The following is a 72,089-nucleotide window of genomic DNA, read 5'->3' as shown; positions in this document are numbered from 1 at the left end:
TGCTGTTGTTTTTCTAAATGTAGATATAGACATTGGGTTGTCTTGGACTTAGAGGTAAAACAATTGCTGGGTCAGTTAGATGGGCTTGGCCTAAAGACTTCACATGTTTTGGTCTACCGAACCGCATAAAATTTATAGCCAAAAGTTTAATATAGTAATGCTCTTGGAAAGAAGCGAATTCTACTCATTTTGTGACGAGAAATCGATTGGAGGAAACCGCATGGCTCTCTGACCAATACTCTTAGCTGTAGCGACGTTTAAAACATGATTAACGTCATAATAAAGTCCCTGGCAGCGGCTCTTAGGCCTTGGAAACGAGAAAAGTTTGCAATTTGCAATTTGCAACACCTGGTAATGTTTGGCCTAATTCAGCATCTTTTGGCACCTCATTGATGTGGCTTAGTGTTAAATTGTATATTTTAGAGCAGGCTGTATCAAGTACCTTGTGCTTTCCATATACAAATGCTGCTGCCTTTCTACATGTAGATATAGACGATGGGTTTGTCTTGGACTTTGAAGTAAAACAATTGCTGGGTCAGTTAGATGGGCTTGGCGTAGCGACTTGACATCTTGTGGGCTACCAAACACCACATAACTTATAGTCAAAAGTTAAATATAGTATTGACCAGTCGCGATGGTACATACTACCTTGTAGCTGATTTTAAAAAGCAAAGAGACCAGGCAAAAATCGATAAGTAGAACAATTGTTCCAATGCTCTTGAAAAGGAGCGAATCCGACATATTTTGTGACGAGAAATCGAATGGCGCAAACTCACTTTCCGATGAATACTTTTAGGTGTAGTGACGTTTAAATCCTGACTGACGTCATAATCACGTGACTGGCAAAAGCTTTTACTCACTGGAAAAAAGAAAAATTTGGAATTTTTCATGACCTGCCGAAGTCTTGCCTAATTGCGCATCTTTTGGCACCTCATTAATGTGGGTCAGTGTTAAATTGTATATTTTAGAGCAGACTGTATCAAGTACCTTGTGTTTTCTAAGAACTAATGCTGTTGTTATTCTACAAGTAGATATAGACATTGGGGTTGTCTTGGACTTAGAAGTAAAACAGTTGCTGGGTGAGTTGGATTGGCTTGGCCTGAAGATTTGACGTCTTGTGGGCTTCCCAACGTCACATAACTTATAGCCAAAAGTTTAATATAGTAATGACCAGTCGCACTGGTGAGAGACTCCTGGGTCATTACTCTGCTCTAGCACGTTAACGAACTTCTTGTTTAGAACAGTCTGTTCTAGATATGCTATGTTGCCCATGTAGTAACGCTGAGGGATCCGACGTACGTCAGATGGTACGGTTTCCACTTGGAGATAACACAATTCCTGGGTTAATAAAATAGCCTCGGAGTAAATATTTGAGATATTTTTTCCTACTGAACTGCACCTTGCTTTTAGCGGAATGTTTAATATTGAAGCGGCCAGACCTCGTTGTACATGATACATATAAAGGCACTACACCATGTTGTAGCTTATGTAAATCAACAAAGTCATACGACAAAAAGTCAAACGGTGCAGAATTGACAAAATGCGCTCCAAAAGGAGCCTATCCGACGTAGTTTGTGACGAGGAATTGCGGGGTGCAAACAGCATTGCTTTCCGACCTATGGTTTTAGCTGTGGCTTGGCTTAAACCTCTAATGACATCAGAATGGAGTGCCTAGCAACAGTCTGTTTCGTTAGAAACCATGTGAAATTTGAATTTTTTCAACTCGTGCCGATTACTTAAGTTAGTGTGCATCAATTACCACCCTAACTATGGGATTTAGTGTGAAATTATCTTGTTCAGAACAGACGGTGTCAAACATGCTATGTTGCCCATGTATAAATGCTGTGGGATCCGAGCACATTTATGTGAGGTCGTTAGGTTTCCACCTAGAGGTTACACAATTGCTGGGGTCAGTAAAGTAGCCTTTAAGTAAAGATTTGGGAGGTTCTGGCCTATCCAACTTCACATTGCTTTCAGCGGAATGTTCAATATTAAACTGGCCAGGCCTCGTTGTACCTGATACATGTATGGCCATTACACCATGTTGTAGCTTATGTAAGTCACCAAAGTCATACGACAAAAAGGCAAGCGGTGTAAAATTGATTCAATGCGCTCCAAAAGGACCCTATCCGACGTAGTTTGTGGCGTAAAATCGAATGGTGCAAACCGCATTGCTTTCCGAACCGATGGTTTTGGCTCTGGTTTGTCTTAAAACACTGACGACATCAGAATGGAGCGTCCAGAAACAGTCTGTACTCGTTAGAAACCATATGAAATTTGCTTTTTTTTTCAAATCCTGCCGATTGCTTGAGTCGGTGCGTATCGATTAGCACTCTAATAGTGGGTTTTAGTGTGAAATTATCTTGTTTAGAACAGACGCTGTCAGATATGCTATGTTGCCCATGTATAAACGCTGTGAAATCCGAGTACATTTACGTCAGGACGTTAGGTTTGCACTTGGAGGTAAAACAATTGCTGTGTTATTAAAGTAGCCTTGGACTAAAGATTTGAGGTGTTCTGGCCTAATCAACTGCACGTTGCTTTTAGCGGATTGTTTAATATTGAAGCGACCAGTCTTCGGTGTATATGATACACGTAAATCATTTCACCATGTTGTGGCTTGTGTGAATCACCAATGTCATGCGACAAAAAGTCTGTCCTGCTTTTTTTGGCGTTTTTAACAGAATTGGCTAAAGTGCTGCGAATGTTATCGCAGTTGAAAAGTAGGTATTGCAACACATTTTGTCACGAAAAACCGAATAATGTAAATTGCATTTCTCCCTGAGGAGTAGTTTTCCCTATTTTGGCGTTTATACCAGAATCGGCTTGAAAGGCTGCGAATGTTATCGCACTTGAAAAGAAGGTATTGCGACGCATTTTGTGAAGAAAAAGGATATATTGCAAACTGTAGTAGTTTATCCTGTTTTCCAGTTTTGAACAGAATAGGCTTGAAAGGCGACAAATGTTGCAATTTTCTTCAAACATACGATATTGCACTTGAAACGTACTTATTGCGACGCATTCGGTGACGAATAAGTCAGTGGTGTAAACTGCATTCCTCCCCGATCATAGTTTTTGCTGCTTTGATGTTTTTGACAAAATTGTCTTAATAAACTGCGAATGCTATCGCACTTAAAAGAAAGGTATTGTGACGCATTTTGTGACGAAAAAGCCAATTCTTTTTAGCCCTTCGAGCAATTGTTTTGCTGTTTTGGCGTTTACAACTGAATTGGCCTAAAAGGCTGCGAAGTTATCGTAGTTAAAAAGTGGGTATTGCGGCACATCTTGTGACAAAAAAGCGAATGGTGCAAATTGCAATTCTCTCCTAGCAATAGTTTTCACTGTTTTTGCGTTTGAAAGGCTGTGAATGACATTGCCATTGAAAAAAAAAAAACGCATTTTGTGACCAAAAAGCCTTTGGTGCGAGCATCATTGCTCTCAGAGCAGTAGTTTCTACTGTTTTTGCATTTTCACAGAGTTGGCTTAAAAAGCTGCAAATGTTACGCATTTTGTAACAAAAAAGCCAATGGTGCAAACTCCATTGCTCTCCGAACTATAGTGCTACCTGTAGTTCGGTTTAAAACACTGATAATGTCAGTGAGCATCGATTAGTACCCTAATTATGGGGTTTAGTGTGAAATTGTCTTGTTTAGAACACACGGTATCAGATCTGCTATGTTACACGTGTAGAAACGCTATGGGATCTGAGTACATGTACATGTGGCCGTTAGCTTTGCACTTGGAGGTAACGCAATTGCTTGGGTACAAAAAACCTTTGGGTAGAGATTTGGGATGTTCTGACCTACCCAACTGCACATTACTGCATATTTAAAGTTGAACCGCCCAGTCCCCGTCGCACATGTAAAGGCATTACAACATGTTGTAGCTTATGTAAATCAACAAAGTCATACGACAAAAAGTGAAACTGTGTAAAATTGATCAAATGCTCTCCAAAAGGAGAATATTCGACGTAGTTTGTGAGGGGAAATCGAATTGTGGACACCATTGAAAAGAACACAATTTTGTCACGAAAAAGCCTATGGTGCGAACAGCATTGCTCTCAGAGCAATAGTTTTTACTGTTTTTGCATTTTTAACAGACTTGGCTTAAAAAGCTGCAAATGGTCCAATTTTCTTCCAACATACGACATTGACCTAGAAAAGTAGTTGTTGTTACGCATTTTATAACGAAAAGCCAATCGTGCAAACTTTAAGCAATAGTTTTTGCTGTTTTCCGCCCTATTGTATTATCTGTAGCTCGGTTTAAAAGAGTTTTAATGTCATAATAGAATGCCGAGCAACAGTTTGAACTCTTTCGAAATCATGTGGGGGCCTCCGTGGCTCAGTCGGTTAGCGCGCTAGCGCAGCGCAATGACCCAGGAGTCTCTCACCAATGCGGTGGCTGTAAGTTCAAGTCAAGCTCATGCTGGCTTCCTCTCCAGGCCGTACGTGGGAAGGTCTGTCAGCAACCTGCGGATCGTCGTGGGTTTCCCCCGGGCTCTGCCCGGTTTCCTCCCACCATAATGCTGGCCGCCGTCGTATAAGTGAAATATTCTTGAGTACGGCGTAAAATACCAATCAAATAAATAAAATAAATCGAAATCATGTGCAAGCCTAAAGTTTTTCAACTTCTGCAGATTGGTTAATTACTTATGCAACGATTAGCACCCTTATAGTTCGGTTTAGTGTGAAATTATCTTGTTTACAGCAGACGGTTATGTTACACAAGTAGAAACGCGGTGGGATCTGAGTACATGGACATGTGGCCGTTACGTATGGACTTGGAGGTAACACATTTGCTGGTTTACTAAAAAAGCCTCGGGATAAAGATTTGAGATGCTCTGGCGTATCAAAATGACTGCACATTACTTACAGCGGAATGTTTAATATTGAAAAAGCCAGTCCTCGTTGTGAATGGCACACGTAAAGGCATTACAACATGTTGCAGTTGATGAAAATTACCAAAGTCATCAGAGGAAAAGTCAAACTGTGTAAAATTGATCAAATGCGATCCAAATGTAACCTTTCTGATGTAGTTTGTGACAAGAAAAAGGAAAGCTGCAAACTGCATTCCTCTCTGAGCAATAGTTTTTGCTGTTTGGGCGTTGATAACAGAACTGCCTAAAAAAACTGCAAATGTTATGGTACTTCAAAAGCAGCTATTGCGACGCACTTTGTGACAAAAACGCAAATGGTCCTAACTGCATTCCTCCGCGATTAAAAATTTGTGCTCTTTTGGACGTTTTTGACAGAATTGGTTTAGAAAGTTGCGAATGTTATCGCAGTTAAAAAGTAGATATTGCGAAGCATTTTGTGACGAAAAAGCCAATGTTGCAAATAAAATTGCTCTACGAGCAATAGTTTTTGCTCCTTTTGGCGTTTTTAAAATGTTTGAAAAAAAACCGCAAATGTTGCAATTTCTTTTAAACTTGCGATATTGCGCTTAAAAAGTAGTTATTGTGACGTACTTTGTGACGAAAAGCCAATGGTTTAAACTGCATTGCTCTCCGAGCCATAATTTTTAGTCTTTTGCCGCTTTTAACACAATTGCCTTGAAAACCTGCATGTGTGGCAATTTTCGTTAAACATATGATATCTCATTTAAAAATTAGCTATTACGACGCATTTTCTGAAAAAAGCCAATGGTGCAAACTACACTGATCTTTGAATAAAACACTGTTTAAAACACTGATGACGTCATAATGGAGTACCCAGCAGCAGTCTGCACTTGTGAGAAGCCATGTAAAATTGGAAATTTTTTCAACTTGCGCAGTTGGTTAGGTTGGTACACACCAATTAGTACCTTAATTATTGGATTTGTCTTATTTACAACAAAATTGTCTTGTTTACAACAGACGGTATCACATATGATATGTTGCACATGTAGAAACGCTAAGGGATATAAGTACATGTGGCCGTTTGGTTTGCACTTGGAGGTAACACGATTGCTGGGTTACAAAAAGAGCCTTTGGGTATAGATTTGAGATGTTCTGGGTTACCGAACTGCACATTACTCACAGCGGAATGTTTAATATTGAAGCGGACAGTCCCCGTCGTACATGGCACATGTAATAGCATTACAACATGTTGTAGCTTATGTAAATTATGAAAGTCATAAGACAAATGGCTAAACTGTGTGTAAAATTGATAAAATGGGCTCCAAAAGGAGCCTGTACGACGTAGTTTGTGAGGAGAAATCAAATGGAGCAAACCGCATTGCTCTCCGACCTATACTGTTAGCTGTAGCTCGGTTTAAAACACTAATAATGCCATAATGGAAAGCCCAGCAACAGTCTGTACTCGTTAGAAACGATGTGAAATTTTAATCTCTTTCAACTTGTGGCGATTGCTTGAGTTGGTGCGCATCGATTAGTGTAAAATTATCTTGTTTACAACACAGGGTATCACATATGCTATGTTACAAATATGGAAACACTGTGGGGTCTGAGTAGTGTTATGGAGCCAGGTAACACAATATTATAAGGATCGCCCATAAAGCTTAATCCCCAGGGACACATTTGTTTCGAGCAGGGGCTCCCGGGATTGATAGACGAACCAGAACACACCGGATAAGTTTGCAACAGTTTATTGAAGATATATATAGAGAGAGGTAGTGAGCATTCGGTCCGGCCCTCGTAATCAGGACAGAAGCTGGCGTGATAAGCTCCGATAGCCTTCTGCAGGCTGTAAGTTTCGTTTAATACCCGACAGGCCTTATTCAGAACTTTGCCTCAGTATCCTTATTCAGGAAGAGAGAGAGTTCTCCGAGCGAGCTCTGCAAGAACTGCCGATGTACAGCTCGACACGGCCTTATATACGGCAAATCACGTGGTATAGTAACACAAGAAATGACATCTAGTGGTTCATTTACAGGGGAGATAACCCATACAAAGGAATTATAAAACAATGGAGCATTCATTCACGGAACATATTATTGTAAGCAAAATAATACAAACATTTAGCAATAATACAGAAACATAACATTACATGTACATGTGGCCGTTAGGTTTGCACTTGGAGATAACACAATAGCTGCGTTACTAAAATAGGCTTGGGGAAAAGGCAATACTTACAGCGGAATGCTTAATATTAAACCGGCCAGTCTTCGTCGTACATGGCGCATGTAATGGTATGGTGTTGTTGAAAAACCCACGAGATGCGTCACAAATTACCGCGATCGCTAAACAGATGAATCCGGGGCGGGCGCAGTACGTGCGCGAGGCGTTTGAGGATGCCACTGCCAAACCTCACGGGCATTTGCTGGTGGATTTTAAGCAAGCCACACCCGACCAGATGCAACTTCGTACCCACATCTTCCCCGGGGAGATTCAGCACGCCTACCTTTTCAAGCCATGAAAATTCGTACGCACGATCTGCCGAATCAGTAGTTTCCACGTCAACCACCCGCGATGTCACGCCGGATACAATATTACGGTCCCTTGCTGTCACTGCTGGCTCGAGCCACACCTGCCATTCGACGCGCCGTGCTGCGCGGTAACGATCCGGGTTTACTTTAGGGTTTGGTGTAAATGTGCCAAGAATGTGTTAACTCATTCACTCCGACGCGCGGCTCAGGCCGCATGCAGAGTGCTCTGTCTCAACCCGAGGAGCGGGTATATCCGCGCGGCCGAGAGGACCTCATTTCCCGAGCAGCGGCTAAACCCGCATATGACACCACTTCTCACTGGGTGCATATTTTGCCTTCAAATGTTTTGCTTAAGTATAAATTATTCAAAACACACCTGTCTTGATCCCTCAGGCTTGTATTTACTGGTATTTTGGCGGTTTTATTGGCTTGAATGCCTAACAACAACAAAATTAGGCCCTTTTTTCCGAGTCGCACACGCTTGAGTGTAAACATGTCTTCGTTGGCCGAATCCAGCGAAGAAGAGGATTGTTTAGGTTTCACAACCAATGATAGACCGTCTGCTGACAGAGAATGGGACACTGAGTCAGATATTAGTGTATCGGAAAGTGAATCTGATGATGACGACATTATTTTGTTTTATGTTTATTATTCATTCTGAAAGGAGTGTGTAGGTCTGACCTGAATATAACTGACCAATGATTCTGTCCCGCTTTGTCACGTGATAGAATCTAGGGCAACTACTGACCAATGAACGACGAATGCATTCGGCGGCACAATGTTTTGGTGTTTTTGCGTAGCTGAAGTGAGAAAACGTCTGACTATATTCAACACGTCAACAAACCCACGATAAATAACTGGTTTCTCTGTATTTCCTCATAGTTTGATGACTTGGAAACAAATACTTTTATTCAGAAAAGCGAGGGTTATGTACAGGAATTCCGCTATCACCACCTCCAAAAATACCTTTCGCTGGTGTCCGCATTTTCTGTGAATGTTCAGTTCGATAATCCCATTTTATAGATGTCTTTATGAATGTACGTCCACAACCACACTAATATTTTACAAGATTACGTAGAATAAACACAAATGACAAAAATCAAGTCTTTAGAATGCTAAGATAGATAAATGCTCAGCGTCACTCGCCGTTACAGTGTAATCTCACACAGAGGCGAGTACGGCCGTTGAGGCTGATCGGGCGGAAGGCAGGCACGGCTACAGTCCGCCGCTGTACTGCCGTCTGCAGGGAGCTGTCGGAGTCAATGAGTTAATTGGAAACGTTCCACTATCGCCGGTTCAGAAGGGGAAGTTTCAGCGGCACAAGACTTTGGTCAAGAAAAGTGTTCCGCTGCATAAGAAAGGACGGACTGTTCAACGCGGTGGTTTCCTTCCACTGCTGCTGAGCCCCCTCCTCGCCGCCACCGCATCCCTCATCAGTGGCGTTGTTAAGAGCATAGCTGGTGGGAGGTAATGCAGCACGCCAAGAAAATGGCCTTGGTCGAGCCGCGGCTCTTAGATACGCTCACGCGGTCACAAACGCCGTGACCCCCGTCTCGCCTTACCCTGTGCCCACAACTGTTAAAGCCCTCAACGCGCTCGACCAAGAGATGGCATCGATCCTCCAATGACACAACTCTCTCGGACGATAAAAAAATAAAGTGGTATCACCACACCCTTCAACGGTACCGCGCGTTTCAAGATCAATATCATGCCGCGCAGCAACCAAGTCCGACAACGAACCCTCCATCGCCAAACCTGTCGGTCGTTTGAGTGAGGGGGAGATTTTAGACAGCGTCCCTGTCGCTTTACGGCGAAAGGCTGCTCTGCTCTGGGGCGACACACGATCGCTGGCGCGATTGGGTGCGGGAAAAGATGGACACACAAGCCGACGAAAAACTCCCCTACCACATCACGGTCTCTGCCCGCCCGTTCTTGTCCTCCTCCTCCTCCTCCTCCTCCTCCCGCCAAAACCAAGACTAACAAAACCACTGGCAACACCACCACAACCACACCATGCCTACCCAACGGACGACAACAGCGGTGACCTGGACTGCGTCCCCCCCCCCACCCCCCCCCCCCCGCTAAAGTGGAGTCCGTATTAAATACCCGCACAAGATGGAAAAACGGTCAGTCCGCCCGGAGGAGATCACCTCACCAACATGTTTTGCGTGACGCTGCCCAATAACAGCTCACACGACTACTTCCCCCAGTAATACCTTGACGCATTTCACCACCCAACTACCGCAGCCCATCCATATGACTGGTGACTGGGAAGGTGGGTTGGTCGAAATACAGTACCCCCCGGACCTGGTTCAACGTGCGGCAAGACGAAGTGTGGTGTGTGGTGGTGCCCAAAGAAGACCCGCACCGCGCTAAGCATAAGCTAACATTGCCAGCAGGCTATTACCCTTCACCCACAGACCTTGCTAAGGGGCTGACCGACTTGTTGACCCTTACACACATAGCTTTACTCAAGGCTCACGTCGGTGATTTGAAGTTCGGTTTCGATGATGTGCAGCGGAAATACAGCCTTTCGGAAACAACTGGGGCTCAGTTTCAGCCCGCGTATGAAGCAGCTCATGAATTTACCGTACGATTGGGTCACGGTGGCAGGCGGATCTGCTGCACATCGGTGCCGAGGATTTACAGGCAACCACACCCACGCTGTACGTGTACACGGACATCGCCGAACCAAGTGTGGTGGAAGACACGCTGGCCCCGCTGTTGCGGCTGATCACCACGAAAGGGAAGTACGGGCAGCACATCTCCAAAACCTTCCAACAATTGGAATACATCCCCGTGCGGTGCAAGCATTTCTCGACGATGGAAATTGATATTAGGGACAACACGGATCAACCTATCGAATTTGAACATGGTAAAGTGGTGCTGACACTTCACTTTTGACAGCGGCGCGTTTTACCATTACAATGACTGCCGTAGACAACTCTGCCATGTACCGATCCCACATCGACTATTACACAAAGCAAGCCAGCGGAGGTGGGTTACCTGTGTTTCGGGGTGCGGTTGTACAACGCGGTCACATCTTGCTTGGCAGTGTCATCAAAATGGCGCAGCCCTTCTTAAAGCCGGCTGTGAAAGCGCTGGGTAAAACTGCGTTACGTACCGGACTGAAAGCCATGGACGACGTGTGGGACGAGGGAGTGCCGTTGAGCCAGGCTTTGAAACGAAGAGCTCTGGAGGGGGGGGGAAACAGCTGGTGGTCAAAGCCGGTCGATACGCCCAGTGCAGGATGCGGGGCAAGCTGAGCGGGGTCGGAGGGATGTCTATAAAACGGAAGGTCCGACGCACCACTTCCACTCCCTAGGCCAGGAACTGTTCTACTGGTCTGTGAAACGTGCTGTCTTCGCTGCCATGGGAGGCCACGAATAAAAATTGCAAATAGAAAAGGAAATCAACTAAAGAAGAAGATAGGGAACACCATAAGAACACCCATTGGACCAAAGAAAATTAACACCAAGGAAACGAAGTCCAGAAACATGAAAGACATCATAACAATAGGACTATCTCTTGCTGCAACTAAGTGGATGAGGCCTGACATCCTTTGCTCCTCAATTATACTTGTCGTACCTGTTACAGGCACAGGTATCCAGTACGCTGGTTTTTCCTGGACGGCGTCCGGTATAAGTGGCGGGAGCACCTGAACTCCACGTCACAGAGAAGGAAGCAAGAGAAAAAAAATATTAACCAATAAATTAAAGCACTACTGTTGTTTTCTCTCCGTGTAAATTTCCGTATAGGCAACTCAATGTAATTCTGTAAAGTAGTTCTATGTATTTCTAATGTAAAGATAACGCAAATCTCTGTAAATAGCCTACTGTTTATCCGCTTTCTGTTAGATAACCATGGCAGCATTTGAACCTATACAATAAGCTATGCACATGCTACCACAAAAAGGATTAATTCCGGTGATTGACTCATGTACATATGTAAACAGGATACCAACGCATTCCCATTATCTATCAAAAATATTCATGTGTTACAAAAAAGTAAAACACGATACCCGCCAGGAAAGTGATCCTAAAATCAGTATTTAAACCAAAAACCGCTCCAACTCGCCCTCACCTCCCCGTTGGGCCCAGAAGACGGACGCTCCCCTGCCAACCTCGACACACCAAATCCCGCTCCTCACCGGATATTTTTAGCTAACGCCATGGCTCTCCCCCACACTGTGTGTTGTCCGTCGGTCAGCAGTGACTTTGATTTGTGGACCTTACCTCCTGCCGGCACCAGCGTTCGAGAAGGTCGCTGGGATGCCTACAGTCCCATCGCCAGCCTGAACGATGTGGGGCCCGTGGAATTTCTCATTACCCACGCGGACGGTGAGACTTACTTAGACTTGACCAACATCATGTTGTACATGAAGGCGAAAATCCTCGACGGGGATGGAGAGGTTGTGGAGGACGGCAAGAGTGTAGCTCTGACTAACCTCTGGCTGCATTCACTGTGGCGACAGGTCGACGTCTCCCTGAACGACAAACTTATCACCGCTTCCACCAACATGTACCCGTACCGTGCTTATTTGGAGACGTTGTTGTCTTACATCACAGAGGCCAAGAACATCCAGCTGTCCTCCGCCTTGTGGTACATGGACACTCCAGGGAAGTTTGACGCGACGGATGAGACCAACACGGGGTTTGACGAACGGCTGCAGCTCACGGCTCAAAGCCGGTCGGTTGACATGCTGGGGAGCGTGCGGTTTACCAAACCACTGCCGGAAACTATTAACGTGGTGTGCTACGCCGAATTCAGCAATATCATAGAAATACACAAAAGCCGAAACGTGCTCTGTGACTTCGCCAGTTGAAAACTCAAAACCCATGCCCGTGTATGTGACGTCTTCGTGTATGTGCAGAAGCGAACAGCGGTGGGCGATAACCTAGCGAACATGATGAAAAGTGGGCATAGATTAGCCCTACAGCGCCATCTATGATGTCCATTAATTATTGTTTTATTCAATTTTACATAAAAAGGCACAAAATCCAGAGAATATGACACAGAAACGTGTTATGCCGATGACGTTATTGATTTTTTTTCTACCAGGCCAGGCGGCAGGTGTGCGAGATTCCCTGTCGGGGTGAGACCCCGAAGGGGATATCAACAGACGGATATCCAGAGCGTATATGACATTGGCTTATAATATATATACTGTAGGACAGCTATCAATATAGCTATATATCTATATATCTCCATTATAAGGCGGCTATCATTGGAAATACGAGGTTTACGGGACCAATAATATTACGGCGTGTGAGCGGTTTATGATATATACAATACTTACTAGTGGATTTTGCAAAATGGCCCACAATACACGGTCTTCGGGACCTGTCAAGGAGGGTGATGATGATGGTGAGGACAGTGACGGGTGCGAGTGTGAGTTTACCGCGACATCGTCATTCTCATATATGGTCGTCTGAATGACATCGCGTAAATACTGTTCAACCAAAGGCAGACATATGTGACATTCTCTTGTATATGGTATAAAGTATATATTGTGTACTTAGACGACCGTTTTGAAATAAAAAGAGCCATTTAGGTGACCAGCTAAACTTTGGGCGACCATTCTTGGCGTTTATGAGAATCCTATATTTGTAACAACTTTGATATATACAACATTGTCTTAAAAGGTATGAAAATTGGCATAGTTGGGAATACATCTTTACAAGAAGCGTGGACAACCACTCCAAATAAGTGGTGGCTTTAGGAAATCTACAAAGGTCTTTAAACAAGGTACACATTTCTCTCCAAAGTTTCTTGGTGTTTATGGGAGTCCTATAGTTTTAACAAATTTGATATATACAACATTATCTAAAAATGTATGAAAAGTTGTCACTTGGGCGACATATAAACACCTAAATATAAGGTGTTATTATAGATTAAGTATCACATGAAAATTTGTCATTTGGGCGACATATACAGATGTGGTCGCCTAAATGCACAAAATGTTTGTGCACAAGGTAATGTGTCATTTGGGCGACATATATACGTTCGCCTAAATGATGCATTGACTTTTGGGTGACCAGATATATACAGTGAATTGTGTATATTTGTTATTTGATAGATGATGAATTATTTTTCTATGCTGTTTGATGTGTAAGTGGTTTAGGATAAAAATAAAAAAAACTTTTTGTTCCGCAGATGTTTATTTTGAGCAGATATATCATTTCATGAAAGAATGGTTGCCCAAATGACTATTTCTCAGGAATGGTCGTCCAAATATACAACAAAGTGTTTAATACCGGCATCTTCCGACACCTAGTGTTTCAAATTTCCATCTCTCTGCTAAAATGGATGTTTCATATTGCGTCTCTCCTGTATTCGGTGTTCCGCCTTATCATGACCTTGTTAAACATTTTGCATTGATGTCTCATTATATTGTCTCATTAACGGCATGACATGAATGTCCACATTCTCGTTTTAAACGTTATTTGCTGTTTCATGCATTCACCATATGCCTGTTGCAAAATTGCCTAATATCACAATGGAAAGGTACGGGTGTTGTTGTCCTGCAGACGAACTCGTACACACAGGACCTGTGTACAAAATGTATGCCTAACACATACATGTGTGCAAAGGCTTACTCGACCTTCACATGCATGTCCTTTGATACTATGCGCCTTATTCTATATGCATGTCTCCCAGGCTATATGTCTTCATTTATTGTTACATATAAATTTCCTCCATTTACATCACTGTATACAGGCTCGTTGTCTAGCCACCCGAAATTGATTGTTCCTGCACTCACAAATGAGCGTGATGTTGCTCACGCAATCTGTGTATTGTTTAATTAAGCATTCCGTTTTACACACGTGCACCTGCATCGGGTGTGCATCATTTTACAAAATCAAACAAAAACAGAATATCCATTTATAAATTAGCATACTGCGTATTTGGAACCACAACCTACTGCAATTAAGGGCGTCTTGACTTGTGCTGTTGAAACTCCTTTCGCACTGTATACCAAGTGCATATTGGTATATAAGAAATATGAACGAATTTCACTAATTACTTCCGTTTCTGCCAGTACCATTAGTACACCTGTAACTGTACGGATGTCTTAAGCTGCTACTCTCTGCAATGTTAACTTGGAGATCGCATATCCGTTAAATTAAGCCATTAAACATAAAAAGGGGATGCATAAAGTGTACTTTAATATGGAAACAGGTAGATATATTTCTTCTCAAAGTCACGGGGGCCACACTGGTGCCACCGCTCTAGTTTTACCCTCTGTGCTGTTCGTCTTACATTACATAGCTAAGTTTCTGAAATCTAAAGGTTATGGAGTCACGCGTGTCAATTTTACTATGTAATACCCTATGTATTAAATACTGTTGTTCTTAGGAACTATCCAAGCGTTGCAGACTATAATGTGGACAATGTTATGAATTAATATATAAAGCCAGATGTGTAGCCTTGTGTTTAAATGCTGATGTCTTACTTATGCTTTGGCAGGTAAGCGGCCATATGCATTTTCATTGCAAAGCACATAAAACGGTGTTTTGTTTGTTTTGTTTTCCTCCTTTGTCTCGGTATCCCCGTCGGCTAAATATAAGCTGGACTGAACTGAAGGTAGAACTAAGCTATGTGTAACCATGTACGCCCACACTGAAAAAAAATTCCTTAACAATCTTTTGAAAAAAAGTCCATAAGGTACATTTATATTCCTGTGTGATGTTTTTGCGGGACAAATTTCTTGATGTGGTCTCTAGCTTCTGGAGTGTCTTATAGAGTAGCTTTTCAAGTCACATAATTATCGGTTGGAATCGGCAGTCATACGTTTTCGTGTATGTGCAGAAGCGAACGGGGTTGGGTGATATGTTTCGCGCCATAAAATTCAGGGGACGTAACTCATTATGCAATGATAATACACCCCAGATTTATTTCCCTTGTTAAAACTGTCCTAATATGTTTCGTTCCATACCAAACATGTTTGAGTCTTGTCATCAATGCTTTAAGATTCAAACCATGCAGCAAAACAATTGCGGACCAAGAGAAATAAGCTGATAACTTATAAGCATACGGTTATGTAACACTCACTGTGTCACTTCGAATGCAGTTCACCAGTAAATCTCAAGTATCGAAAATTGCACCACTTATACGGCATGTTTATACTACGGCGAGTGTTCGGGTGTACCAACTGAGAAAGAAAAATCCTTTTTTGAGGCGATGTGTCCGCACTAGACGGGAGCATCGCAGCGTAGACACTAAGCAAAATAATGACATTCTCATTAACATGATCCTAATTCCATGAGTTCAAAAGAAAGCGCAGCCGGCCAACACCGTTGGTGGGTCAGTTAAATGAGCTTGGGCCAAATATTCAACGTCTTCTGGGCTACCGAACGGCACAGGGGTTATAGCCCAAAGTTTAATATAGAAATGACCAGTCACGATGGTACACTCTTCAGCGTAGCTGATGTCAAGTGATTAGGCTAAAATTGGAAAGTGGAAATATTGTTCAAATGCGCTTGCAATGAAGCTAATCCGACGCATTTTGTCACGAAAAATCAAATGGTACAAACTGCATTGCTCTCCGTACAATATTTTTAGCTGCAGCAGCTTTTTAAAACAGGGTTGACTTCGAAATTGCGTGCCCAGCAACGGATTTTATTCCTCAGAAACCAGAGAAGTTTGCGATTTTTTTAACACTCGTCGATTGCCTACATTATTCCACATCTTATATCACCTTAATTATGTGAGTCAGAGTTAAATTGTAGTTTTACGAGCAGACTGTATTAAGTACGTTACATTTTCTATATACAAATGATGTGGTATGGTAGTTTATGTACATAAAGCCATTGGGTTTTTCTTCGACTTAGAAGTAACACAGTTGCTGGCTCAGTTAAATGAGCTTGGCCAAAAGATTTGACGTCTTCTAGGCTACCGAACCGCACATAACATAGCCAAAAGCTCAAAAAAGAAATGACCAGTCGCCATGGTACACTTCACATTGTAGCTGATTCCAATGAGAAAAGCGATTAGGCAAAACTTCAAAAGCGGAAAAATTCTTCAAATGCGCTTGGAAGGAAGCTACCCCGATGTATTTTATGACGAGGAATCGAGTGGTGCAAACCGCATTGCTCTCCGATTAATACTTTTAGATGTGGCGACAATTAAAACATGATTGATGTCAATTACGTGCCCAACAACCGCTTCTACTCTTTGGAAACCAGCGAAATTTGCAAGTTTTTTTAACACCTTCCGATGGCTTGCCTTATTCCGCCTCTTTTAGTACCTTATTTTTGTGGGTAACTGTTAAATTGTATCTTTTAGAACGGACCGTATCAAGTATCTTGTGTGTTCCATATACAAATGTTGTTGTTTTTGTACATGTAGATAAAGACATTGGCTTTTTGAAGTAACACAATTGCTGGATCAGTCAAATGGGCTTGGCCCAAGGATTTGACGTCTTTCAGGCTACCGAACGGCACATAATTTATAGCCAAAAGTTCAATAAAGAAATTAACAGTCGCGATGGCACACATTACCTTATAACTGATTTCAATAAACAAGTGATTAGACAAAAATTCAAATGTCAAAAAGTTCTTCGAATGCGCTTGAAAAGATGCTCTTCCGACTAAATTTGTAACAAGAAATGGAATAGTGCAAACTGCATTGCTCTCCGACCAATACTTCCAGCTGTAGCGAAGTTTAAAACATGAATAACGCCATAATTACGTGCCCAGCCACGGCTCTTACTTCTTGGAAACTAAACTTAGAAATTTGCAATTTTTTTAACACCTGCCAATGGCTTACCTAATTGCGCATCTCTTCCGCACATTGCATGTCCCAGGGATTGAAGCCAACTATATAGGCCTATACATATATAAAGAAAATATATGAATGTTTTCCTCTCACGGATACAAGTGGTTGTGTTCTAGTTTCTAGCACATTTAGCAGCTTTCACTTCAGTCTTTCCATTTTGAAGGTGGGAGATCAACTAGCCATAATTTATTAATATAGTTACCATTGAAATGGAGAATGAAGATCTAGAGACAATTGCATGATGTCTACATCTCTTCCTAAGGTACAAATAATCAAAATTTCATTCCTAAAACACAGTATCAATCTCTGATTGAATTACATGGTGTCAGAATCATCTATTTGTATATATCCTCTAGTCCCTGTGGGGCTTTCGCATTAAAGGTAAATTTCATCCACATTGAAATTTATTTCTAAACTTGACAATTCATGTTATACCTTATGTGGGCACATGCGCCTTCTTCTTGTCAAACAAAGAAGCGGGCTCAAGTGACATTTAGCTAGTTAAAAACCAACATGGTTAATGCCACTGAAACGTGGACGCGTGAAAGCAGTAGATATGGGAAAACGATGAAGAGGGTCACAGCCTAAAACCGGGGACGTATGTGAAGTGAAGCGACATCTAGTGTCGAACGATTTGGACAGATCCATAGTGCAGCGTAGGGGACGGGTGGGTTTTGGCCACTTTTGCGTTCCAGAGGCACCGAGCGCCCTCAAGCCAGGTCTACTCCACATGATAGGGGACATGGGTATTTCGAGAAAATTTTGCTTCTGGGGGTGTTAAGATGCTATCTCACTGCGTACTTCGACCGGGGACGTCCCCGGTTGGGCAAGTGTCCCCGATTTGAAGGTGTGTGCGTTTTACACCTATTACATACCCCCACCGGACGTAGAATACCATCTTACCGCTTACTTCAACCGGGGACTTCAGGTACACGATGAATGCGTTTTGTCAAGTACATGGTGAAGGCGTTTTGTCAGGTACATGGTGAAGGCGGTTTGTCAGGTACATGGTTTAGGCGGTTTGTCAGGCACATGGTGGAGGCGTTTTGTCAGGTACATGGTTTAGGTGTTTTGTCAGGTACAGGGTGAATGCGTTTTGTCAGGTACATGGTGTAGGCGTTTTGTCAGGTACATAGTGAAGGCGTTTTGTCAGGTACATGGTGTAGGCGTTTTGTCAGGTACAATGGCGAAAGCGTTTTGTCAGGTACATGGTAAAGGCGTTGATTTACTACGCCTATAAACCTGACCGCCATTACATTCAAGAAAATGTCTTCAGTACGGAGTTATAAATCAATCAATCAAATATATAAATAAACAAATCGCTGAGTTTAGTCTGTATCCAAAGAAAGAAAAGAACAATAAAGGTTCGAATTATTCCTTGGGTTGATACCTGTTCTCCACAGTGATTTATGATTTGCCTGATAGATTATGGCAGAAATACAGATTTTACACCTGCTATAACGTGACAAAACTGATCACATTATAAAGTTTGTTTTACATATGAGGGCAAAGGTTAACCCAAAACGAAAATCTGACAGCACCTAGAAATGCATACATGAAAGTTTCAGTAAAAACATTACTGTGGTTAACGTTGGTTTAAACGAAAAAAATGGAATGTTTGATCGACAGTTTGTGCGGATTATTACTAGGTAAGCATCTGTTTTATGGTCATATAACTTTTATGGGTGCTACTACCACGTTTTATACTTCTGATTTGGGAATTTAAAGAATTTTGCTTGGATTTCGAAATTTGCACTTTCTCATCGTATCTCTCTGGGGCCGATTCCCCGCTTCACCATGCATGTATCAGTTCGTGTTTAAAACGGGTTTGTATCTTACTTTTTATATTTATGTAGATCAAATATTTAAATAAATTGTGGAGGAATCCAAGGAGGGTACACTGTAAAAGACAATAGAGCTATCTTATCTACCTTGATGTTAGCTTCAACCCAAACCTTTTGCGGTAAATAATGTTCCATGTGTAACGTTTGATGGCTTCAGCAGCTCAGGCTCGGACATTTTGCCGTGGAATTCTGCTGGAGACGTGACCTAAACGTGCTGAAATAATCTACATATATTCCGTTAAAGCAAAATGTCTGATGTGGACAATTGACAGACAAAGGCGTTAGACTCAATGTTCAGTAGGGGGAGAATATCCTCCACAGACACAGCTGTGTGTTCTAGGGAGGCATTAGCCTCTGTGTCTAGCGGTGGGTGGGTATACCCTCTACAGACACGGCTGTGTGTTCTAGGGAGGCGTTAGCCTCTGTGTCTAGCGGTGGGTGGGTATACCCTCTACAGACACGGCTGTGTGTTCTAGGGAGGCATTAGCCTCTGTGTCTAGCGGGGGGTGGGGATACCCTCTAGAGACACGGCTGTGTGTTCTAGGGAGGCATTAGCCTCTGTGTCTAGCGGGGGGTGGGGATACCCTCTACAGACACGGCTGTGTGTTCTAAGGACGCGTTAGCCTCTGTGTCTAGTTGGGGATGGGGAATACCCTCTACAGACACGGCTGTGTGTTCTAAGGACGCGTTAGCCCCTGTGTCCAGTAGGGATGGAATATCCTCTACAGACACGGCTGTGAGTTCTAAGGACGCGTTAGCCCCTGTGTCCAGTAGGGAGGGAATATCCTCTACAGACATGGCTGTGTGTTTTAGGGACGCGTAATGGGGGTGGGGGGGGGGGGGGGTCGATATCCCCCACGGTCACTTCTGTGTGTTCTGGGGAGGCGATAATCTCTGTGTCTGGTACAGAGGGAATATCCTTTACAGACACGGCTCTGTGTTCTAAGCGGGCGTTAGCTTTTGTGTCTAGTAATGGAAATGGATGGGGGAATATCGTCAACATACACTCAACATGTGCTCTCTTAGCGTTACGTGCAAATGTGCTGATTGACTTTTGAGGCCTTCATATTGTTGTTGAAAACACATGACAGCAATCTGAGTATTTCTAGACTAGTGACGTCTAATTGCAATTAACATTGCTGCATTTTTTTACATATTTCTGCTCAAGCCATGGTGCTAGGAGGCGTATAATTTGTTTCTATTTAAGCATGTACTTGAACAGTTAGAATAAAAATCTGAGGTAATTGTACAAGAGGCGGTATTCCACTGGTTATCTGTATGTGTTACCATTTGTCAGATACCGTACCGTTTGCCAAATGCTCGTTGTTTTCCGTGAGCATTAACGTTAACTCCACCCACAAAAATGACGCTCACAGACATTGTATTCTTGAATACTACGTTAAACACTAATGCATAGCCCTCTGTGTCCAGTAGAGGGATCAAGTGGTCGTCTAACTATCATTAACATTAATACCTTATGCATAGCAAAAGTATAAGGCTAATAGTTACATTTGTTATATATTTATTTAATTGATTGGTGCATAAATGCGTGCTCAAGGATTTTTCAGAAAGTTACATTTGTGGTATTTGTGGTTGAGTGAATTGTTGTCACTCACAGGTATAGCCAGTTTCGCGTCTTGGGGTGCACTGTTTCTTACATTGGGACCGACTCCCACCTTTCCATAAAGGCCTTTTATTTAAATGAAAAAAAGCGATCACACCCCAACAAAAATCCTGTCTCAGCGCCACGTCGCCCCACCCCACTCTACCCTTCAACATAGCTGAACAGAAGTACTGACCCAGCTGGGAGTACAATGTAATAGATCCAGGGCCTGGCAATTAGAGTGTTAATTTCAACCAGTTTCACGTCCGACCAGGAGTCTGCCTCGCTATCTCGCCCTTTTCAAAGACCAAGTTAATCTCGCTGCCTCGTATCGCTTCCTCGCTATTTCGTTACCTGGCTTCACTACCTCGTTACCTAGTTTCGCTACGTCGTTAAGTCGCTGTCTCGCCCCGTATTAGAAATGTCGAGGCAGTGAGGCAGCCAGATGTCCTCTATTGGCTTCCTAAGACAGAAAATCACAGAGGGTGTGATATCCTCGGCTTCAATGTTCGCTTGAGTGAGGTAGTGCTTGGGGTTTAACGTCATACTTAACAAGTTTTCAGTTATGTGAGTCCTTAGAGTGCATGTAATGTGCCTTCTTGTTGCAGGACAGATTTCCACCGCTTTTATATAGCTTTTTATAGTGCTGCTTCACTGAGACGCCTTACCGCAGGCAAGTAAGCCTCCCCGCCCGAGCCATTATACTGATACGGGTCAACCAGTCGTTGTACCAACCTCTTCATGCTGAATGCCAAGCGACGAAGCTGCAACTTCCTGTTTTAAAGTCTGAGGTGTGATTCGACCCAAGATTGACCCTGGATCTACTGTTCCCGAAGCGGACGCTCTACCAACTGTGCGCTACCGGGGCCGGTTAGTTCGCTTGAGATCATATATACAATAAATATATATAAATAAATGTAAATCATTTCTAATAAAATGTGATTAACGGAATAATTTCTAACACATGTGAAGCCTGCGGTGCAACAACATAATATATTGTAGGGTATATGGAAACAACAGTCAAAAATCGCTGACCCCCTTGCTGATTCTGTTTATAATGGGCACTGAATCTGTAAATAATTGATGGGTCGCAAATGAAATAACACGTGCACATCGTCACATCGTCTTTCGTCGTCATATGACTGAAAAATTGTTAAGTACGACGTTATACCCCAAGCACTCACTCACTCACTCACTCACATCGTCTCTGTTTTGTATACAAAGATTTTCAGTGACTGGAAATAATTGATGCCGTGCAACGCAAATAGCACACTCTCAGTCACGTGGTCTTTGTCGTATCCACAACTGTTCATGGCAATACAAACAAAAACTTTGGGGGAGATATTGACAGGTAATGACGGTGAAAAACGGATTGACAATCTGATCACTATATCCACCAGCATACATACCTGTGGTATGTAGGGTGCAAGGTAGAAAATGACTCATTCACTTGGCTACACTACAGCAACAATGCACATAACGACGTAATTATTAGAAATCCGATTTCAGTGCTAACCTGGTAATGCCTTCAGTTGCGGAGTCGAGATCCAGGCACTTGAAAGCAGACTAATAAATCACTTGTACATATTCAAATCAGTTGAATGATAGTCAAACATGTATAGTCATATCTAGAGGGGAAGAGGAAGTCAGCAAGAGATGGACTCGAAACTACACAGATCATATTGGTGAAAGACTTCCCCCGTCAGGGTGCTTCTTTTTACATATGCATGATACATTTAATAGTAGTTGCAGAAAAAACCGCAACAGATATAATTATTTATACTCGACCAGGAAATTATTTACGGACTAGAGGTTTAAAAACTAATTGTATGTACACACTGTACTCGCCCTATTATTCTTACATCTTTAATAATATTAAATTCTTACAAATTACTTTGTGGAAATGGGTCATGGAATTATTATCTTTATGGCTTGAGAGTGATATACCAATGCCAGACGTTTAGATTTGCTACTTGACAAAAGGTTTTCTTTAACATTTCACTTTACTCCACCCCCAAAAATGACAGCCCAAAGTGAAATATAACAAAATAACGTGTTAAATAGCCATAAATAAATGTTATCCAATAAACGTAAAATTCAGGCCAACTATAGGGAGGCAGAAAGCTACATTGAGCGGAACGGATTGCACCTATCTGTTTTCAGTGATGGTAATTAAGACATAATTTACGAAAATATTTTCTGTCTTCGGATCTTATAAGAAAACTTTATAACGTAGGTGGGCTCAGACTTTTCTCAGCAATAAAATTTTGCATTAAGGGCAACCTCAATCTTCTTGCGTGCCGACTTTGAAAAGCAAAATGGATTTGATTTGACTGGCGCTTTTACGCCGTACTCAAGAATGTTTCGCTATTACCAGAAGTGTTAACATTATGGTGGGAGGAAACAGGGCAAGACCCAGGGGGAACCCAGTACAACCGGAAGATTGCCGGCCGACAGTACGACCAGAGAAGAAGCCAGCCTGATCTGGATTGAAACTCCAAGCGCCCGCATTGGTGAGAGGCTTGGATGTTAAAAGCAAGGTGATGAGTGTATGCACATTAACAATATGACTATATGCCACATGGAAATACATTGCTGGATTGGTTTTACAACAACTCTGACTTCATCAATGTAAATACAGAATGCTTTCAAAATATGCTAAAACACAACCAAACATGTCAAAAGGTTAAAAAAGAATACAGTATTTTAAGAGTAGTTTACTTTTACAGTGTGGTTAGTCTTTATAGGTAGTATTAACCAGGAAAAAGTTAATAATTAGCGTCAAATAAGTTTCTTTGGCAGATTGCTGAAGAATGGAATGACAGTAACAATTTGTTTTTCATTCCCATTGTATACTCTGCGCAATAAATCTGAAAGATTTCATTTTCCGAATGGCTCTTTCTACATGGATCCTGGGCCTCACTATTGAGCGATTATTGAACAAATTAAATTTATTTTCCTGACAAATTCCTGGTGTATACTTGCATGAGTGCGACGTGCCTCAGTGTGACGTGCCTCATTGTGACATGCCTCAGTGTGACGTGCCTCAGTGTGACGTTTGGTCACGTTTGGCAAAGGTCTTGTCAGCCATATCTTCATGTGGTGTAATTAGATCATTAATACCGCGATGTGCTTCTATATGTATATCCGATGAATTACGCCATAAAAATCTGACAGGCATTAATGTAACAGTTCGAGTTTAATGTTTAACACTTCGACAAGTATTTTCCTTGATTTATAGCTACTGTAAATTAATGCCTGGGATCCTGAAGCTCGTGGTCTTGGAAAGAAAAACTCAACCCTCGCGTTTATGGGAAAGTTTTCTTACAACTGCTGGGCATATGTTACTTAACTTGTCTGTGTTGGCTGAAGAAAGTTAACCGAGCTGTGCATATCTGAGAAACCCTTCTCCTCCAATCTGCACCAGTTATCCCTGCTACCAGACCAGGCTTTCTTCAAACCACGTTAGCTTTCGCCCTTGCCCTGAATCTAATTTAATAACTTTGTGATAACCGTTTTTGCTGAGCCGTTTTTTTCCGCCCCAGTACTTAATTTTGCAACGATTCTCTCCATGAAGAGTTCTTTACAAAAAGAACTTTTTGTCTGTTAAGTTCGCCTTTCCAGATTCATTTTCTGCACACCTGGATAGACTAAATTGTTCTAGATGTCCAGTTGCATCAGATGTGCGGTTTATTTGGCATTCGGCCTTAACCGAAGTCATTTCCAGGTCCGTTACACAACACTGGAGCATATCCACAGATGTTGTATAAATTGATACAACAGCTGGAGAAGAAACAAGACAATTATCAATGTAATTTACATCTATTTGATTGGTGTTTTACACTGTACTTAAGGATACCCCACCTATACGACGGCGGCCAACATTGTGGTTGGAGGAAACCGGGTAGAGCCCGGGGCAAAACCTACGACCATCTGCACATTGTTGGCGGGCCTTCCCACTTACGGAAGCCAGTATATGGCTACAGGAATTAGTTTAAATGCACTATAATTAACGTAGTTACTCAACCTAACTCAATCATTCCAATTTTTTACACACATTCTTCAATAACGGCATTTCATATTCAAATAAGTGTTACTTGTTTTTCTAAGCGAAAGAAAAAAAACCCTCACTCCTGCACCGAAGTGGGACGATTTCCTATCCCGTTGCAAGGGGTGCTTTACTTTAACGAAAACACTCAGGCGACATAATTGAAGATAACAAACAATACGCAATTGTTCTGCTTTACGTAGTACCTTTATTACACCTTCTTACTATTGGTAGTTGCTTTTCGTAGGTAAATATAACAAAAAATAAGAAACTTGTAGCAAAAGCGAAATATATACCCAGGTGACATAGCATATAGCAGGCAAAGCGTGATATGGACTCCACATTTACTCGCATATAAGTTGTTCCAATCAATGTTCTCAATGATTACTGAAGACATTTCCATGTATTTACATCATCTGTAAGACTTGAACCTTTCCTTTAAAACGTCTTATTGATGAAAAACTTTTTTCATCAAATGATCCAAGATTCAACAAATTGGTAGAATGTCGGTCTCTCTTTAACCAAAAAACGTATTTTCCTCAATTATATATTTAAATTATATATTTATATTTATTTAAATATTTAAATTTATGAAAAACGTAAAAAGTCAGTCTTGAAGCATTTGCAAGAAAAGCCTTGATAACTACGAGAGGGTTTCCATTGTGCGACAGATGTCAGTTGTACGGGTGAGGGCAAATAGTGCGGTAAATCTCGCCCTTCGGCAGGCTGATACCTCATGACAAACCCATGTGAAGCTCATGACAAACCCATCTGAAGCTCATGACAAACCCATCTGAAGCTCATGACAAACCCATCCGATGAATTGCAATTAAATAAACATATTAAACGCCTTGCCGAATCAGGACTTCGTACACTCGAACTAGTGTTGCAAATCTTCTGATGCATTTTAAAGATTTCCATCAGGAAGGAAGGAATGTCACATCATGCACCAATCACATTTTGGTTGAGGCGCGACGTGTATTTTCCCTCACTGGTTTCTTTCAGTATGTCTCAGTCAGTTATTCTGACGTCATATCCAATAATACAATGTTATTTGCACTATTCTACATACAGTTTATGTTATCGCATAACAATAGCATTTTCATACGGACATCATAGCACGCAGTTCGCAACGTTCACAAAAACGTTTGGCATCAAATCCCTCTGTGACATTTAAGAAAAGTGTATGCATAAGCTCCCTTCAACTGTCTTTTCTAAAGCCATGATGCTACTTTAAAAAGAGTTCGGAATCAGCGTACAAATCCAAACATATATACAGATATATACATCAATAATTTATCAGATTAATTTTGGATTATAGCTCGTAATATTGGGCTATATTGAAAATACGATATCTTGAAAATCTAAAATATTTATCGCAGTTTAAGAAAGGTAGGTTAAATATTGCAAAAAATTGGCAAAAATGCATATTAATCAGTGTCAGAAAATATTATTTTTGCTGGTAAAACTATTTTCAAGTAATTTGTCATTTTGCTTTTCAAATAAACCTCAAAATCAGTAGAACTGTCAGAATCAAAAAAATGAACAGCTTGTTCATCTTGAAATTGTTGGTCGTTTCTGGTAATTGAAATAAAAACCGAATAGTATTTCCATTCGGTAAATTTGGCAAAAACGACAATTTTTCCCGAACACAGTGTGGCTATTTGACAATTTTCAGTTTTTTGCGTAATTACATTTAAGTTTGGAACTATAAATAAGACTTACATTCAGCCTTAGTTAACCAGATAGCACATTTCAAAATATACACAAATTACAACACACCATTTCATTCATGAACAGAAATTGCCTATCTTTGGGATCAGAGTAAGATTGAACGAAAAAGTGCGGCTGTTCAAATCAGGGTTTAAAATGTCATTTTTGTTTTACACCGTTTCCTTAAATTATTGGTTTTATTAAAACAATATTATTTGTTTATATAATGTTCTGTTACTGTTCTGAAGTCAGTGATTGACTATAACCCTTACAGGATCTGTTTCAAAGAAAATTAATGGTAGTCGGGAAACATCGGATTAAACGATTCAAAATATTATCTGACCTTGAGCATGTCTTACCTATCACTTTCATGTATTCATGCGTTTTGCATTTATTCTACACAGAATACACTGTGCAGTAGGAATATTACAGCAAGCATGCGCACTACCTCCCTTCACTCTCTTGGCCCACGGCACCATCGCACTTTCGAAGGTCATGTAATATATCCATGGAGTTGTTGGCACTGGCCACCAAACTAAGCACATTCACGGTCATTGGGAGTAATAACCATTTAACTGATGACAATCGATAAAAGAATCACTGGAACCTGACGGCAGGACAGAACAATGAGCATACTAAAATTAAAGAAGAACGTAAAAATGAGCTAAGAATTAGCAGAAAAATGGTAAATTGTATTTGAAAAAATATTTCCACTTTGGATTGTAAGATTGACCTTTAACCAGAAATGAACAGAAAGAAATAAAAAAAATTAGCGTAAGAATGAGCTAAGAATTTGTACAAAATGGTAAATTGTATTTGAAAAAATATTTCCACTTTGGATTGTAAGATTGGCCTTACCAGAACTGAACAGAAAGAAATAAAAAAAATTAGCGTAAGAATGAGCTAAGAATTTGTACAAAATGGTAAATGTTATTTGAAAAAAATATTTCCACTTTGGATTGTAAGATTGGCCTTACCAGAACTGAACAGAAAGAAATAAAAAAAATTACACTACGAATATAATTTACATAGCTCGCTTTACAGTTCACACACATGGGTGCATAAGATTTAGTGAGGGAAAAAAACTAAGAGAGTTTTTAGTGGCGACGCTTACTTGATTTTCATGTTTTCCATTTTAGACTAGGGCAGGACTTTTACGTCACTTATGTTTAATGTCATCAGTTTAAGGCTTCGGCATTCATTCAATACCAATGTAAGCACTACACTTAATTTAAGACTTTGCTTGACAGAATTATTGCATAAATAACAATTGTAAGAATTTGGTTTATAGAAAAAATCGTATTCCAAAATGTGGTAATAGATGTAACCGTTAAAGGTATGTTGAAAAACAAGTTGCTCAAACCATTCAATACAAATTCCATAGTTTAAATTACAATCACATGTAACGTGTTGCATTCCGCAATACAACCTTTTCGACTTTAACTGCAATAAAGTAACCAGCTGAATGGTAGTCACCGGGTTTTGTACACGACTGGAAATATACTTATTCAAACTGGTAAAAAGTGCCAGCATCAACTATATAAACAATACGTATATCAATATGTAACACAAGAATCCTGAAATCGTGTAGACTAAGCGGAAGTTTAAGTGAAAGGCACATCTGCTCAATGAATTAGTTACCAAGAAGCGAATTTTCTGCAAAAAAAAAAACCTCTAACCTACTAAACCAGTTTATCTCTTGGTTAAAAGGGAACGAACTTAGGAATGTAAGCTGAAGATGTTTCGGGGATTGAAGACAACCCTTGTATTAACAGCTGCAATTCTGTGAAGCTTCTCTCATGACCCAGGAGTGATGGCACAGCTGGTTCGCCTATGCAGAGACGCAAACTTCTTACACAGGAACACCGAGACAACCAGGCAGAAAAGCAGCAAGACTGCCAGAACAACAACAACGGGTATGAATATCCCGTAGAAGTCACACACTTTTTCGCTCTCGTTAACCTCTGAAAAAAAAAGACGACAATAGCACTCAGAACACATACACCATTCTCAACGCAGTGTGTCGCTCAGTACATTGCCAGTGCGATAGACTATAGCACGAAGAGTAAAACTAGAGCAACTACATCACTTTGATGGTTGGCAAAGGTAGCCGGTAATATCCAACTTCTCAATTTACCTGCGTTGAAGTTTTACTGTAGCCGTTCGGGTAAATCCTTTTAAACTAAACTTATTCATCGCCTAACACCATGGCTTATACAGAATTTGGTAACCTCAATCCAGTGATGTTAACTGCGACTTATTAGATGTAAATGGCCTAGAATTACTCACAATGCTATATTTTCACCACTTTTACGACTTAATAACGTGAAAACAATGCCAGGGAACCAGGCCTCGAGGGCTCTTAGTCCTCCACCAGCGTGTTCTCATTTGGAAGGGAAAAAGATAAAATTCACAAATTGAAAAATGAGCTTGTATTTACTAGTAGGCCTACATGTAGAAAAGAAGATAAGGGGTAAACCAGCCTATTTAAATTCTTGCCTTACTCTGAGAATTCCGTGAGATGCGGACGTTTCTAATGGCCGTAGCATTGGCTCTTTTGTCTTTTTAGTTACGAGCACGGTCCTGTGCATCTGAGCCTGGTGTTCACTCTGTCAAATTTTTATTGTATTTGATTGACGCTTATTACCCTACATTAGTTCACTTATACGATGGAGGTCAGTTTTACGAAACTCAAGTTACTGACATGCTATATATTAACACTTGACGAGGGGTAATACGTGCATGACAACATCGACTTCTGGGGAATGTCGCAGCTAGTTGCAAACTTGCGCTCGATTTTCAGCATATCTGAACTGTGTACATATACATGCCGACGATGTTGTCTGACTTACTCGCTTGACGACAAGTCTGCATTCTCTCCCCTGTAACATATACCATGTACACCACTCCTTTCTCGTCTTCCTGATCCACGGGAACCTCCGCCTCCACTGTTGTATTCACCTCACGCCTGCGCCTGCCGTAGTTAAACACGTTTGTCCCGGAACATAATGAAACCTACAATTATTTGACAGGACAAGAAAAGCAAAATCAGGGTAGATATAAGCTGAAATACAATTTCATTTTCATTCGGAAGATATTTTCATTTTTAACAGTTGTTACATGTGAATAAATAAACAAAAATCCAAATAAAAAGCTTGAGCGTGGATAGCTGGCAAATGGTTACACCTAACCGGTGAACCGGTCAAGGTGACGTCACGTTTACTCCAGCTCTCTTATGTCGAAGCTATTTTCCGTATTATAGTCAAAGCAGTAGTCCATGGCAGATAACAGTTGTGGACTTTGGCGATGAAGGTACAAGTGATGGACAGCTTTTGGATGGATTCAAAAGAATCAAAATGGATTTTTCACGGACTCTGATATTTGTTATTTAGACACTGCTGACTAAACGGTAAAATCAAAGACGAAAGATGTATTTGTATAAGTTGAACTGCGTATATAAGTAGGAGTAGGGTCTACTGAAGAGATGAATATGGTTTGAGACGATATGAATGAGACGGTAGGCTACAGTCTGACAAAATATGTGATACCGTCGTTGAAATATTACACGGCTTGTGAATCAACTTATGTTACGTCTGTACTGGTCCGTAAATGATACAGACCTGTCTCACAACACTGTGTGAAATGGCCCCACAGCTAAACATGACTAAGTCATTTGGAAATGATCTCAAAATGATGTGTTATACAGTAGTTTTGTGTTATCATATGTCAATTCTTGGATGGAGTAAGAGTAAGGCTCACGCCGCACAATCTAATAGCAACGTGTTTGATTGGATAAAATTCTCAAGATGTGTGCCTCGATCCACGCCAGCCATTTGTGCAGTATTGACATTTTGTTCTTCATGTTATTCGGCGAAATCTGAGTAAAATAATAAAGTATGATACTTTTAGAAAGGTTGAGAATCCTGCTTTCGATTGAAATATGTTTTAGCCAGGTGCTGTGTCGTCCTTTAAAATATGTTACTTTATCTTTTCTTTTTTTCATGCAAAGATCAGTTACAAAATCACATATTTCAGATCTGAATATAACGATTTTCATCCCAGGTCAAAACTGTATTTTGTTACCTTTCCTGTAATGAAAGTTTGATTTTGCAGTAAAATGCATATATATATATATATATATATATATATATATATATATATATATATATATATATATATATATATATATATATATATGCGTGTGTGTGTGTGTGTGTGTGTGTGTGTGTGTGTGTATCGCACCATATTTTCGGACAGCGTATAATTTGAACCCATACGTAGAGCCAGGGTCAAACCTGGGTAGGGTCATATCTAAGAACTTAAAAGAAGAAGTTGTAGCGTCCTTGCACGGGGCTCGGCATTAAGGGGATAGCGCAACGACTGGTTGACACTTATCAATATAACAGCTCGGCCGGGGCAAGGCTGACTTGCCTTCGGTAAAGCGTCTCAGTGAAGCAGCACTAGATAAAAGAGCGGCGGAAATCCGCCCCGCAACAAGGAGGCACAATATGTGCACTCTAAGGATTCCTTCGTCGTCATATGACTGAAAAATCGTTAAGTACGACGTAAACCCTAAGCATTCACTCGCTCACAGAGCGTAGACTGTGCACCCATCCACAACATACTTACATCGCCACATGCTCGCAGACAGCGCATACTGTAAACCCATCCACAGCATACTTACCCCTCCACATGTTTCCGGACAGAGCGTATATTCGCAGGTGACGTTCACAAAGGTGGATAACTCAAGTCTGAAGGCAACCACGTCGACGTGAATCTCCACTCCTGTGGACAGAGTCTCACGACGTACGTTGGATACGATTGGCAGCGCGTCTTGTGTACGACACCTGACGACGGAACAGCAATAGATATTTTTTGTACATTTATTATTTTTTTATTTATTTAGATAATTTTTTTCAGATTCAGGAAAGCAGGTACATACATACATAAATGCATACAAGAGAAACCTCAAATTTCTACATCGTTGTATTCCAACTTCAGTTTCGAACTTTCGTCTTCATCAGGGATACTTAGTGTTAGCAGAGTAAAGTCATGATTATATTCAGTATATGGTCAGTGCAATACGGTCGCTCTGAGTTCAAGTCCAGTTCATGTTGGCTTCCTCTCCGGCCGTACGTGGGAAGGTCTGACAGCCACCTGCGGATGGTCGTGGGTTTCCCCTGGGCTCTTCCCGGTTTCCACCCACCATAATGCTGGCCGCCGTCGTATTATTCAAATAAATAAATAAATAAATATGGTCAGTGTATACTTGACAACAGCGGTCGCGTAATAAAACGAAACCAGAAGTTGCGAGTACTGACTTGAATGTACTACTTCACGTTTAACACAATTGGGCGATCATCTGGGATAATTCTAGTACAGTACACCGACAGATATTAAGCCTGACAAAGAGGTCTTGATAAGTCTATTATACAGTTTCATATACTATACATGAATTAGGGACGGTGATTTCCATTTAACACAGGTTTGTATTTTTCAATAAATAGAACTTCTTTCACATCTATCAAAGCTTGGTTTACAAAAAAGGGAAGACAGTAAATGGTGGTAAAAAAGAAATAGTACATTGCCTGATATGACGGAGAAAACAAAATAAAGCAGAATATTACAAATTTTGATTCGCGTGACATAAAAATTGATTTTGTGTTAAATTTAATGCTAGGGGCCCCAACGATATGGACAAAACCTCCACATCTAGGTTCGTTACATTCAATGACTTGTGCATTACACGGATTGTCAGAGAAGCGATCTCGAGTTAACATTTCCTTTAAGTTAGGGGCTTCACTTTGGCTGTTAATAATAATTGATTTCGATATTATATCTTTCATTCTATCCCTATTATCTAATATTGATAATGTATCATGACAATCGGATATAAATTATTGTTGTTAGGATTGTAGGTAGTTAGTGACATCGATGATGAACACAATTTTCGGATTATGTTGTTAATGTACTGATGGTCCTTCCATGAACAAAGGCTGTGAAAGATATATATCCACCTTCGCTTGATTTAAAGGAAAGCACAGACTCTCCAGATGGTACATCTTATCTGGATCTATATTTGTGCAAAAACGGTTTTCTCTCTCGCAGACATTACGACAAGAGGGATAGTTTCAATTTGTATACCGAAGGGTCCTGAATATGGCGTATACATATCTCGCCTTGTGTTATGTGACGATTTCAATCAACGTCACAAGTTATTACTGCAAAAACTTGTGTGCCAAGGTTATTCCATCAAACGCCTTCACTCTTAGTTTTTTTAAGATTTACAGTGAGTATAATTCTCTTAAGGAAAGCTATGGACTCTGATTCATGATTGTGTCTAATTCGGCTAAAACCGGGGCTGGGGGGCATGGTATTCGTCGTGTTGCATTAGACCCCCCCCCCTTCCCGTTGGATATATGAACAGTTAAAATCAAAGCGCAACAGAAATACATATTTTGTTATCGACTGCTTATGTTCTGGAGTGGTACACGATTGAATAGTCGCCTAGGAATTTCCTTGCGTCTTCCAACATGATTGAAAACTGTTGACTGCTTCTCTTTGCATATTGCGTACTATACTACCAGGCAAAAGAAAGGTTTCACCCACTTCTTGGGCCCATAAAAGAAAAACAAAGGCAGATATAAGAATTAAGAGGATTGGTTTATAAACAGGAATCATTGTGAAATATTCTCTGAAAAATGCTTTAAAATATTGGCATTCAATTGGCCACAAAACACAATGAAAGAGACAAGGGGTCAGAAGAAAAAATTACGCAAATGTAAAGTTAACTGGCAAGTGCATGTAAAGTCACAGTATCCACAGAAATGAAAGACTACAGTCATCAGTAGCGAGTATGGCCACCCTGGGCATCAATGCAAGCAAGCACACGCCTCAGCATTGACGTCGTCAGTCGACGGATGACGTCAACAGGGATAAGGTTCCATAGGTTTAACAGAGCTTGCTCAAGTTCCTGTTGGTTAGTTGGAGGAGGCACCAGCTGTCTCAAACGACGGTCAAGGTGATCCCAGAGATGCTCAATGGGGTTCATGTCTGGTGAGTTGGCTGGCCAGGGCAACACGATGACGTTTGCGGTCTCGAGGTAGTCTGTAACAATGCGGGCAATGTGAGGTCTTGCGTTGTCGTGTTGCAAGATCGATCCTCTTGGCTGTCGTTGGAGGAATGGAACGACGACAGGTCTCAGTACCTCATCAACGTATCGCTGGCCAGTCAGATTACCTCACACAATAACCAGCTGCGTCTTCATTCGGTCATAAATCCCTCCCCAAACCATGACGCCTCCGCCACCAAACGGATAAACCTCTCTTACGCAGTTTGGCGCGAGACGCTCGCCTCTTCGTCGGAAAACTCGAACTCTGCCATCGTTCCTGAATAGACAGAACCTGCTCTCGTCTGTAAACAGCACTCTTGCCCAGTCACGTCGCTGCCACCGACGTACAATACGTGCCCATCGCAATCTGCGTTGACGGTGTAAAAGGGTCAAGGCCATCCCACGGAAGGGGCGGTAAGGTCGTAAACCAGCTGAACGAAGACGACGCAGTGTTGTTCTGGGGCTGATGACATGGCCTAGTGCCGTCGACGCTGCTGACGTCGCCGTGACGAATCGGTTTCGAAGGTGGATCTGCCGGATGTAGCGATCTTCAGCCGCAGTTGTTACCCTCGGTCTTCCCGATCTTGGTCTGTCTTGGGTCTGGCCTGTCTGCTGATAGCGTATCAACAACCTCTTGATGGTGGTTTGGCTGCAGTTGAACGTTCTTGCAATGTGACGTTGCGAGACTCCCATGGTGGACATACCGATGGCCTGGTCTCGTTGCGCTTGCGTAAGTCTTGGCATACTGTTGGTGTTTTTTCGGTCACTGAATGTCTGCTCTTTCGAGCAAGAGTATTTATGCAACATTACCGGACGTGCATCACGAGCCATGCCTCAAAAGGACGTTTTGCATGTGGGGGCAATTTCACAATTCCAATTGCTGCGTTCGTGACGATGCGTTCTGGTAGAGGAAACGATGCAGTCATACACTAAGTCCTGCTTAGAATCAAACCCGGAACCGCGCTTTTACTTTTTTTATGACAAAAAATACGGTGAAACCTTTCTTTTGCCTGGTAGTTTATTTTCGTACTTTATATACTTTCTTGGTTCTTTTGTAGTTTGCGTTAAACGGCGTTTTGGAAATTGGACTTGCGATTATTGTCAGCTGATACATGATATGCATGAGTCCTATTGGTTTGAGCCGTCAGAATAATACACAGTCAAAAATGTCGTAAGCTTATCGTTTCCCAAGGATTATTAGGATAGTATTATGGAAAATATGTTTAAAATTGTAATGTTAGCCAATTATCATTGGAATACATTTAAAGATAACCAGGGAGATGTGGGAAACTGTTCAGCGCGTTTTCAAATGTATGGAGCACAAAAAATAAGAAAAACATAAGAAATGCATTTTCGAATTTTCAGTGCTCTACATACCTGTTCATGATTATGGGAAATCCTCCAGGCAAATTCCCAGGTCTGGCGTAGCAAGAATCCAAGCGAAAATCTTTGTTATTTGCTGACGAGGAAAGAGAGAACATGATGTGGGTTAATGATGAATTGATTACGTGTGGTTCTATAAAATAATGGGACATAGGCCTGCGTTATGTAAACAGTAATATGTGACACATAATATGATGTTTACAAACTTTTTAAAAAACAAAAATAAGGTCAAAATTATCGCCTCATACTGAAGAACTTGCTTCATTTCTATTTTAAAGTTTAAAAATTATCATTATTGATTCAAGCGATCAATGCAGTCAGGAAGCCGGCTAAAACAGGCTAAGTATTAGAAACTTTACTGTTGTGAACTGGCTGAGTAACTTTTTGTCATAGCATGCTTATTCCTTAGACTAACTGAGTCTTAGCCGACTATCCTGCCGTAGACGGCTACCTGGTATCAGGCAAGACCACGAGCCGACCGACAGAAAAATGGTACCGCTCGGACAGTGGTGCTTTAGCGACCATTTTGAGGGGCTCTCTCACATGTACTACATGTGGAACTTTCAAGCTCGTAACCCTACACGAGGATTTTTTTCTTAGGTTCGTGGGCAAAATCCATAAAATGGCGAAAGGATATAAACAGGCAAACAACAACGACTCATGATGTTTGACCTTGACGAATCTAATCAGCCATCATAAGAGTCATATATTTTATGGTTAGCGAATTTTCTACATGTGTTGAATTGTTACATTCTTCTGTTTACAGTCAACCCTGTTCAAGAACTACGAAGGTATATAAGGTAAGAAATCACATTAAGGGAACCTGTGGACAATTATCAGTGGTGATCGAAAGATGTAAAGAATGTTGTAGGTGTGTACATTTAAATTGGTACAAATCGTGTACAACGCTTGTTAGTTGTAGTTAATGAAAGATGTATATCATTCAACACTATGCACAAAACGTGTTTATAGCCGGATATGTATCTCAGTTGCGATTTGATGTCATTCAACACCATGCACCAAACATCTTTTTGGCAGGTGATAAGAGAAATTATAGACTGTTATACGATGAATATATTTAAAGCTCTCTGCCCATATTTACTCACAAGAGAATTATACTTTGATGCGTTTGATAGAATATGCTTGCCACACCAATTCCGGTGCATCTGACTGCTGGTAAGTAACGAAATCGTTACGCAAAACACAGGATCTACCAAAAGCTACGATGTACGTACACCTCTATAAGAACGACGTTTCGTTATATTGTTATTCGAGTACACAGTGAACAGCACACAAGCAAACGGCTGAATGGGATCTACTTACTGACAGTTGTGTTTATGCGGTACACGAAGGAGATCGGATCGCCCACTGTGATCTGTTCGCCCTGCGCAATGATAGTGTTAGTTGTAGTCCAGCGCACTTCTCGGATCAAAGGCTGAACCATTCTCGTGACGTTCAGCATTTGTGGGTTACCTCCCCTAAAACGAAACGAACAGAAAACGTCGTGTGCGGAAAGGTCATTTCTTCATGAGGTTTGTGTTTGACGTTGTAGAAACATTATTCTGTGTGGAAATGGCCTCCTCAGCAAGACCAAGCTGACCTCTGACCATTAAACCTATCTAACAGCATTGTACTTTTACCTAATTCTGTGGAACCCATGGTGCTAGAGGGCGTCTAAGTCACTGTACTTAAGCTAAATATTGCTCTATATTATAGTTACTAATTGTGCCTGACTTTGAGAGCTCTATTGATCTTACAGATCTATTGATCTATTGATCTGTTATGTAAAGCACATATACAATCCCTGTAAAGTTTAAGCACAAATATGTAATTGTATTTTGTGACTACCTTGTTGTAGATGCATTTACAATCGATTCATATTTACCCATTTTGGACTTGTACGGAATCAGATACTTCGCTAACTTCTGAGCAGCAGTATTGGTAAACTTCGTCAGAAGATGTTATTAAGCCTTGGGTATACATCAAGCGTATCGTATAGCAGTGTCTCATGCCAGATTCCTACAACCGTAAGAACATAAACCTATGAATGTAAAGCATAGAATTTTGTGCAAAATGTTCATTCAAAATGCATTGTAAGTGGACACAAATTCCACCTCGGTCAGACAATTAAGCGAATGTAGCAGGGCGCAGTGAATATCGTGCCAATATAAATATCACGCCCCGTGGTGTGGGATGATAATCTTTGTCTTCTTCATAGTATATCGATACTTTTGTAAGTCTTTCACATAAAACATTCCTGCGTCCTTCCGCCATCACTCTGACTGGTTTGCAGAATCCACCCTCATTTCGCACTTGTTCTTAATTCTTTGGTGGTTCTTAGTTGGACGTTATTTTGGAAATTGATCTTGCGTTTATTGACCCAGACGGTTCTCTTTGTTTGACGCCTTGTATGCAAACGTTTGTCTCTATGCTTTGGTTCCTTCTGAATAGCACGTATTTTAGCGAAAACTGTTAATATTACCTTAAATTATATGGGGAAAGGACCCGTTAAGCAAATGCTATATGTGTTTCCCGGATGTATTGATAAAAAATGTATTTTTGTTCACACAAAGCCGTATATGACCTATGACTAACAGCAAAAAAGATCCAGTGAACGTCTTCGTTGTGTCGCAGTGAATGACAACAACGTTGAAAGTAATTTACTTACACTTGTTTATTTGAATTCTTGGCTTACGAGTGGTATACAAATGCCACGCTTGAAGCTTGTTTTTAACCATTTTTTGCGTGGTACTTACAGTGATGACTTCTCGTTTGGCACTATAACATGGTCCAGCTGGCAACAACGATAGATTCTTCTGGAATCGAAGTCCGTCCCATTCTGGGATTCCGTTAGATGCTGTGATGTCCGAAGTGCACATAGGGTGACTCAATATATCCCCTGTATCCGGGTCTTGCACAGCCAATTTCCCAGTGAACGATGACGACAAGCTATGCTGAGGATATAGCTGAATCACCATGTCATCGTTGGAGCAAACCAGCTTAGCTAAAAGTGATAATTGTGGATAACATAAATTGAGCAATTGACCGATGTGCTGATGCTTTAAATAACTAACGTCTAGATTGACTGCCAGATTCATTTACTGATTGGTTCATTGAGTGACACATTGTTACTGGTTGACCACAACCAGTAGTTTGGAAATGCGTCCTTATGTTTATTCACAAAACTATGTTTAGTAAACATGAGATGTCAGATGTTTACATAGTAACGTGGTGGATATTTTCACCAAACACAAATAGTCCCGTAAGCATGGCTTTTGTGTTTATATCAAGTGTAAACAGCCCATAAACATGTAAAGTCTTTACTAAAATAAGCATAAGGCTATGACATGTTCAGGATAACCCACTGCAACAAGTCTTTCCGCATGGTTTTCTCTGTCCTATTTGATTTTTTATTTGATTGATGTTTAACGCCGTTCTTAAGACTTCTTCGGTGATACCATAGCGGTCATGTTTCTTTGCCTTTCATGAAGTTGATTTTATTCATACTCATTCTTACTCATAAACCTTATGCTTTACCTCGGCGTATAGAGCAGTCATGTCCTGTCCAGCTTGGATTGCAGTAGCAAATTTCCTCCACGGCAGACTGCCCATTAGGCCGATAACAGCTGCCTCCTACCACAGAACAAGCAACGCTGAGGCACTGAGGGGCGAAACTCGACTCCGGGATACCTATGATGAAGTTAATGACATGCACAAATAGCATTACAAGTATCACCACAACGTAAACAGACGAGCATATGAAACTTTCACCTTCCGAATTTCCGAGCATTTTTGCTGGAGCATGCAAACTGAAATTATCTCATTAGAACATAACTTTTGTGTAGCAAATAAATAGTATTCTTGTACCCAAACGACGGCCCCTATCTTTAGGAAAATCATGGTATTTAGCACAAATGATATGGCAAACGCAGGGATATATGAGCTCATTAAACACCTTCACTTTCTTTTGCTCATCAGTAGGGCCTTAAATTATTTCTATTTCTCATCCCACAAATGACATAGATATTTTATGATAAAATTGCATTATTAAGGGAAACACAGATTTACGCTACAGGCGCATATTATTACATTTATTTCATTGCTGTTTTACGCTGTATTTTACAGTATCTCATTTTAGACGCTCTATGTGTGGCAGACACTAAATAGGGGTGGGAAAAATAAAACCGCACTGGTAGTTAATAATTCTCCTGACGCAAAGCTGTAGCATAACCAATGGGTACGGTAATAAATACATAACCGAAGAACTACACTGTTCATTTTCACACAAGTATATAGCAAAGGAAGTAGGAAAGGGTAACCATGTCGTGTATATCAATCAGCATAAGACAATCGTGTTAATTATTAATTTGACTGATTTATTTATTTGATTGTTAATTTACGCCGTACTAAAGCATATGTTACTTGTTTATTTAATTGCTGTTTTACACCGTAAGAGGAATATTTTACTTATGCGACGGCGGCAAGCATTATGGTGGGAGGAAAAGCGGGCAGCGCCCGGGGGAACCCACGGCCATACCCAGGTCGCGCGCAGATCTTCCCACGCAAGACCATGGAGGAAACTACCATGTGCTGGACTTAAACTGATAACGGCTGCATGAGCTGGTTTCTGAGTCCCCTTTCTGCGCTAGCACTCTAACCACTCGAACCCCCGGAACAGTCTGTCTATGTACACTGAATCACTTGAATCACTTGATCACAGAACGGTATTTGAGAATCCTCATCCCGATTTCGCTAAACGGATTTTGAGTATGAGAAAAAATTAAATTCTTCCAAATATGGCCAAGTAACTCTAGGCTTACATTATAGTTTGATCATATTTGAAAATATAATCTCTTCCTCTAACTAAATATAAAAGATCGGAGAGTAGTAGCCTGGAGAGTAACAACCAGAACAGCCGCCACAGTGTGATAGTTGTCCAAAGTCAGCCGTTTCCGTTTCTAGATATTGGGACTGGACTCACATTAACTATCCCAGTATCAGTGATAGAACATTTAATTATTTATTTGACTGGTGTTTTACGCCGTACTCAAGAATATTTCACTTATACGACGGTGGCCAGCATCATGGTTGGAGGAAACCGGGCAGCGCCAGGGGGAAACCCACGACCATACGCAAGTTGCTGTCAGACCGTAATTGAACTTGACGTATTTATTTATTTGACTGTTTCTTAATCTGTTTTCGTAGTCAAGATAACTAATACAATAATGGTGAGTTTTATAGATGAAAAAAGAGTTCGGCGTAAACTACCGACATTTGGCAGGTTACTGACGAGCTGTCCCCAAAACGACGTACGAATATGCACATTGTATTGATAGCAGGCTGACACGAGTTTCGTCAACCGTCTAAGGCCGCACACGCAGTGAGATCTGGGGAGTCAAATTCCCTTTCCAAGACCGGGTTTTGAACGGCACCTCTTGAGACCTAACTATTTAAAAGGGCCTCAAAGGAAATATGGAAGTAAGCACCATTAAATATACCACTTCAACAAATATACTTTCATTTATTTTTGAAGATTGTTGAAGAGAGTTAGGGGCGTTCGAACATTTGAATTCTAAGGTGGGTTTTAGGGACCATACTATCAGAGTTTAGGAACTCTGACCTCACAGAGTTTTTCCAACTCTAATGACGACACCGGATGTTTGAATAACTGTTTTTACCCATGAGTAAAAGATTACTGATAAGAGATCCCCAAAATTCCTTCCTTCTGGTGGACATCAGGAAAAGTGACGTGACGTCAGAGGACCGTCAGAATGGCTCATAAAGACCACCTTACCATTCAAATATTTGAATGCCTTTCAAACAGTTTGGTCACGACCCTCTCAGGAGAATATTTCATGCTAGCCCTCATCCACTCCTAAATCTGAGTATTTTCATATATGAAAAATACATATATTTGCATTCTTGAATTCCTTTTGAATCACAAACAAAATAAAATAAACTGTAAATGTCCACAGGTAAAGATCTCAGCGACAGCCACTTCGTGCCCGCCGTGTGAAACTTGCCGGGTAAAAGACATTATGGCCAATGGGCTTGACACTAAACAGTCACAGGAACCTACTGGGTAAAACACATCATGACCAATGGGCCTAACACTAAACAGATACAGGAACCTAATGGGTAAAAGACATCATGGCCAATGGGTCTGACACTAAACAGATACAGGAACTTTCTGGATAAAAGACATCATGGCCAATGCTACTGGCATTTAGCAGATACATGAACTTACTGGCTAGCCGACAGTCGTGCCCCGTACGGCCGGCGTTACAGGAGCAGTTACCAGTGATAGAGCTACAAGCACCGCCGAAGGAACAGCTGCTAGAATAGCGGCGGCAATCAAAGGACCAGTACTCATTCGGCGAATATATCACCTCGCAATCTGAAACAAAAAAAGTTGCCCCACATAATGATTTGTTGAAAGAAAAGGTGTAATCTCTTTGATAGATTTAGCATTTAATAAAGGACGTACGATATGAAATTTAGACGGAAACGCAAAAATATTTCACATTTCGCCTTTTCTTTACATTTTCGAAACACAATATTAGTCCAGTCACAGATCTAAACAGCTTAAAACGTCAGAGTTCAGTTTCAGGCATAAACAGTTTTAAAAAATCTTTAAATCACAGGCAAAAACATGATAGAAAATCCTAGTTCAATCAGAGATTACCCAGTTTAAAAAGATAAGTCACAGACGTAAACAGTTTAAAAAAACATTTGTTTGGTTGTAATTACCAATGCCAGCAAGCATCCCGAGCAGAACGACCAGCCCCAAAATGTACGCCATCTTCACCTGAAAGTGAAAGTGAAACTGAAATGATTCATTCGTCTGTTTGTCCTTATAGAATTCTCGGCCACAGCGAAGAAAGCTGTTACATCTCTGATCAAGCGACGAACAAGGAATAAATCTGCCAGGGAAGAAAAAGAACGTCACTACACTCCGGTGATTTCATCAGTCAGTCAGTAGGTGTGTAGTGCGAAGCCTGTTGGCGTCGTTGTCGTTTAACTTGTAATTTCCGGTTTATGCTTAATGTCAGGCCCAATGGCCAGCTCTCTTTTAGCAGTAAGTTTCATTGTTCGTCGAATTGCTAATAAATTTAATGTCGTGTACTGAGACAGCAAAAGTATTAACCACCTTCGAATCAAGCTCACTATGATATGGCCTAAAATACCGCCAATGCGACGTTAAACCCTAATCATTCATTCAATCCAATCTAGAAGATAATGTATGCATTACCTTTCTAAAATGGTCGATGAAAAGGTAACTGATAGTGTACAGCCCAGTGTTATTGACAACGTGTCACACAGTGAGAGGTGCCTTCTGTTAAGCAAAAAAATACGTACATTATACGAAATGTTTTCAAAATGGGAAGACAGCAAATGTACTGAACTTCTGTGAAACAGTTGGCTTGAAACCTCTTTCAAAACGATATTCATTTCTACGTCGACCGCAACATAATGGAAAATGACAATATTTACAACAATAAAGCGCTCCTGCAATTTGTCAATTGAATACTCGTTGCGAACGTTACACACTTAACTACCATGGCAACAGTAAGCCTATATTTTCACAACTTGTTGAAGTAGCAGTTACGCGCGCACTGGGCCTGATTGTAAGTGAGATGTTTAGTACGCTAAAAACCACAGATTAAATACGAAATAAATATTGATTATATTATTTTTGGCCAAAAATTTCAAGTTTACGTGGAATTAAGCATATATAAACGATACGAACTAGTGTATCAGGATGAACAATGCTCTTAACACCACTCATGTATGTAAAAATTGATCGATTAAAGGTTTGTTTACTTTCTGAAAAAGATCGGAATTTCTGAATGCATAATGAATGATACTTCTAGTTCATAGAGAAGTATTGCATCTTGTCTATTTACCCAATACAAACCAAGATCAAGAATAGACATTTCATTTTTATTCCACAGACTCGTCCTGCATCACGGTTCACATCCCTAATAAAGCGTCACTGCCATCTCCATTCTTACTTTTTTCTGAATACGCCGCACCAAACCTGTGTATGTACAGGATTCTAATGAAAACCACGTTGCCAGAAGCAACGGACCAGCTTTCAACTGACCCTGTTCATGGATTTCTCTTAAAAATGTATAATCAATGACTGAGCTCTATTCACACAAGGTGCTGATGAAATGCAATGTGCAGTCCTCTGATACATATATAATGAGTAAACTAATCACCATAGAGATTGATTAGAGAAAAATCTCATCAATGGATACTACATTAAACGTCGATCGTACATGGGAATTCACTTTTTCCAGGCCACTTCAGGTTTTCCGGCTTGTCTGAAATGGACGGTGTCAAGTTATATCTGATATCACCAGACGAAAAAAAATTCGTCTGGGATTTTTTTCACCATCAAGTTCCCAGTCTTTCATGAAAACATCAATGTTATTGTGTGTGTGTGTGTGGGGGGGGGGGGGGGGGGGGTAATTTGTCTCATTTTCGGTTTAAAAACCGACATAACGCGGATATGTTTGACCGCAAACTGTCAGCATCGGATATAAAAATTGTACGTTATTGTTTGTATTGTTGTTATAGCAATACTACTCTTAATACTTACTCTCCCATTGAGACATTAGTAGTTGTGATGTAATATTGGCGAAATAATCGTAAAGTGATGTCAAACAAACAGAAAAACACGATCAGGTCTTTTGACGATAAGGTTGAAATTAATGCTTAGTGTGAAATTCATATTTTTATCCCTTGCCATAGAATATGACACCAGAGGAGGCCCATAGGCTTCATACAGAGACTAAAACATTAGTAAGACGTACATCTATATATGTGCTCAGAGTTTTTATAGAGAGACATGCACTTTAGGTGACTGGTATATTCAGCATTTAGAATTCTGAGTTTATTTTCTCACCACATCACAATGAGTAAGTCTGAACACGTCAGAGATGTCTCATCTTTCGGAATCGGACTATTTTCAGCTGCTGAAAATACTTTACTCATTATATATATATATATATATATATATATATATATATATATATATATATATATATATATATATATATATATATATTTATAGCAATGAATGAATTCCGGGCGTTTTAGGCCACGCCCGGTTGCTTTTCATGAATGCCTCACTGTATATTCACCCCTGCCACGTGTTCTCTTTTGGGAGCATTTAAATAGTCTATACTTAACATACTGAACCTTAGGTGGCCTTTCTTCAGTTTTTTAAAGGGAGCAAAGCACTTTCCGTTTCGTACACTTCAGTAAATAGTCTTATTTGTACATGAACAGGTATAAATATAGAATAGGTAGAAAGTGTGGGTGGTTAGGCGAAACCGGAGCATACGCATATACATATGCAGCTGTGTCCTTTTTCATCCAGGCTTTCATTTCCTTTCATGCTTTAAGAAAAGAATTTCAGTATTTATAACACATACATATAGGTAGTATCTAAATGATAATTTCGGTGCCCCCGTGGTCGAGACGGTTAGCGTGCCATCGCCGCGTAATGACCTAGGAGCCTTTGTGCGATCAAGTTTGATTCGTGCTGGCTTACTCTCCTACCGTACATGGCAAGGTCTGGCCGCAACCTGCAGATGGCCTTGGATTTCCTCCGGGCTCTACCTGGTTTCCCCTCACCATAATGCTGGACGCCATCGTATAAGCGGAATATGCTTGTTCGGCGTAAAACACCCAAAAAATAACGTATCTGACTTAATGACTTCAGTCTGTACCCCCTGGAAATGCGTCAACCTGATATTATAAACGTCATAATTTCCACAATGGTTTGGTAAAAACTATAATACATATAATACACAGCCACTGGCGAAATGGATGTTTTCTTCAGGACAGTTTCCTCTTTATGAAGACCATAGACACAGGCTTAACGACATGACTATTTATTTGTATATTTATTTATTTCACTGATATATCATGCAGTGTTCAAAAATTTTTTGCTTTCACCACATTGACATGTTGAGATTTTTTTATAGATACATTGAAGATATGGACTTTATGATACACTAATGATTATATATTTGCACATTTATCTGTTTTGAAAAGATGTCAGCATTGTTCAAACTGGTCAATTTTGGTTCCAAACATCGCACTGTTTTTCGTTTCTATACAGGCATTCATTTCAAAAAAGGGTTCTACAACTGCTGACATGAAGTTTCAACATTTATGTTTTGTTTTTACCAAGACTAAATTTGGAAGACAACAGAATTCATTTCTGGCTTTTCGAATTCGGCCATCAAATGACCTGTAGGTGAAAAAGTAGTATGCAGTTTGGATTAATATTGGTATACCAAAACATGGTTATTCTGTGAGAATATTTCTCTTCTCCCGAAGAAAATCACTGACTACAGAAGAACATGAGATTCTACGTGTCTAATTTAAAGAAGCGCGTGTTGAAAATAAAGTATAGTTGCTAGTTTTTCTCCTTTTGCACAAAAGTTGTTTTCTTGTAAATTGGCTGAGTTTTCATATATTCAGCTTTAACTTTCACATATTTCTTTTGAGAGTGTCATACTCTCTTTTCGTTTTGACCCATTCGATGGCTGTGTGCGACACGTTTTTTTTTATTGAGCTGGGCGATGACAAGAGGTGCGACTAGGTAGCATTAGTAGTCTCTGACCACAGTACTTGCTGAATAAAACCTAACCCCAAGTCTGATGTTATCCTGATGTAGACGAAATGCCCCCAAATATATTTTAAGATCCAAGTTTTAAATGATGCCTATAGAGCTTTAACGATAGGAGTGGCGCTACATCGTCGCGTTTTGCAAATGCGTGAACAATACAATGACAAATTTCAACACAGCTATGAGAGAGTGCATGTTACGCATATTTTAATATTTTACCATAAATTATGGCATGCCGGTATTCAGCAGTGTGGGCGTTGCCCTCTTCAATGTTTGCTTATCAGCGTGAGCTTCATGTTCAGCGATCGTAATTGGAGAAAAATGAAATCATTCAGCCGCTAGATGGATTTTTCATGTTACATGTTAAATCTCTAAAAATCACTATCACGCCGAGATGAGATACTTTCCTAAATTACTCTCTGTACTGCCTGACACGTTAAAAAAAAACGCCACTCAATGTGTATTTCGCAAACCCTTCTTCCACATTTATAAACTGCCATTTCAACGAACCTCTTTTTTGCAAGAAGTATTGTCACCATATAGTGGAATGTGACATGCAAACCCAACATACCCAGTACAGTCATGATAATAAAACACCATGGGAACTTTTGCTGCAAAACTTCTCTCACGGTTTAAGAGAAAGTAAAAACATCTGAAAACACCCTTATGCCCTTTGTTACGCTTTCAAGTTGTTTAAATGCTGTATCACTTTATATGCTTACAAGTCATTTTATGAAGGTAAAAGATGTACTCTGTTATAATGATCTGTGAGTTAGGTCGCCAATAATTATTGTTACACATGCATGAGTGTTTTCTGAACGACTTTTCTGAACCTCATCGTTTGCTTATTTTTCGTTCGCTGGCCCAAATGTTTTTTATTCAAATCAAAAATTAAAAACATTAAAGAGTGAGTTAGTTCTTGGGGTTTAACGTCAACCTCAACGATTTTTCAGCCATATGACGACGAAGGAATCCTTAGGCTGTATGCTGTATCCCTCCTTGTTGCAGGACGGATTTCCACCGTTCTTTTATCTAGTGCTGCTTCACTGAGACGACCTTACTGGAGGCAAGTAAGCCGTCTCGCCCGAGCCATTATACTCATACGGGTCAACCAGTTGTTGCACTATCCCGTCCATGCTGAACGCCAAGCGAAGGAGCCACAGCTTCCTCTTTTAAAGTCTTCGGTGTGACTCGACCCAGGATTGATCCTGGATCTACCGCTCCCGAAGCGGACGCTCTACTAACTATGCTATCCGGGCCGGTAAAAGTCATTATAGAAATAAAAAGGGAAAGAAATTGTAGCTTCGCTCAAATCCAAAGCTTCAGTGTATCAAATGACGATATAATTTACAACTCCTACTTAATTTAAGCCAAGTAGAACTTATTGGATGAAGCATTATTATCATGGACAAACAGTGTTCTCATTCACGCTTGTTCGGGTGACGGCCTAACTAGACATTTTGTCGCATCCTATCTGCCCTCGTTCAATGAAGACGCAGGCTCGAATCCCACTTACCTTAAGCGACGTAGGTGATGATGTTAGTTAACGTACCTGGCCCATGTGGGTGGTTTCCTTAAGGTAATCCAATTTCCCTAAGCTTAAACTTGATGCCATCATATACATGGGAAATGCTGCTAGTACGGCGTTAAAAATCATTCTTTAAAACGCAAATAATGGCTGAATAAAGTGACATGGTTTACCATGGTATTAATGAAGCAAGAGAATGCTATATGTACTTCAGATATGAGGAGGTACACACAAAGTTGACGGACAACTGTCAACATTCATGTTTGCCGACCCAAGAGGACGATACTTAACTATAAGGCATAAAAAGTCGATTTCCATATTATCACGAACAACGGTGTCGATAATGAGATCAATGATGGCACATTTGAAGAACGGGTCTTGAGACCACTTTGAGAATGCTTCATTTCACATTTTGCATTGACTTCTTGTCCTGTGGAAGGTCACAAAGACTGCCATATGAATCTATACTATTGAAAGGGAAACCCAGTGAGATTCTGATTCAAGCTGTTAATATAGACGACCAGCATATCAACGTATAGGGTTGTGGTGTTACGTGTAGGGGTTGTGGTGTTACGTGTAAGGTTTGTTTTTACATGTAGGTGTTGTGGTGTTACGTGTAGGGGCTGTGGTGTTACGTGTAAGGTTTGTGGTGTTTCATGTAGGGGTTGTGGTGTTACATGTAGGGGTTGTGGTGTTACGTGTAAGGTTTGTGGTGTTACATGTAGGTGTTGTGGTGTTACGTGTAGGGGTTGTGGTGTTACGTGTAAGGTTTGTGGTGTTACATGTAGGTGTTGTGGTGTTACGTGTAGGGGTTGCGGTTTAACGGTTGTGGTGTTACGTGTCACTGACGAAAGGCATTTATCATAGAGGGTAGGGCTAAGTTTACATATAGCTGAATATAGGTGACAAGAATAATTCCGATTAACTGTTGAGATTTTCGCCCACGGGAAATGTCAAGCTATGCACATATGCTACAAGTAATTGCGATGGAGGAAGGGAAATGTCAAGCTATGCGCATATGCTGCAGATAACTGCGATGGAGAAAGGGAAATGTCAAGCTATGTGCATATGCTGCAGGTAACTGCGATGGAGGAAGGGAAATGTCAAGCTATGTGCATATGCTGCAGGTAACTGCGATGGAGGAAGGGAAATGTCAAGCTATGCGCATATGCTGCAGGTTAAATTATTTCTTCTTATTATATTTTACATTTTTACAGTAATCCGGAGTAAGATAAAAGTTTGTCAGAATCACGACAAATATTCTGATTTAAAGACAGCTTAAAGTACATCAGGGAAGGCCCAGACTTACCTCATGCACTGGCCAATAACTGACTACAGAACATCAATCCCCTAATTGGGTCATCTGGTGATTTATCTGACATTGTATCTCGACCAGAAGAGTGTTTCTTCGCTGACTTCATATAGTAGACATTTAGTACGTGTAAAGGCAAATCCTACTGCCACTTCTCTTTGACGGCCTCACTCGACACAGTCACATTCCATGTACCACTGTTCACAAGACCACGCCAAACTTATGGTCCACTTCTAACATATCCCTCTAGTAGCGATGTATACAAAATCACTAAGGCCCGTGAAGAAATTCCAAAGGAGTGGTTTCTGTTGGCTGACGCTGGCGATGATTGACTGACTGGCGTTAATCTACGTGACAACCAGGCGCTTCTTTTATCTACAAAGACGTGGTATTGGTTACTACTGGGAGGACGCAGCCATAACGCATGTAGGCATCAAGCGACCGGAACAATTGGGATCAGGGGTTGTGGTTGTCTAGGGTGGGGAAAAGGACCAGTGAACTCTTGTGGCCGATATGGACCCGTCTGTGGTGGGTTGCTGCGACCAGTGTTGACTAGCCTGTACATAAATAGATTGCTCTCGGGAAGATGAAACATGTCGAAACATTTGTTTACAATCCAGAAACATGTACAAGCTAGATACAAGATAGTTGCAAAGCGGTAAGCAACTGAGTATATAAGTTTTCTACAATTTGGTGTCACAGAATGTGTCTTTTTCCATCTCCAAAACATTGAATATCGTGAACATACAGGTTTCAGGTCACTCCAGGAGTATTTTCAATGATTTCAGCAGCAATCACGTGATGTATTTAATGATCTAACTGATTTATTTGACTGCGTACGGCTGTGTATTCGTCGTTTTGAATTTAATCGCCACGTTGGATGTATAAACATTATGGATTCAAAGTGCAACTGAAATGCATATTTTGATTAATGATATCTTATTTATTTATTTGATTGGTGTTTTACGCCGTACTCAAGAATATTTCACTTATACGACGGCGGCCAGCATTATGGTGGGAGGAAACCGGGCAGAGTCCAGGGGAAACCCACAGCTATCTGCAGGCTATGATAACTTATAAAGTAGCCTGTAAATGTATTGGATACTGATTTCAATCATTCGCCCTAAAACATTCCTTGCATCTTTCTAAGGCGTGTCAGTGAAGCACCACTAGATAAAAGAGCGCTGGAAATCCGTCCCGCAACAAGGAGGCACATTACATGCATTCTAAAGATTCCTTGGTCATTATATGACTGAAATATTGTTGAGTGCGAAACCCCAAGCACTCACTCACTCCTTCCATCTTTCACTCATCACTGAAAACTGCTTCTCGTTGTATGAAACCTTCCCAAAATTTATGCAACTGATTATTGGCAATTATTGGCACCGATCCTTCATTTTGCTTGACGCCTGAATACGAATGTCAGTTTTGACGCCTAGATTGTATTAAATTTACCTGGCAAATTTAATGCCAGTGGTTGCCTATTTTTTTGTAATACCAAAACTGGCAAGGATAGGCTACATGTAACAAAAATTTAGTCATTATGACAATTACAAACGGTATCACCTCCTAGTCAGAACATACACGTATATAGTCTGGTGCCTTACCGGGTGGCATCCGGGTAAAATGGTAAAGTAAACGATAACGCTAGGGCAATGTATATATGTATCTCACATTTTTAATAATGTATATATTTTTGTTTTTATCATGTTGCATAACCAAGATATCTTTAAGTCTCACGACGTGAAATTGAACACTAAACACGTCCTACGCTCTACCTTCACTGTAAACTCACTAGGCTAATTATCTTAGCCGTTCCGCATCAACGGTGGTAAGATGCACCAGACCATGAACGTGTACATAGTACATGATGACAGTATTGTCCTTTAATGTTTATTAAATTGCTATCCCAGGACAAGAAAGCTGAGGCTGATGTCTGAAGGATAGCTGAAAACGAGATGTAAACATGCTTCCTTCCTTTACCGATCAAAGACATATAAATACATTCAAATGTTTGATTTCTGTGGCTAGCTTTATGAACGATTTAGGCAATGAACGATATAGCTGATACATAGGTTCTCCAACATCCCGAGAAGTTTTCTTCACTCGAAAGACAGAGTTTGATATAAGGACAGCTCTTATTACCGACGAGTAAAAGATTATTTAAATAACGTTCTCAAAAATTAGCCGGCAGGGCGAACGAAAACACAAAAATTTGATCTGACACCAGAGTACGCATTACCGGCAGTATGACCAGTAAAAGCCACCTTACGGTTCTCGCTTAACTTAATGAAAGAAAATCTAACAGAAAACAGGTAAGGGTCAATATTCGGTAATGTCGCGCATTCATGCCCTTCAGTTTTGATATGACATTTATTTTCATTCTGTCGGATCTGGACCATTTTTACCTTCATTAACAAGCTAATGCAATTACAAGACTAAATACGTACTTATATGCTGGAATATCACTGTAATACTTATTTTTTATGCCTCGGAAGTCATTCGTGTATGTTAAAATAGCATATACTCCGAAAATTTTGCACACTGATATAATTCTGATTATGCTCATTGCGTTACAAAACATGTGCTTGTAAGACTGAACTATGGTAAAAACTTTATTTCTACACTGAAAAAACAGCATATTACACTTATACTTTTGAATACAGTCTGCATGCTTTTAAAATTTGATGACCCTAAACTTTCGGTCATCTGCACGACGGATGGCAGAGCTGCCTTCTTATGGTTCAGAAAAGGCACGTGACTGACCACGTGGCTCTCAACAGTTGACAGCAGCTCTATATTTTTGAAACCAACAGGCAAGTTAAAGGCTCTGCATGATATTTTACAAGAAAAATTCTACTTCTCTACTGAGACGAAGGTTTTTTTTTCATATTTCTTTGTTATCTAAGAGGCTAAAGGCAGGTAATTATCATATGTTGAATTCCAAAATTTTGACTGCTAAGTGACAAAATCGGTTGACCTCTGTAGTACGAGGTAACAGTATTGTCTGCTACGGCACCAACCAGGCTCACGCAAGCCAGTGACATAGTTTTCTGCTTCACGGTCATTTGCGTCACATTTTTGCGTGACGTAGGTGACAATTCCCGTTACGGATATGACAGCTATTGTTACATATTGGCTCGTCTGTTAAGACAGACCTATACAAACGCACACACATTTGCTGCTGCGTAAAGTATAAAGGTATATATAACACTGTATAATGAATTCGCACTATACATTAAATTTTCGGAAAAAAATCGTTGAGCGCAAATCTTATTGAACTCTAACTTTTAATTAGAATACCAGTATCTCAAATAATTCCCTTGCACAAAATATCAACCTCGTATTTGCACATATTACCGTTCCAAAGTGGTCTTATTTAAGTGCCTAACATTTATAAAGCGTGTTGATGGTTATTTTTTTTTTTTCAAAATTTAAAATCATTTCAAAACTATAAATCATACAGGTACAAGTCTGATACTTACTGAAAAGCAATAATGTGCACTATACTTGATTAAGGGAGAAAATTTGATTTTTGCCACAAATCAAATCCCAAATTGAGGTTTTAAGAAAGTTTGGTTTCCGAAAGACAACAACTTAAAATCTTAGAACCCGTGGGTTTAAAAGGCGTCTGGTTATTGAGCAGTGCAAGTGTGGGATTATAAGGTATTAGCCGCCTAAATGTGGGCCAACCGAGCCACACTAACTAGTGGTATTAAGTGATATGTCCAAAGGATCTGTGACTATCGGCTGCGAACCACGAGGTTTTAAACGATGCCATTGTTAGATATTTGGGACCTACATTCATGACGTAAAGAAAAAAAGGGCTGTAACGTAGTGGATTAAATGAACTGTGTTCTGACTCCAACAAGAGCAAGCCTATAACCCTGAACCTGATATCTGTAAATCGGATCAGTGCAGTGATTCTTGTCAGGCCATGTTTGGCGAAGAAAGAAATTCTTACATTTCTGGGGGAAACTGAGTCGGTCTGAATGTAACGATTCAAGTCACCTTACCCGCAACAAAGATTGCTTTAAATCATGACATGGTCTAATCAGTGGAAATGCGGCTATTTTGTAGCATGCATTCAGTTTAAGAGTGCGATCAGACAACACTGAAATTCTATTGGAGAAAAAACATAATATGACCAATATTTTATGAACTAAGTATTGTGCTTCACAATAACGATGTTCTAGGTGGGGTTTTCACACCCATAAAGACCTCCCGGGGGTGCTAAAACACACTAAAACACAGTACACTCTAAAACTGGAACTACATCGGTAAATTCGTGACAATTTCCACCACCTCATCTCATATGACCTCAATGAATCGCTTCTCTTCCAGACCCCCAGAACAAAACAAAAACACCATAGCGGATTTCTTCTTTCGGACTCCTCCCTTAAACTCATATTGGTTGACGAGGTTATAAAAATCACATCAACGGCCTTTTATTTGACGTTAATTTTATTATCTAATAACAGCGATATATTACCCATGTCTGTGTTGTTCAGGTTTTACATATATATATACACTTAAGATACACGCACATCTGAAAGTAAAATACATACCACCGGCGTTGATACTGCTTAATTTCCTTCCAAAGCAATAAAGTCAGTTCACATAACTGAGACTTTGCCTTTGTTGTTAACTGTCATCTACGTCACAGTTTGTCATCTCGGTCGCAGTTTGTCATCTCCATCACAGCGTTTTACCTACCTCATGTGACAGGCTTTCCTTGATATAATGACCATGTTCTGCATTTAAGGCAAGATCTAACCTTTTTCAGATGGACAGCAAGTCAGCAAGCTTTTGAAAATCAAACGTAAGGTTGATCATTTTACATCTATGGAGTGACAGTCCAGATGTGATGTTCAAACTTTCACGGTGAAACTAAAGATAAAATTGCAAAGATCTCTAAAGCATAGAGCAAAGATGTTTGGATTACAGACAACAGTAATATGTGTATCCATTTCCTGACGGGGATGACATTTTATGCTAATTAGTAGCGCTAAAGGTGGAAAAATTTAGGTAAGTGTAAGTAATTTGCGCACTCTATTAAAGTCATGTAGTTCAATGCTATACGTTGATCACATAACCAAAAATACCCGTCAAACTTGATGATGAAGAAAACTTGTTTGCCGCTTTGAAAACTAGACATTACCAAATATTGACCCATAAACTTATTTAAGCACCAGTTTTCAGTGGAATTTTTCCTGATCCTCATCTCATTTTCACGTGGTCAATTCTTTTAAGCATGGGCTGAATCAAAAATTCAGGAAAAACAAAAACAAAAATATTCATGTCTAGAAGTTTTGTCTACATCAGAACGTTCCGTATGTCGCGTGGCAGATATATTCCGCTTTATCCTCCCTGGCTGTACGTGGGAAGTTCCTTGAGCAACCTGCGGATAGTCGTGGGTTTCCCCCTGGTTAGGCCCGGTTTTCTCAAACCATACTCCTGGCCGCCGTCGAATAAGTGAAACATTCTTGAGTACGGCGTAAAACACCAGTCAATAAATAAATAAATATTCCGCTTTACATATACAGGCTAAGCTAACTATGTAAATCAAAAAGACAATAAGTTTCACGAAAGTCAGCAGAACTCAAAATAATACAGCCTAGAAACTTAATACTCCGTAAACGGCCACACGAACCCTTATTGTCACATGTCCCCAAAACCGGTGGGACCGCGGGAACGAAACGATAGTGAAAGTAGAGATAAATTATTTATTTAATTAATTAATTATTTATTTATTTATTTATTTATTTATTTATTTGATGGTTGATTATCACCATGCTCAACAATTTTTCTGGAGGGGAGTCAGTTTCATGGTTGAAGGAAACAACATGGCGATAAAAGCACATGCAGGGAATGTAATCAACAAATCTTGCATTAGGTCTTATAATCCAGCATTAAAAGCATGTCTGCTTTAACCTTTTGTACAACACTATGTTCCATATCTGTATAAACCATTCACGAAGAGGGAGACAAACCGGTAACAAATGCTACAAATGCAGTAGCTGAAATAATTAATGCAGTTAGTACTTAATACACTTCTCGTCTGGCAACTGTTGAGTCATGTAGAGAGCGACGTAATACGTACTGGAACGCTTCTCGGCTGGCAACCGCTGAGTCATATACAGGGCGAGTTGCGCGGAGTTTATTTTTCATTCAGCGGTTATTGAGAGCACATTTATGTTTGAAAAGTCGCATTCGTATGGGCCTATTTCATTCACATTCAAAATTTAGTTCACTGTGAAAAGCGCTACATTACATGTCATATATTATTTGGTTGTGTATAGCGTTATATTTAGAGCCAACACGTAGGACACTCCCATCCTCACCACCCTCATCCCAAAATGTCCAGAAATAATAGGACAATGAAAAGGATATAACATTTGATTGATTCTTCGTTGGTAATGCTCAAGAATTCTTAAGCTCAGGTGGCTATGAATTTTGTAGGTAGAGTAGATAGATGTGCACGTCGTAAACCACCGACTACTGGCATGTCACTAACGAAGTTTTCCACGTAAAACGTACTTGTATATCATACTGCTGGAAGACAAGTGGTCCGCTAACGAATGTAATTCAGTGTTAACGGTCCCACGAGCACCGTCAACTGCTTCTTGTCAACAAATTCCATACCAAAGGCGCCGGAAGGGAACCCGCATTTCAGGTGCATCGTGGTCGAAGTAACCCATTGTACCACTGAGCCCTGAGCCACATATCGCTGCCCAAGCTATAACAGCAGTGTGTGATAATCAATGGTCAAAGGAATAGATCAGTCAGCATGTGCTATAGACAAAAGTGAAATGCAAAGGTGACTCATTCGTGTACAATTTATTTATTTATTGATTTATTTATTTATTTATTTATTTCATTGGTGTTTTACGCCGTACTCAAGAATATTTCACTTATACGACGGCCGCCATCATTATGGTGGGATGAAACTGGGCAGGGCCCAGGGGAAACCCACGACCACCGCAGGTTGGCGAGAGACCTTCCCACGTACGGCCGCAGAGGAAATCCTGTACAAGGTGCTATGTGTAAGTGTGCCTTATACTTACTTCTATATTTGATTATTTATTGTCATGCTGTGCAATTTTTTCACTTATACGTTCAGTGTTAGAGTTGTAAGAAAACCGGAATGACCGGTAAATACCACCGATCTGTGTTAAGCTACAGACGAACTTTCCCACATATACAGATATGAACATTATAATGGTGGAAGAGAAGATGCTCTCAGCCGTCTTTGGACCACGCAAACTGCCAGCGTCGTTGACTGTTTACTATCACTATTGCCCCAAGGACTGAGTACGGGGTGAATTCCCTGTCCAAGGCCCTTTTTGAGATTGCTCAGAGGTCTAGCTCTGATATAAGTATATATCAAACAGATATTTAGATGAAGATAGTCAACCAGTATGACGACGTGATACAAAGGTTTACAATTAAGGGCGAACCTCGTCGACGGCTTATTTTCGGGGTACAAGAACAATAAGATCGGGTTAGGTAGAACTCATTCGGGATTGAACCCGCGTACCTTGTGGCTGGAGGCGAACATATTACCACCGAGCGACGCCCCACTGACCTTGCTATTTTATATATTCGATATATACAGACGTGACATTATCTTCAGTATGATGCGAAGTCCTAATAAAAAAAACCAAATATTGCAAACAGATGCTTAAGCTAGGCTAAAACATGGCTGAAATTGCTAGCAAATCTAGAAAACGCGGAAAGTTACACCGGCATGTATGCATGTGTTCGCGTTTAGTGACGAAGAGGGGAATGGGAAAAGAAAACAGCCCTACCTTAATATGTCAGGAATTGCACGCTTAGACTGCCGTCGAGGCCCCAAGTAAATTAAACCACGGGTGCATGTGAAGAAAGAGGCCTTCTGCTCTACCGCCCTTTTCCCGTCACTATACCTTTTTGCAGAAAAAATGGCACAAAAAGGTTTTGTGACATAGTGAAATATTAGGAAGGGCGAAACGATGTAAGGCTCTATTCATGGTGCATCTACTCATATTCAAAGCTCTTCACCCGCTGATATTCAACATCAGCCCATTCATTGAAAGGACGAAAAAAACTCCCCTCTCGTTCGATTTTGCTCGTCAAAGCGTGAATATGTGTATAGCGACAAGCGATGGTGATAGTGCACGAGACTGGTTTTATAAGGCCTATAATACCTACTCCGCTGCTGTGCACTGCACTGCGTAAAGATTGATGGTATCATAGTTGAGATTGCGCATGACCCGCAAACACATTTCAGAATGTGGTATTAAATGCAGCGCTAAAATATTAGTTTAAATTTCACCGCTCAATCTCGCTGTGCTGCTTCAACCGTCTTTATGAGAGCTTTATGTGCTTTATGAGAGAAAACGACCGCCATTTGCCAACTACCTGACAAGCCACCTGACTTGAAGCTTTAACTGTATTTTTTTTTTTATCTTTCACATCACGTTTAAGAGAGGGCGGTCAGTTTCATGGGCTGAAGAAATTGGAGTACCCGGCGTAAACCACTAACTTTCGCCAAATTACTGATGATCTTTCCCACATGTAACATACATATATGAACACCATATTGGTGGAATCTATGCGTCGAAACACATATTCGTATAGCAGTCGTCAACCAAGATGGGCGTTCCAGGTCAATAATGGCCGATTCCCAAAACGACATTTTACACCGCCAAACTACCAAAGAACTAAGAAAGTATATAGAGTGCGAAACTATTACAGAATGACGGAAAGAGAAGCAGTTTACGTTTTTCAATGATGTTGGGAAGACGCAAGGTATGTTCTAGGTGACTAAGTTAAATCTGAATTCAAAAAGCGTACCATTCTACTATATACAATAATATATTTTAGCGATAATAATATATGTTTCACAACTGCGTTGACACCGGCCTGGATAGCACAGTTGGTAAAGCGTCCGCTTCAGGACCGGTAGATCCAGGATCAATCCTTGATCGAGTCACACCTAAGACTTTAAAAGAGGAAGTTGTTGGCTTTCAGCATGAAGGGGATAGTGCAACGATTGGTTGACCCATATCACTATAATGGCTCGGGCGGGGCGAAGTACTTGCCTTCGGTAAGTCGTCACAGTGAAGCAGCACTAAATAAAAGAGCGGTGGAAATCCGCCCTGCAACCAGGAGGTACATTGCATATTATATGGCATTCTTAGGATTCCTTCGTCGTCATATGACTGAAAAATTATACGACGTTAAACCCCAAGCACTCACTCACTCACAATTGTGTTTTTGAAGAAAAATACAGGCATGTAAAAGTGAACGAATTGTGATATCGTGCTTGTCTAGGTTTTTATGTATCATGCTAGTATATATACACAGGCGATAATAATATATGTATGACTACTGCGTTATTGAAGAAACAGTATATGCATGTGAAAGCGAACGAATTGTGACATCATTCTTGTCTATGTCACATTTGTATACGCATTATACCATGCTAGATAATGCAATGAGTCAGTAAAGTAATATGTACAGCCTGTGGTTGTACTCATGCGTGTAAAATGCTTGCTTATGATAGTTCATATTGACTGATTAATTGTAAAGTTAAGAAACTTCGTTGGCCGAATGCACAAAACCCGCCATTATCAAGTTAAAGGAAACCTTACTGCTTTTCCACAGGTCAGTAACCTTTACTCGTGTAGCTGCTTTGTCCACAAGGGCTGGAAGTAATGATAAATGTGTTTGCCAGCAACCTGCGGATGGTCGTATGTTTTCCCCGGGCTCTGTCCGGTTTCTTCCCACCATGCTTGTATCAGCTATACAGAGCCACAAGAGTTGTCCTTTACAGGCTACAACCTTGTGATCAATAGACAAACTTTTCTTCCCTGCAGAAAATTTTAGCACGCTGGGGATTTGTTTTTATTTTGATCATACATGATAAAAACAGAGTTAAATTTGTGGTTTGGAGTCTTAGCATGTTTCTGAGGTGCGTGAAAAAATATCACCTGCGTTATAGCTGTAACACAAGTCCCCCGACTCCCTTGATTAACCTGTCAAAATGCTTACGAGATAATGATACGCTTTTCCAACATTTTATTTTGGGTATCAAGACCATTGCTATAAGACATCAATCAGTCTAATCATGCACCGGCCGACCATATCCGTTCCAGTACTATGCTGTTCTTCAACTTCACACTGTCAAATAATCATAACACGCGAATCTGCTCTTAATTTGTCAATTTCGAAAAGTTGTATTCAACCAAACCGTCAGAAAAAAAACTTCAAATCAAGTTAGGGTGATAACTGAAGCATTTCGTCTAATACGAGTAGTTGCTTCTAGTTGGAAATCATTTTGCAAACTAACAGCCAAGTAAAATACACAGGTGGTGTATGTAGATGGTGATGATTCACTTAACGTCTTATCTATTATCCAAAGTATTGGCCCAACTTCCAATACTCTGGATGCTATAATTCAAGTAGGCTGTTTCCAGTTGCGCCCCTCCCCGCCCCGACACACACCCACCCCACCCTCACCCCCCGAATAAAAACTTGCCCAATTCATAATTTCCCCCATCATTTCGGAGTTTTTGGCCCATTAGCACTAACGGACTCACAAAATGGCCCACGCACCCCCCCCACACCCCTCCTCCTCATTTAAGTGTAATATTCTTGAGTACGACGTAAAACAGCAGTGCATTAAATGGAAGCGCTAGTTTGTTAAAACACAGAGCACATACACACAGCTGAAGACACAAAACTGTGAATGGCAGACATCACCAACGATAACCGACAATATATCTCGTCACATTGCACTGACATTGAACGTTTTCTTATGCTCGATGAAGAAACAAGACAGTTTAAACAATTCAGTATGCATCTTGCGTTTATTGCCATTCAATCGTCATTTCTTGTTGTATGTATTGTAAAATGTATGATATTAAATATGTGAATAACGTTTATAGAAAAGATTGCTTATAATAGGCTTACATTTACAGTGTGTTGTTGTGGATAATTCAGGGTACATTATGAACCAAGCTTCTATGGCGCATACTATCCTTATTTTTTTCGTCGGGCTCAACCAAACTGTTGACATGATATCCCTGTATTACCTATGAAAGTTTTATTCTCTGTAATACCACATACTGATTTTCATAATGTGTTCCTCGAAAACGGTCGTTTGCGCTAAGTACGTTAGCCCGTAATTAACTCGGAAAACACAGAAAAGTAAATGTATCTCGCTCTTGTCCCGATGCTAATTTGTGTAGAACTTGTCAGTCATGGTCTAACCTGTTCTTGACTGAAAATCTTGACATAAACTTGCCATCTATTTGGAATATAGCTGGGCATACTTTAATATAAGGTCAAAATTAACCTGGACGTTCTCTTTCCATTCTCTGTAATTTAGTCAAAGCAATTGTACGAATTCTTTTTACGATTGTCAAACAGATAATTTACATATGTGGTGTAACAACAGTTGACTTTAAATATTTGAATGTTATAGATTAACTCCATGAAATTATTCCTTCCTGTTAATGAAAAGTTGTTATTTCCGTAACTGTTGTTTAAAAAGAACAGAACATGAAACGATAAGATCATTTAACAAAAGCCCACAAACATATTTATCATTATATAAATTAAAACTGACCCTCGTACATTTATCTGCTTTAATCTAAAAAACAGAACTATAAGAAAAATTCGGGTCATCCTCAAAAGAACATGCTACTCCACCATGTAGAGCCGAGACGATAGTGTTTCAGCAAGTCAACCGAAAAATGGCACACATTATCTCCCTTTAGATGTCGTTACATAATTTAGCTTGATTATCGCGCTTGGCCCATTACAAATAGCACCACGCTTTAGAAATAGTTCGTGAAAGCTCATAAATAACAACAACAAAACAATGCACAAATACATTTTGTCATAAAAACTACAAGCGTTTTCTGGGAAGTCAAGAGACGTTGTATGTTGAAAAAAGAACAGTATCAAGTTTAACCTACACCTTGAATACTACACACATGTTTTGTTTGAAAATGTATAACAATATATCACGATGGTGTATAGTTCTAGTGAAAATGTGAAAAGGTGATTGTGCTTCTTCTGAATTGAACATAAAGTCTCTGTTTTGCAAATCAGCAATTATCATCAAGAAACGTTTTCTATATCTACCTTGATCTTCGCACAAGCGAGAGAAGAGTCACTTAATAAATATGCGGTTTGAGGCTGTGGCCAATGGCAACATTCGGTAACTCAAGCCTTGGTCATGGCGTGGTTGGTGTAGGCGGGAGGATGATCACATGTTGCAGAACGATCACTTTGCCGAAGACGAAAGCACAAAAAGATGGATATGCCGAAAGTCAGGACGAGAAGGACGGCGAAGACAACAGCTACTGGTATAAAGACGTTATTCACATCAGCACTGACAGGGCAGGGCTCTTGGGCTGGGCCTGAAACCAATCCAAGTGTACATTTATTTACTTACTTGTTTATTTATTTATTTATTTAGTTAGCTATCTGATTGTTGTTGAACATCATTCTCAAGAATTTTGCGCTTATAGGATGCAGTGTTGTACACAGGCGAAATGGCGTAATCATCAGTAGAGATACGATTAAAACTGTTTCTAAAATACCTTTATTTATTTTTTAGATTTTTTTATTGAATTAAATGCACCAAATATTTTGATTGTAAACATCGGCTTTATGAGACCTTACTGATAATGTACAGCGGCCATGGCGTCAGATTGACATTTTTTGGCACTAAATGAATTATTTAATAACGACTGATTTTTGTACATCAAAAAAAATTTTTAAACATGGCTCATAAAGCTAGTATTTATTTCCATGACCCAAAAAAATCCAAAAAAGAGATAAAAATAGACTTTGTGGAGTTTAAAGATCTTTCTACGAATCCTAAGCGGTATAAAACTTACACGACTTCACGCTGAATGGAATTGTAATGGAATACGTTGCTGTTTTGGTAAAGGTTTCGCGATCAGCAGAGGTTTGGTTGGCTTGACGTTTCCTTCTGCCATAGTTGAATGAAGAATCTCCAGGGCACTGTGTCGCCTTAAAGAGAAATAGACAAATTGGGCTGATGAGCTCCAGTTCCATACAGACAGACAGATTAGGTTAATGAGCTTCTCTAGTTCCAAACAGACACACAGATTAGGTTAATGAGCTTATCCAGTTCCAAACAGGCACGCAGATTAGGTTAATGAGCTTCTCTAGTTCCAAACAGACACGCAGATTAGGTTAATGAGCTTCTCTAGTTCCAAACAAACACACAGATTAGGTTAATGAGTTTTCCCAGTTCCAAACAGACAGGCAGATTAGGTTAATGAGCTTCTCTACTTCCAAACAGACACGCAGATTAGGGTAATGAGCTTATCCAATTCCAAACAGACACATAAATTAGGTTAATGAGCTTCTCCAGTTCCAAACAGACACACAGATTAGGTTAATGAGCTTCTCTAGTTCCAAACAGACACACAGATTAGGTTAATAAGCTTCTCCTGTTTCAAACAGACACACAGATTAGGTTAATGAGCTTCTCCAGTTTCAAACAGACACGCAGATTAGGTTAATGAGCTTCTCTAGTTCCAAACAAACACACAGATTAGGTTAATGAGTTTTCCCAGTTCCAAACAGACGGGCAGATTAGGTTAATGAGCTTCTCTACTTCCAAACAGACACGCAGATTAGGGTAATGAGCTTATCCAATTCCAAACAGACACATAAATTAGGTTAATGAGCTTCTCCAGTTCCAAACAGACACGCAGATTAGGTAAATGAGCTTCTCTAGTTCCAAACAGACACACAGATTAGGTTAATGAGCTTCTCCAGTTCCAAACAGACATTCAGATGAGGTTAATGAGCTTCTCTAGTTCCACACAGACACGCAGATTAGGTTAATGAGCTTCTCTAGTTCCAAACAGACACACAGATGAGGTTAATGAGCTTATCCAGTTCCAAACAGACACTCAGATGAGGTTAATGAGCTTCTCTAGTTCCACACAGACATACAGATTAGGTTAATGAGCTTCTCTAGTTCCAAACAAACACACAGATTAGGTTAATGAGTTTTCCCAGTTCCAAACAGACAGGCAGATTAGGTTAATGAGCTTCTCTACTTCCAAACAGACACGCAGATTAGGGTAATGAGCTTATCCAATTCCAAACAGACACATAAATTAGGTTAATGAGCTTCTCCAGTTCCAAACAGACACGCAGATTAGGTTAATGAGCTTCTCTAGTTCCAAACAGACACACAGATTAGGTTAATGAGCTTCTCCAGTTCCAAACAGACACTCAGATGAGGTTAATGAGCTTCTCTAGTTCCACACAGACACGCAGATTAGGTTAATGAGCTTCTCTAGTTCCAAACAGACACACAGATGAGGTTAATGAGCTTCTCCAGTTCCAAACAGACACTCAGATGAGGTTAATGAGCTTCTCTAGTTCCAAACAGACATACAGATTAGGTTAATGAGCTTCTCTAGTTCCAAACAGACACACAGATTAGGTTAATGAGCTTCTCCAGATCCAAACAGACACTCAGATGAGGTTAATGAGCTTCTCCAGTTCCAAACAGACATACAGATTAGGTTAATGAGCTTCTCTAGTTCCAAACAGACATACAGATGAGGTTAATGAGCTTCTCTAGTTCCAAACAGACATACAGATTAGGTTAATGAGCTTCTCTAGTTCCAAACAGACAGACAGATTAGATTAATGAGCTTCTCCAGTTTCAAACAGACACACAGATTAGGTTAATGAGCTTCTCTAGTTCCAAACAGACACACAGATTAGATTAATGAGCTTCTCTAGTTCCAAACAAACACACAGATTAGGTTAATGAACTTTTCCAGTTTCAAACAAACACACAGATTTGATTAATGAGCTTCTCTAGTTCCAAACAGACATACAGATTAGGTTAATGAGCTTTTCCGGTTTCAAACAGACACACAGATGAGGTTAATGAGCTTCTCTAGTTCCAAACAGACATACAGATTAGGTTAATGAGCTTTTCCAGTTCCAAACAGACACACAGATTAGGTTAATGAGCTTCTCTAGTTCCAAACAGACAGACAGATTAGGTTGATGAGCTTTTCCAGTTTCAAACAGACACTCAGATGAGGTTAATGAGCTTTTCCAGTTTCAAACAGACACTCAGATGAGGTTAATGAGCTTTTCCAGTTTCAAACAGACACTCAGATGAGGTTAATGAGCTTTTCCAGTTTCAAACAGACACTCAGATGAGGTTAATGAGCTTTTCCAGTTTCAAACAGACACTCAGATGAGGTTAATGAGCTTTTCCAGTTTCAAACAGACACTCAGATGAGGTTAATGAGCTTTTCCAGTTTCAAACAGACACTCAGATGAGGTTAATGAGCTTTTCCAGTTTCAAACAGACACACAGATGAGGTTAATGAACTTCCCCAGTTCGAAAGTGACACACAGGCTGTTGGTTTACTTCTTTGATTGGAGTTTACAATACAGCCAGTGTTATATCTGTGATCTGCTTTTTCATTATAATATGTTTTATTTGCTTTTTTACGATTTTCGGTTATTTCTGAGATTGTGAGGTAATACTTTGGTAACTCTCAAAGTCATCCGGTGTACTCACAACCTCAACATATTTGGCTAAAAAAGGTAACTGCATCAGGATTTTAAACGGAGAGATTTCTGACGTTAGTTTGGGAGCATCTTTGGAACAAAGTTTTGTAAAACCTAACGTCAGAACAATCTCGGAGAAGTCTTCAACGAACGTTAGACTGCGCAAAAGGTCGCATGATGGTCGCTGCTCCTTTTATTGTCATAAGGCCCTACAAGTGTTCACATCTATTCCATCTCAAAGACCAGTTTCCAGACAGGTTTTCTGAACCCTACTGTCGCGGTAAGAACAAATGATTATACTGATTGATGGATTGTGACTTACAGCACCGCACGTAATTTCATCCACACAAGCTTCGGTGTCGCATGCAATCGTAATTTGGTTGATTCCTTGGGGGTTCCAAGCCCTCATGTCAACGTAGATGGCCGAACCCTCTTGACGTAGTTGTGTCACCAAACCCAAGGCATCGGGATCTCGGCACCTGTGAAGCAAAGACGTATATATGCCGAGGCAATAAAGAACCAGGTGATGACTAGTAGATTGTAATGATGTAGTAATTATGCACGGAATATATTATACAAGTGTAATATATTACGAATAACATTATCATATAAAAACTACTATTGTTGTAGAAAGAATGTCGGTCATGAGGCACGATGATCCTATGCCTACATTAATGGAGCCCGCTCCTGTAGCTTTAAGTAAGTAAAGGCACCAGTCCTTGGTCCATGCAATATGATGAGAAACAAGAAAACTTTACAGGCAGTTAGTCCTTTATTTATGTTTTGTTTTTACTTATACGATAGTGTTCAGTTTTATGAGTGGCGCAGACCAGACAAAACCAGCGACCTCTGGCACCTTACCGACAAACTCTCCCACCTACCAACATGCAAGCCATATTTGTGGAAGCTAGGTGGTCTATAACAAACATTAGACTGTACAGCCACACAAACAGCCACGCGAGCACCCACACAAACAGCCACGCGAGCACCCACACAAACAGCCACGCGAACACCCACACAAACAGCCACTCGAATAGCCACGCGAGCAGCCACACAAACAGCCACGCGAGTAGCCACGCAAACAGCCGCACAAACAGCCACTCAAACAGCCACGCGAGTATCGGCGACCATTCAACGCCCCACCTACAGTGAGAATACTACAAATGCCCTATCCAAGACCAAGTTTGAACCTGAAGTAAACGACAGGATCGTCCAGAGAGTACTGAAAATAGATGTTGGCATTTCCCGTAATATGTGCAACCAAAATTTAGAGAGGACACATATAATACGGGGATAATCTACGACTTGGACAGAGGCTGTAACCATGTAATTACCTGTTCGTTACTAAGGCGATATTTCCTGGGTTGGCCGTGCATTTGTTCACTCGTACAACGCTGTACCGACCTGTTGAAGTAGATGAATGGAACATCAGTTTACAATATACTAGTTTGTCACATTATGTTTTACCACCTTACAGTTTATCACATCATGTTTTACCACATTACAGTTTATCACATTATGTTTTACTACATTACAGTTTATCACATTATGTTTTACCACATTACAGTTTATCACATCATGTTTTACCACATTACAGTTTATCACATTATGTTTTACCACATTACAGTTTGTCACATTCTATCTACATGAAGGCAAGACTTCCCGCTTTCTGTTCAATATTACTTTCTAATAGATCTGTTGAACACATAATAGTTTGTAGTGTTTTCTTACTTAAAAATACTCTGAACATCTGATACTGTTTGTCAATGTTAATTTTTCTTCTACACAACGCAGTTTGGTCTTAAAACTGGTCATGACGACGATATAGCTAAATAATCCTGACTTGGCGGTAAGCTGCGACCATTGATTCATTTGTGACAGCGACGTTTCAACACTAGTTATAGTAGAAGTAAACATACTTGAAGCCTCGACAATGTCAACAACAAAGGATATCTGGTCCCCAACAGAGAGCGTATCACCAGTCTGCACAACATTGCCACTGCCTGTATGAACCAGAGTGCCACTAACAATCTCGATGGATCCATTGATTTTCGCACCGCGATCATTTTCATTGCTGTAAAAAACGATAAAGACATTAGACTATACATCAAACTCCACATTTAAGAAAATCTGGCCAATGCCAATTGGCAATATCACATTGAACACGAACCGTCTGCAACACTGAGAATGAATTTATTTACTTATATATTTGATTGGTGTTTTACACTATCGTCCATAATACTTCACTTATACGACGGCTGCCATCATTAAGATGTGAGGAAAATGAGAAGAGCCCGGGGAAAACCCACGATCATTCGTAGCTGAAGAAGGAAACACAATAATCAGCTTTCCACTATAGTGATTAAGTCACGTAAAGCTATCATAATAACTTGGTGTGATTTATGCCTGGGGAAATTCTCACTGATTTTTTAATTTCATATTTGTAATTAACTTTTTGCTTCAAATTTCCATCCCATGGAGATTTTTATCTCAGTCAATGGCCAATTCCAAATGTTCATAAAAATTAAAGTGAGTATCTCTTTTGTGTGTACAAACATCCATACATTGCTCCCAGGTAATCCAAAGCTCAGTAAATCCGAACAATAAATTACGTCACAATTTTAATTACAGTAGCTAACCGTTTTCTAATAATTATTCTATGGCCAATAGTATCATTTCTCTTTAGCTAATATAAGTGTTTCGTCTATTTAACGTGAGACATGCACGCAAGAAAAATACACCAGACTTAACAAAGCCTACGGAGGAAACTGGGTGACCTTTCAGGGTACAGTATTGCGTTCAAGTAGCCTTTATCTCATGATCGCCTTGGGTGCAAGTACAGCAGTCAATGACGCAAGCTGTGGTAACGGTTTCCAGACAGCTTCAGACTCGCAGACAATGATGGCATTTGGTCACCATAGCAACACTTGTATTTTATTGTGGTGATCGACATGGCCACAGCTGCATACGACAGAAATGGTTGTAAGTAATCAGCTTGAACCAAGATCTAAAGTGTTCACCATCGTTCCACTCCTGTGCACCATCGTCACACTTCTGTGCACAATCTCTACACTATTGTGGACGAGCCACACTTCTGTGCACCACCGTCACATTTTGAGGAAGACCGCCACACTTTTGTGCACAATCGACACACTTTTGTGCATAATCGACACACTTTTGTGCGCAATATCCACAGCTGCCTAATACTCCTGAATTTGCATCCAATTCTTGTAGTTGGCGCCAATCGCCACAACTGGCCACTATCCCCACAGCGGGATCACCACAGCTGGTCACAATCAACACAGCTGGTCACGATCAACACAGATGGTCACGATCACCACAGCTGGTCATGATCACTACGGCTGGTCACCATCTCCATAGCTGGACACGATCACCACAGCTGGTCACGATCTCCACAACTGGCCACTATCCCCACAGCAGGATCACCACAGATGGTCACGATCTCCACAGCTGGTCACGATCAACACAGATGGTCACGATCCCCACAGATCGCCATGATTAATGTATTGCTAACATGTTATTGTTAGATTATTATTATGATTCAGTGTATTAGTAACGTTGGATAAGAAGTGACATTGTGTTTTACCCGCTCCCAACTGTAGCTTGACCGTCGTTGATGTTCGTGTTTTCATTGCAGCACATTGTGAATACCTCGTCCACATATGTCTGGACTAAAGGGTTATACCACAGTCGGATGTTATAGCACGCCTCCACACCATCCTTTAACAGACAAAATGGAGATAAATGGATTGATTGATTGACATGGCACGTTTCAGAAAAAAAAAAACATTTTAGTAGAAAAAAGCACTGAAAATTATATCGTATATTACCTTTACTTTGTAACTTTTTCCAATGAGTAAAAACTGAATCTAAAGTGAGATTGATGAACCATATTCATGCCAGTAAATGCCTGTGGTGTGAAGTCAATATTTTTTTGTTTCTGTTGTTACCTTTTGACAGTGTTTCGGCATTTTCTCTTCTAATGTGTACTCTTGTGCATAAGACAGGTTCCGACACCAAATGCTAAGATCAAGTTTTTCACGAAACTATACTTAAGTTGTTTGACTTAGCAAAAGTATATTGTTGTAAAGAAGTCTTCAAACTGGACTTAAGCTTAGGACTTAGCAAACTGCCCAGTTAAACAAGTTACTTAAGTTAAAGAGGTTCACTGAAGCTCGGTCCAGGTGTGAAGAAAATAATACTCTTTTGACGCTAATGACATCATCACTAGTCTTAGAAAACCATCATGGATTGCAAACATTTAGTTCAACGAATAAAAGTAATGTTATTGCCAGACATAATTTTCAGTTTTCTTTTTCCTCTCAAACTTACATAACAGTTCCTTTTTATTTACATTTTACAAGCGGCTAGTCCTATTACTCACCGCTGTAGTGGTCACATGAAGTCCATTCCGGCATGGGTTTATGTCTGAGTCTACGGTTGAATATGGTGAACGGAAGCGGTTGGCTGCTGAATTCCATCCAGACTCACTCACATCCACGACACAAGCTCCATTTGTCAGAGGTGTGTTTGAACCCACTTCTTGTACAGTAAGCCTTCCTCTGAAGACAGACCCCAGCCTTTGGGGATAGATTTCGATGGACATACTTCCGTCGGAGCACTCCACATACCCTGGGACAAGAATGAAAATTGACTGAGCACTGTATAATTTGGTGTTCTGTTTGTTCCTCAGAAAAGCTGTTGTAGCAACCCTCAAATCTCCACGCAACCTAAACTAGCTGTTCAGTTAATGAATAATGCCGTATCTACCCTAAAGCTCAGTGTTGGCCGCCGTCGTATAAGTGAATATTCTTGAGTGCGGCGTAAAACACCAAGCAAACAAATAAAACTCAACGGAAATAAGACTCCACTTCGCATCGCAAAAGTCGACGTCATTTTAATTTTTGAAACCTCTGTTATCCGTGGCTAGAGTCTTCATGCTGTTGTTTTAACCACTGTTGTTTTAACCAGTCACCCGCCTAGTGCTACAAAATTCATCAACCAAATGTCAAGTAGACAGCATTTAAATACCAACGTCCCCAAAAGTCCCCAAAACTGACCCGTACTTAGCAGAAGGCGAGAAATACCAGGCAGTTCTGGTCTGTCTTTCTCAGATCTGGTCTTTTGGTCAGCTGCTCCAGGGCCATTATTCTGCGTTAGCACGCTAACCACAATGCCACGGAGTACCCTTTTTGGATTAGCGGAAACAGCTACATCCAGGCGAAATTAATCGCATGTATACATTTGAAATGAATAACATGCTTTATGGAACACATTAATAGTGTTGAGCATGGATGATGTAACACGAGCTTTCTATGCCAGGACCAGCTTGGCTGTTGATATATTCCTGACAACAATGAGTATTATTACACGTTAAAGAGCTAAAGTGGCAGCAAATAAATACTTCCCGGTAAAAAAAAACAAAGCTCGTAACTCCCGCGGAACTCTGTATTGTGTAATAGTCCATATAGCCCACAGCAGAATTTAAATATCTAAATAAATTCAATTTTCTTAAATAATAAATAAATAAATATAAGAGAAATAAATATAAGATGAGCACTATCTTTGTGAGGTTTTCCTGTCATTTTTGCACGACCAGAACACACGTGTTTCGCTTATGGATTCTTGTTATAGCCCAAACGCTTTGGGATGACCTACCTCGAGCTCTGTCGCAGTCCGCCCCAACGTATCCTGGCTCGCAATAACATGTGTCTACACCATTTAGGTTGTAACATGTCCCCTTTCCATTGCAGGTGTTTGGAATGGTACACGATTGTGGATTACCTTTAAAAGACATACGTATCTTATCTTACACCATATATATATTTGAAGAAATATAGAAAGATCCTCTGGTGAGGAGAATTTACACAGGAAAGAAATAATAAAACGTCTTCTCAACTTTCTACATTCTGTTATATTCCAGCTTCATTCTCAAACTTCGTGTTATTTTCAAGGAATATATATATATTACGAGTTTCTGTTCATTTGACCAATTAAGTGGGACCACGAGATAAAAAAAAATCTGGGTCCGAGTTACTTCACCAGACACTGTTGCCAATCTATCAGTTGTCAAACATCACATCAAGAAGGCCAGTATATCTGTAGTATTAACATTGGTCAATTATTTGGACTCAGGTGTAATTTTTTGGGTGAATACCGACTTTGTTGTTTAGGTATTAGTGCTAAAAGCTATTGGCACTAAAACAAACAAACTTGAAAACACGTACGTTTTCACATGTTTACACTTACTGGGTAAATTACAGTCGTAGCCTCCTTCTGGGTCGATGTTGCAGGTGCATGTTCCATTAGGATTACATATTCCGGCACTGAAACAACCCAATCGCGCTCTGTTACAATTAAATGGATCCCATCTCGTCATGTCCACATTGTTTATCACGACACCTTTGACATAGTCTCCTGAAACAGGACACATTGGAATGTGATGTGTAGGAATGAACATAATATGACAACTGATGGCAAGAAGACAAGTGTCTTTGCTTCTTGGTTTTTATGGCAGTGAAGCCTTAAGTTTGTGTTTAAACCAACCCATTATACATGTATGTATGCTGAGGAAGACTTTGAAAATCTCACGAGAAATGCATGATAAGAATATGTTGGGCATTTTACACCGTGCCTGAAAATATTTCATTTACACTACGGTGATCAGGTTGGTAGGTGGAGGAAACCAGACAGACTTTTGAGAAAAAATCATTAGCCTGCAACAGGCAGATGTATACCCAATCTTTCTGGTTCCCACACATCTGCCTTGTAACGTTCCCCTCTCCCAAAGAAAACAGTAATGAGATCAAAATATCCACTCTGGCTACACTCCTTGGGCTCAGTTCATTGGGTTAAATGGGCTGAGCACAGCCCACAGGAATTCACCTCACAAGCCACGTCAATCACTACACCTCAGCGGCTACCCGAACCACCTCATATATGTATGAAAGACTTCAACTGCATCCGAACAACAATCGACCACATTGTGGCGATGGTCTGACTAGGGTCAGAAATACCACCTAAAGCACGTTAACCATGTTAGTCCATGTCCTTGAAATGTCTCTCTCACTGAAGCCGATCATTGGCCGCTTGCACAAAGCGATCGTAGACTAAGCTGATTGTAACTACGATGGTGACATGTTATAAACTTATGTGGACGTGATAGTTACAGCCAACTGCTTTATCCTTTAGCCATTAGGTCGCATGCGTGAACGATTCACCGCTCTTTGATCTCTGCAAAGTCCTCCAGTCATAAACCGAATCGTCGTTGTCGAATGAAATAATCATGACTATGGCTTTAAACCATACCAAGTGTAAGAAAAGGCACTGAAAATAATCGTTTTAAGAAATTCCTGGATCCTAATACAAATCCAGATCACTACAGTTTAATGGATTGGTACGTGCACCAGAGCCAAGGTATGCAAGAAATTCCATCTAAACCAGTATATTACTTCCTCCGTACAATTGCTGAGACAGACTATAGAAAATATACACAGCCTAAAAATGACGAAAATTTACATGTGATCATGTCATGTTAACGATATCCCAATATACGGCATGGTTAAAACAGGACAAACCTTCCAGCACGGTGAAAACAAGACAAACCTTCCAGCACCGTTAAAACAAGACAAACCCTCCAGCACGGTTAAAACAGGACAAACCTTCCAGCATGGTTAAAACATGACAAACCTTCCAGCACGGTTAAAACAGGACAAACCTTCCAGCACGGTTGAAACATGACAAACCTTCCAGCACGGTGAAAACAAGACAAACCTTCCAGCACCGTTAAAACGGGACAAACCTTCCAGCATGGTTAAAACAGGACAAACCTTCCAGCACGGTGAAAACAAGACAAACCCTCCAGCACGGTTAAAACAGGACAAACCTTCCAGCACGGTTAAAACATGACAAACCTTCCAGCATGGTTAAAACAGACAAACCTTCCAGCACGGTTAAATTGACGGATAATTTATATAGTTTAACTTGCAGTTTTAAGCAGACAAATGCAACTGAAGATCACTTACCGCTGAAAAACACTGCAAGGGAGATTACTGCCCACAGAACCTTCATGGTTATCTGCAAAAGACAAAGCCAAACGAAATCAGCAAGTGTCTGTTTGTGTTTCCTTTTTACGTTTTTTTGTGT

The 72,089-nt window shown here is 40.4% G+C and overlaps 2 protein-coding genes across 4 annotated transcripts in view; both read right to left on the bottom strand.

The window, feature by feature from the left end:
• Window positions 1-26,103: 26,103 nt before the first annotated feature.
• Window positions 26,104-56,211, bottom strand: LOC135462822 (uncharacterized). Of its 3 annotated transcripts, XM_064740100.1 has the most exons (12): window positions 48,336-48,431; window positions 42,100-42,183; window positions 41,598-41,655; window positions 41,095-41,244; window positions 38,385-38,537; window positions 37,604-37,851; window positions 36,733-36,866; window positions 36,171-36,325; window positions 34,842-34,923; window positions 31,038-31,200; window positions 29,206-29,368; window positions 26,104-28,317 (listed from the first exon to the last, which is right to left on the bottom strand). In XM_064740100.1, the coding sequence occupies exons 3-12, from the start codon at window positions 41,647-41,649 to the stop codon at window positions 28,151-28,153; spliced, it is 1,467 nt and encodes a 488-aa protein (XP_064596170.1). In that variant the 5' UTR covers window positions 41,650-41,655; window positions 42,100-42,183; window positions 48,336-48,431; the 3' UTR covers window positions 26,104-28,150. The 3 variants fall into 3 exon arrangements, with proteins under 3 accessions (XP_064596170.1, XP_064596171.1, XP_064596172.1); XM_064740101.1 differs by lacking the exons at window positions 42,100-42,183; window positions 48,336-48,431 and adding an exon at window positions 56,150-56,211; XM_064740102.1 differs by lacking the exons at window positions 38,385-38,537; window positions 48,336-48,431 and having other exon boundaries at window positions 42,100-42,226.
• Window positions 56,212-59,366: 3,155 nt separating this feature from the next.
• Window positions 59,367-72,089, bottom strand: part of LOC135462502 (EGF-like domain-containing protein 1) — a 17,743-nt gene continuing 5,020 nt past the window's right edge. Inside the window, exons 2-11 of the mRNA XM_064739729.1 lie at window positions 71,969-72,020; window positions 70,194-70,361; window positions 69,603-69,728; window positions 68,329-68,576; window positions 67,531-67,664; window positions 65,843-65,997; window positions 65,258-65,327; window positions 64,246-64,402; window positions 61,238-61,373; window positions 59,367-60,754 (exon numbers count right to left, since the gene is read on the bottom strand). Coding sequence (XP_064595799.1) covers window positions 60,558-60,754; window positions 61,238-61,373; window positions 64,246-64,402; window positions 65,258-65,327; window positions 65,843-65,997; window positions 67,531-67,664; window positions 68,329-68,576; window positions 69,603-69,728; window positions 70,194-70,361; window positions 71,969-72,014 — 1,437 coding nt within the window. The 5' untranslated portion in view covers window positions 72,015-72,020 and the 3' untranslated portion in view covers window positions 59,367-60,557. The remainder of the gene's footprint in view (window positions 60,755-61,237; window positions 61,374-64,245; window positions 64,403-65,257; window positions 65,328-65,842; window positions 65,998-67,530; window positions 67,665-68,328; window positions 68,577-69,602; window positions 69,729-70,193; window positions 70,362-71,968; window positions 72,021-72,089) is intronic.

The sequence above is a fragment of the Liolophura sinensis genome, chromosome 2, assembly GCF_032854445.1.
Source record: "Liolophura sinensis isolate JHLJ2023 chromosome 2, CUHK_Ljap_v2, whole genome shotgun sequence".
Taxonomy (NCBI): Eukaryota; Metazoa; Mollusca; class Polyplacophora; order Chitonida; family Chitonidae; genus Liolophura; species Liolophura sinensis.
This window is presented reverse-complemented; position numbering and strand designations above follow the sequence as displayed.

What these genes read in the sequence shown, in the direction of transcription:
- LOC135462822 (XM_064740101.1), bottom strand. Translation starts at nt 41,649, where the DNA reads ATGGCGTACATTTTGGGGCTGGTCGTTCTGCTCGGGATGCTTGCTGGC. An exon ending in TTTCCCATAATCATGAACAG is followed by an intron (nt 31,201 to 34,841) that starts GTATGTAGAGCA and finishes TTCCGTCGTCAG; the next exon opens with GTGTCGTACACAAGACGCGC. An exon ending in GCAGACTTGTCGTCAAGCGA is followed by an intron (nt 28,318 to 29,205) that starts GTAAGTCAGACA and finishes TTTTTTTTTCAG; the next exon opens with AGGTTAACGAGAGCGAAAAA.